Source organism: Leptopilina heterotoma, unplaced genomic scaffold (assembly GCF_015476425.1).
Source record: "Leptopilina heterotoma isolate Lh14 unplaced genomic scaffold, ASM1547642v1 Lhet_52, whole genome shotgun sequence".
NCBI lineage: Eukaryota > Metazoa > Arthropoda > Insecta > Hymenoptera > Figitidae > Leptopilina > Leptopilina heterotoma.
Genome location: NW_025111114.1, coordinates 1,875,206 through 1,933,870, shown reverse-complemented (window position 1 = coordinate 1,933,870; position 58,665 = coordinate 1,875,206). Strand labels below are relative to the sequence as shown.

At 22.8% G+C, this 58,665-nt stretch overlaps 4 protein-coding genes across 6 annotated transcripts; all 4 read right to left on the bottom strand.

Moving 5' to 3' along the window:
• Positions 1–2,548: 2,548 nt before the first annotated feature.
• LOC122507865 (long-chain fatty acid transport protein 4-like) lies at positions 2,549–23,961 on the bottom strand. 2 transcript variants are annotated; one of them, XM_043620822.1, is made up of 13 exons: positions 23,859–23,961; positions 23,131–23,400; positions 14,784–15,136; positions 8,960–9,110; positions 7,794–8,031; positions 6,559–6,793; positions 6,206–6,407; positions 5,010–5,202; positions 4,745–4,885; positions 4,495–4,629; positions 4,225–4,382; positions 3,594–3,747; positions 2,549–3,348 (listed from the first exon to the last, which is right to left on the bottom strand). In XM_043620822.1, exons 2-13 carry the CDS (start codon positions 23,221–23,223, stop codon positions 3,194–3,196), a joined length of 2,208 nt encoding a protein of 735 aa, XP_043476757.1. In that variant the 5' UTR covers positions 23,224–23,400; positions 23,859–23,961; the 3' UTR covers positions 2,549–3,193. The 2 variants fall into 2 exon arrangements, with proteins under 2 accessions (XP_043476757.1, XP_043476758.1); XM_043620823.1 differs by lacking the exons at positions 23,131–23,400; positions 23,859–23,961 and adding an exon at positions 20,524–20,701.
• A 14,503-nt stretch (positions 23,962–38,464) lies between these two features.
• LOC122507926 (Sjoegren syndrome nuclear autoantigen 1 homolog) lies at positions 38,465–39,298 on the bottom strand (the record flags this gene model as incomplete). The annotated part of the gene is made up of 2 exons (XM_043620938.1): positions 38,465–38,695; positions 39,080–39,298. Coding segments are annotated over 2 exons (300 nt in total), but the record flags the coding sequence as incomplete, so codon positions are not given.
• Positions 39,299–39,687: 389 nt separating this feature from the next.
• On the bottom strand, positions 39,688–48,852 carry LOC122507859 (uncharacterized protein C05D11.1-like). Its single transcript, XM_043620801.1, has 14 exons — positions 48,628–48,852; positions 47,822–48,063; positions 47,375–47,543; positions 46,667–46,830; positions 44,359–44,880; positions 43,578–43,832; positions 43,278–43,451; positions 42,553–42,789; positions 42,228–42,408; positions 41,763–42,015; positions 41,175–41,361; positions 40,805–40,948; positions 40,327–40,637; positions 39,688–39,859 (listed from the first exon to the last, which is right to left on the bottom strand). Exons 1-14 carry the CDS (start codon positions 48,797–48,799, stop codon positions 39,802–39,804), a joined length of 3,069 nt encoding a protein of 1,022 aa, XP_043476736.1. The 5' UTR covers positions 48,800–48,852; the 3' UTR covers positions 39,688–39,801.
• A 1,687-nt stretch (positions 48,853–50,539) lies between these two features.
• LOC122507882 lies at positions 50,540–54,221 on the bottom strand. 2 transcript variants are annotated; one of them, XM_043620850.1, is made up of 3 exons: positions 53,317–54,221; positions 52,833–53,166; positions 50,540–50,876 (listed from the first exon to the last, which is right to left on the bottom strand). In XM_043620850.1, the coding sequence occupies exons 1-3, from the start codon at positions 53,337–53,339 to the stop codon at positions 50,667–50,669; spliced, it is 567 nt and encodes a 188-aa protein (XP_043476785.1). In that variant the 5' UTR covers positions 53,340–54,221; the 3' UTR covers positions 50,540–50,666. The 2 variants fall into 2 exon arrangements, with proteins under 2 accessions (XP_043476785.1, XP_043476786.1); XM_043620851.1 differs by having other exon boundaries at positions 52,833–53,126.
• Positions 54,222–58,665: the final 4,444 nt, after the last annotated feature.

Sequence of the window (58,665 nt, the reverse complement as noted above, 5' to 3'; positions counted from 1 at the left end):
AAATAGATCTCTCATGAGACGCGAGTTTTAATCTGCACTTTGCATGTGCATAGCGTTTAATGAAAAGAGACAGAAAATTCAACAACTAAGTACGAAAGTTTGAACTTTAATATTAAAACCTCACTCTATTTGTCTCTTGTTTCTTCGCACGCATTTAGAGTAAGACACAATTCACTGATCAACTAAACTTTTAAAAGAGAAATTATTCCGGTTTTATGATGAATTGAAATTTTTTAATCTGGCATTTTTTTCATTAGTCGGATGACTATTCGATTAATTTCAAAAATTTTAATTCAGCTCGACTTTATACAAAATAAAAAAAAAATACAACAAAAATAATAATTAAAAAATAAATAAACCGAAAAATAATAATTAAAGAAACAATAACATGAGGCGAATAATAAATTTAATGCAATATTAAAAAATAGTAAAATTTATTTTTTAGAGACAACAAATAACAAGATTTAAATCGTCTATAAACTGCATTCTGTGATATTTTTTTTGTAGAATTTCTAAAAGATTCATATGAACGAAAATATTTTGTTAAGAAATGGAACATATGATAGTAGTAAAAAAATTAATTCTTCTTTTTATTTAAAGAAAAAATACGCATATTTTGAAAAATAAAAATATTTATTTAAAAAAGCCAAATTGGTATTGTTCGAAGTAATTTTTATTTGTGCAATAATATTAATATTAATTAATATTTATTTTTAGCTAATTTTTAAAATTATTTCGTTCATTTGGACTTTGAGAATTTCACGAACATTATTTTTTGAAAGTTTAAATTCTTTTGCAAATATTCAAACAGGAAAAAGTCACTTGATACTATAATTATTTAAATTACTTAATTATAATTATAATATTAAATGGAGTGGTTTCAATTATTAATCTATTGATAAAAAAAAACGTTCGGATCACAAAATTTTATCTAAAAAAAATCACACATACGTACATACTTATAAATATTAATTTACACGCTTTGCTTTGTGCAACAATCTTTATTTGAAAAAAAAAATTACTAACTCGTTGACCCTGAAAATTGGAATTAATATCAATATTCAAAAATTGAAAAACTTTGCCTAGTAAATATTTTTGTAATATTTGGAAATTGTAAAATCTTATTTGTAATCTGTTTTGAAATATATTTTATTTTTTAATCACGAGAAATGCAGAAAATTCTTCTAAAATTGAATTTAGAATTCTCAAAAATTGTAAAGATTATTAAAAATTTTTTTTACTATTATACTAACTATTAAATACACTTTCATCTATTAAGTCTATTGTACCTCTTGCAATTGCACCTCAACCTAAAATAATATTTTCTTTTTTTATATTATAATCGCTATATTATATAAATATATTATTTGTCATGAAGTAGAACTTTTACAAACAAAGTGTAAAGTATGAAATATAATTTGCATTTTTTTTAAATACTTTAATAATGTAAAATAAAATAAATTGTAGTATTTGTTTATTTAAATATATAACGTAAAAACTAAAATCTTAAAATCTATTTTCGAGAATGTAAAGTAATTAGAAAATGGAAAATAGCAGAGTATGTACTTTTCTTAGGTATCAAAACTTTTATAGTACCCCCACACTAATTAAATTCATTTTTATACACTCAGAAAAAAATATATTTGAATCAGAGTCAACTAGAATTTTTATTTGATTCGAATAAATTTTATTTGGTCCAAATAAATTTTATTCGTTTCAAAGAAATTTTATTTGGTTCGAATTAAATTTTACTTGGTTCAAACAGAAATTTTATTCGGTTTAAATAAATTTTATTTCGTGAAAATAAATTTTATTTGGTGTAAATTAATTTTATTTGGTTCAAATAAATTTTATTTGGTTTAAATAAATTTTATTTCGTTCAAAAAGAAATTTTATTCGATTCTAATTTACTTGTGTCGAATAAAATTTTTTATTCAAATTAAAAAATAATTTAGTGGCTCTGAGATGAATATACTTTTATTTAGTTCAAAGAAATTATATTTCGTTTCGATAAAATTTTTCTCTGGATGATAAGAAAATTGTTTTATAAAAAACTGTTTGACATTTACATTAACAAAAACAAGTGTTTGTTAATTTTTTGAAACAAATTTAATTTAAAGTATATGTCTTGAAAAGTAATTATTGATGCGACCAGAAACCCTATGATAATATATTATTATCTGTAGATAATTATAATAAAATTAATTATTGCGCGATAGGTACAAGGTATCTCCAGCTACCTTCTTCAAAGCACTATAGTTTTACATATTTACATGTAACTAATTTTATATCACTGAAAATTGTTTGCAAAAAGTTTTTTCACTAGTTTTTAAGAATAACAAATTTTTTTCTACTATTATAAAATTTCTATTTTTGAGATTCGTATCGGAAATGGACGCAATTGAAAGACTATTTTTTTAGCTTATGTTAGAAATTTTTTTTATTATTGAATTTAATTTGATTTAACTCGATTTGAATTTAATTTGTATTGAATTGGAAATTTTTATCAGGAAATATTTGATGAATGAAGAATTTTAATTCTTAAACTTTCTTTTTATATGTTACATTATATGTTTAATTGTCTGTTTATAATTATTAATTTTCTATTTAATTCTAAATTTGATAAAAACCTTTTGCTCACATTTCTCAAAATTGAAAATAGTATATAAAGCACATTCGTATTTACAAAGTATTGTTTCTTCCTTAAGTTAAAATTTAATATTTTAACATCTCGTGGAAGATTTTTCGAAAAAGGGCAATTCACAGGCATTTCTTCTCTTTTGTCGTTTGATTCTCTATATATTCATTATATAGAATTGAAAGCAGTCTTTGAATTTCACTCATAGATTGTATATATTTATGTATTTTTGTGAAATTTTTAAATTTCAATTTTCAATTTGAAAAAAATCATCTTGAGCTGTATTTTTACACTGGAATTTCTTTGTCCATTGGTGAAATTTCGTTCGAAGCATTAGTGGATTTAGGTCTTGAAAAAAGTGTTTTTTTAATTTTTCTTTTTCTCGTTGATTCCTCATCTATTTTTTCTAGATGTTTCGTAATTAAAATTTAAATGCACAACTTTTCACAGTTTTTGCATTATGATTTAGGTTAATTTTGAAGACGTAGAATTTCAGCAATTCTTTGTTGAAATTATTTTCATAATTCAGTTTGGAATTTTTTTTCTCTTTCTAAATCAAAATCGAATTTTGCCCTGTTGAATCAAATCGAAAATTTCTGATGTTACTAATTGATAGCCTTCCTTTGGATCTAAGTAATAAATTTTGTCTTTTATCCTCTTGATGTCGTAACCGTCTTCTTGGAGGTCCTTCTTTTTTAATTTAAATGTTCCTGGAAAAATCGAAAAGCTTTTGAGAAAAAGTAGTTGATGTTGGGAAAATTAGAAGAATTGAAGTTAATAGAACGTAATTGAATTAAATAAATTAAATATTAAACAAATATTAAATGAATATGAAGTGAATATTAAATGAATATTAAATGAATATTAAATAAATATTAAATGAATAATAAATAAGTATTAAAAAAATATAAAATGAAAATTAAATAAATATTATAGTAATTAAATAAATAAACACCTGTTAAATCAATTTTCGTTAATATTCTAACAAATTGCGGCCTTGCGTAACTCGGTAAATGTTCTTTAATGTCAGAAGACAAACGTTTTATGTCTAAACTCCCATTTTCATCGTAAATTGCAGCCATTCCAGCTCTGCCTTCTGCCCCTCGAATCTAAAAAAATTCCAATTTATTAACATTTAGTTTTTTAATAAATAATGAAAAGCTGAATTTTATTCTTAAATTTTAATCTCTTTTTTAATTTTAGAGATAAAAAAGTTTTCTATTTTATTTATTTGTTTTGAACGTTTAAAAGAAAGAAATATCTTTTCTGTTTAATCAAACTTCAAAAATTACTATACTAAAGTGGAAAATAATTAAATTAGATAAAGAATTAATGTTTTATTACAAAAAAATTTCTTTAATAAAATACAAATTTAAAAGAGTAATAAAATGAAAAGACAGTAAAAATGTTGTCACATTTTTACTGTCTTTTTATTTTATTACTCTTTTGAACGTTAAAATTTTAACGTTAAAAACTTAAAACAATTATTTAAATAAATTTAATCTATAAATTTTAATCTCTTCTTTAATTAAATCTGTTTAATTTTGAAGTGACTGTAAAAAATTTTGTTCCATTTCGCTTATTACCTCAACACCATATACAATACAATCTCTGTAATTAATGTGATTGCTGACAATTGCCTCAATTTCTGACGTCGATACATTTTCCCCTTTCCAACGAAATGTATCTCCAGTTCTATCTTTGAAAAATAAATAGCCAAATTCATCTGCTTCGATAATATCACCTGTAATTAAAATTTAATATTTTAATTCGTATAATTTTTATTTTCCACATGTAAATAATTTGTGGAAAATAATTTTTTTTTAATTTGAACTAATAAAATGAATAAAACTGACCGGATAAAAAGGCAGAGTCTCCTTTTGTGAATACATTGTGAACTACTTTACTCTCGGATGCTTTTTGATCTACATATCCCAGAAACGCTCTGGATGGATTACTAGTTATTTTTCCAATGAACACACCGGGTTCGTCTGTTGAAAAAATATTCGTTAGTAATCATTAATTTTTATTTGTTTCTTTTTTAGATAATTTTTTCGAAAATTTTTTTAGTTAGTCGATAGTCGATAGTATTATTTTTGAACCTACTTGGCTTGCAAACTTGACAGAGTCCTTTTGAATTTCTGACAGGCTCCCCATCGGCGTCAACTTTAATTATCGAAATTGGATACACAGCCGGAATTATACGCGATACGAAGCCAATTGCACCAACAGTATTGTCCACGTTAACTTGAAATTTGAAAAATTGGTAAAATTAGCGAATCTCCCAAAAAAAACAACAGATTTTTATTGTTTAGAATAAAAATTATACAGAAATAAAAAAAGAACAAGGAAGGAAAATTGAAATTCTTACCGATATTTGCGTTTCCCTCAGTAGCGCCGTAAAATTCGGCAACTTGAGGAATTTTAAATCGATCGACAAATTCTCGCCATATTTGGGGTCTTAAACCATTTCCAAAAATTGTTCGAATTTGGTGTTGTGTGTCTTCGGGCTTTGGGGGAACTGCTAAAATATATCGACACATTTCACCGATATATTGAGAAACCTGTAAAAAATTTATTCTTTTAAAATCCAATTGCAAATTAATTTATGTTCCTAAAGTTTTGAATGTAAAAGCGAAAGTTGTTTTTATTACTACTTTTAATTTCGATTTTATGAAAAAATATTTTCTGCATAAAAAAATTAATTATGAACTAATTTTAAATTAATTGAAACTAATTAATTTTTACTCTCTAAATTTGAATTAGTAAAAATGTTCACTAATTTGACTTTTGCTTTTGAATCAGTCAATTTTACTAAAAAATTAGATAATTTTACTAATAAATAGTCAATTTTACTAATAAATAGTAAATTTTACTAATAAATATTATTTTCTACTAATTTATTAGTATAATTGACTAATTCAAAAGCAAAAAGTAAAATTAGTGAACATTTTTACTAATTAAAATTTAGTGAGTAATTGAGTAAATGTTGAATTTACATTATTTTGCAATTTACTGTAATAATTATTGAAAATATTAAAAAAGAAAAAAATTATTTTCTTTTGCAAATAATCATTTAAACGTTCAAAATTTTAGAGCAATATTAATTCAATGAAAATCAATGTATACTGGAAAAAAATTATTTGATTCTAGTCACCGATGACTTGGCTATTATCAAATTAATATTCACTTGAGTCAAATAATTTTTATTTAAATCGGTTAAATTATATTTGTTTCAAATATTAAAATTATTGGTTCAAATACAATTTAATTGATTAAAATAAAAATTATTTGATTCAAGTAAATATTTATTTGGTAAAGTAAATATTTATTTAATAAAGTAAATATTTACTTTACCAAATAAATATTCACTTGATAAAGTAAATATTTATTTGGTAAAGTAAATATATATTTGGTAAAGTAAATATTTATTTGGCAAAGTAAATATTTATTTGATAAAGTAAATATTTTTTTGATAATAGACAATGAATCGTTAATTTGAATAAAATAAATTTTTTTTCAGTGTTCGAAGTAAAAAAAAAGAATTTAGTACAAAAATATTTTTACCGTGCATTTATATTTCACGCAATCACTGAAATATGCACTGGCTGAAAATTTTTTTCTAATTATTGTTGTTCCTCCATGCAGAAGAGACTGTCCTATTGACATAATACCACCCGCAGTGTGATATAGAGGTAATGGAGTATAAAATCTATCAGAACTTCGAAAAGCCACTAAATAGTGAATAGCACTCGCAATAAATATAAATCTGAAAAAAATATGCAAAATTAAATATTATCGTTGCATTGTACTTTAGTAAAATTTTAGTTTTAGTTTCAGTTTTTTGAAGAAAAAAAAAAAACTTTCGATCATAATAGGAATTAGGTGTAAAATGTAAAATTATTATTTTTTGTAATTACCTTGAATTTGTAATTACAGCTGCTTTAGGAAGTCCAGTTGTGCCACTGGTATAAATGTACAAAATTTTATCGTGATAGCATGGTTTTTCTTGAATAACTGGAGGGACTGTAGGAGCATCTGCTAAAAAGGCAGTGAGATCTTTCTCCTTTAAACCATTTGATTGTAGTCCTGGTTTCTCGTCGAATCTGTAGAGAGCAAGTTTTGCGTCCAAAGAAGATGCAATGTCCGTAACAGCTGCAATAAAAAATAGTTTATTTTAATTTTTTGCAAATTTTTTTCTAACTTTTAATTTTTTTTCTAATTTTTCAATTTTTTTTTCTAATTTTCTTTTACAAAAATTTGAAAGAAATTGTACAGTATTAATTTGTCAATTTTCTTTTTTTTATTTTCTAATTTTTTTTAATTTCTAATTTTCTAATTTTTTTAATTTCTGTTTTTCTAATTTTCCTCTAATTTCTAATTTTCTTTTATAATGTTACAAAAATTTGATAGAAATCGTACAGCATTAATTTGTCAAGGATATACTTGAACTAATAGATTATTTTCTAAAGTGTAATTTTTTAATCAAACAAAAATTGTTTTCGTCATTTTAAAATTTCCTTGAAATGTTGCGTGACTTAATCTCTTTAGATCTTGCGAGTGAATTAGGCCAGAAGTACATTGAGGGTTTAAATTTTATGATAAAATTATATTTAAGTGTAAAATTGTCAATGTAAAAAATTTTTCTTTTCTTATTGAACTGATAGGTGATTTTAATTTTTTTACATGGATCGACAATTTGAAAAACTGAATTAAGAAAAATGATCCTAAAGTTCTCAATGTTCAAATGAACGTTTATTTATTTTTTCTTCAAATTAAGTTTTTATTGACCCTTGTGAACCTTTTTTGAAAGAAAATATATTTTACAATAATTTTCCGTCACTGTCAAAAAAGAATTAATTGTAAAGTTTCTAAATGTAAACTTTAAATTATCAACTTCTATTGCAATCAGTAATTTGGAAAATTTAGGAAAATATTTTTAATAGGAAATATTTCGTTTATTTGAACGTTAAAAATTTTTAACGAATTAATTTTAAAGTTTCTAAATGTAAAATTTAAGTTATCAACTTCTATTGCAATTAGTAATTAGGAAAATTTAGGAAAATATTTTTAATAGGAAATATTTCGTTTATTTGAACATTAAAATTTTTTGGATTATTTAAAAAATTGTTTTATTAAAAAAATATTTTCTTACCATCTGCCAAGTCCGAACCATAAATTAAGGCTTGACATTTCGCGGTGTTAATGCTGTGTAATAGGGAAACTTTTTTTAAATTTGTATTTATCAGCGGTGTAATAATTCCAAGTTTGCTAAGTCCAAGCCAAATTCCCACATATTCTGGCCGATTTTCCAAAAATAACGCCACTGTGTCGCCTTTCCGGTATCCATGATTTTTGAATGTCGATGCTACTTTATTACTAAACTCCTCCACCTGCAAATTTAGTAAAAATATTTAGCAAGAGTATTAAAAAAAATTTAATTAAATAAATTAATAGGTAAATATTAATAAATGTTAATAAATTAATTAATAAATATTGATAAATATAAATTGAATAAATAAATTAAAAAATATAAATAAATAAATACGAACAAATAAATAAATTAATAAATATTAAAAAATAATTTTCAGAAAATATTGATAAATATAAATTTAATAAATAAATTGAACAATATAAATAAATAAATAAATACGAACAAATAAATTGATTAAAAATATCGAAACATAATAAAATATAAATTAATAAAAACTTGATTTAAACAGCAATTATTTAGTTCAAAAAGATTTATTTGATAAGTCACTGATTAGTTGAATAAAATAATTTTTTTTCGCTCGTAATTAACATTTTTTATTCAATGATAAATCAAGTAGATCAAATATTACAAGAAATAATTAAATAATCACGTGTTAATAGAATTGACAAAGTATCTTTTATGATATTGTCAAACATTTACCTCTAATGATGAAAGAATTTTGGAACTTTTTCTTTGCTTTAAAATTTATATTGAAACTTAAACAAATGTAAGAGTGGAAATGTATTTATCTTGCGCAAATAAACTAACACAAACTCTGCATAAATTTTAACTGAACACTTACAGAAACAGTTAACTTTGAAATGATTTCTTTTTTCAATTTGAAATTTTAATTATTATTATTAAATTAATATTAAATATTTCGATAATTAAGATTTTTTTTTGAAATGTAAATAATTGAAATGTTTAATTAAATTAAATTAAATTAAAGTTAAATTAAATTAAAATTAAATTAAAATAATTTAATTATTATTTTTTTGTTTATTTGCTTGAATATTAGCGGGGATATTATTATTTTTAATTTTATTGTTAAAAAAATGTTTATTTACTTGTTGAAAAGTCCATTCTTGGTCTTCGAATATCAAACACACTTTATTAGGATGACGCTCGACATTTTGGCGAAAAACATCAGCTACTGTTCTATTTTTTTTGTCGTGTCCACGAATTAGCCAAAGAAGTTTGACGTATCGGCTAACAGCTCTGAAAACAAATTTTTAGTTACTTATCGTATTATGAACAAAAAAAATATTTTTTTATCCGATAAATAAATTTTGAATCCAAATAAATAAATAAATTATTATATCTTAATGACAAACTATTTTAAAAGGATTAAAATCTCTTATCAATTAATTTTCTGCGTATTTAGATATGTAGATTAATATCGACTAAATTTCTAAAAAATATCTAATCTTATCATTTTTTGTAAATTTGAGAAAAAACTTCTCTTTTTTGACATAATTGAATTGATTGAATCTTATAATGATTTAATAAGTCGAGAATATTTCTTTCGAGATGCGGATTTATTTTATTAGTGAGTACGCAAGTTTTCTTGAATGCAAGAGAAACGAGTTTTTCTCTCTCTCTCTTTTTTTCTCTCCCTCAATCATAGTAAGGAATACGGGATTGTACTAGAAATCACTCTCAACCTACTGAGAGAGATTCCGTTATTCACTTTTGAAGATGTTCTATAATCTTTCACGTGATTTTAAACTTTAAAGAAAATCGGAAAATATGGAGGAAATAAAAAAAAACACTTGTATGAATTTGTATTATGATCGAAATTTTTTTTCTTCTTTAATTTTGCAACCGATAATTATATTTTAATTTAAACTTAATTTTTAAAGCGTAAAAAATTCTTTGTCTTTGAAATAAATAATAAAACCTTATTTTTTTAATAAAACAATTTTTTTTAATAAATCATTTTTTTGTAAACATTTTTTTGTAAACTTTTTTTTGTAAACTTTTTTTTGTAAACTTTTTTTTTAGTAAACAATTAAACAAGTGGGACAAATATATATATAAATTAAACAAGCCGTAAAAATATCCAATTGAAGGAATAAGAGATTTTTATTTCTTGTATGATTAATGAATTCATTTGTTGCAAGAAAAAAATTACAGAATATTCATAAATTTTCCAAAGCTAAGATTGAACGTTCTGTGCAAAGTTCTCCTTTATAGTTAGCAAATAATAATTAATGTCAATTTACTACTGTGAAACTTGACTTAATTTCCCGTGTGGAAAAGAATAAGCTACTATTGCAATCGGAAATGTTTAATTATGAAGTGTTGGGCTTTAAATAGAGACATAAAATAAATACAATTAGTTTACTCTATATAATATATGTTTTGAGATTTTACTATATAATAGAGTTGACAATGAAAAACTGCATCTCGTGTATTTCATTCATGATTATACTAGAAGGTTTTAATATTCAAAGTGAACTTTACACTCGACAATTATAACTATATTATAATTATACTTTCGAAAATATAAAGAATGGATTTTAATAGTTGAAGATATTAAAACTAAAAACAATTTTTTTATTTTTCTCTTTCTCTCTTTTTCTTTCAAGTGATTCTTTTTCTATTGTCATGTTATAGTTTGCAAAAATTAACACGTTCATTGACAACAAAATCATCAAATAGAAAGTACTTGGCCAATAGAAAATTATTACTCCAAGAAATTTTCACTTTCTTATAAATAAAACAGTTTCATCATTTAATAAAAAAAAGTAGTTGGGAAAAATAAAAATACAATTTTTTTTATCTTCATTGCGAAAATAATCTTCTTTAACAACTAAAAGTGTAATACATGAATTTTTTTTATAATTGTTGTCACGAACAGGAAATTTTAAGGTCACCAAAAATTACTGAGCACTTTTTTAATAATGTATCAATTTTATCCTGAAATTGTATAAGTAAATTAATTGTGTAACGTCACGAAAATTTAAAATAACATTCTTCAAGTTTGATAAATAATTAAATTAATAATAAACTGTTGAATGATAACTTACAATTAACAACAGATATTAAAAAAAATTATAAAATTACTTTACAAAATTGATTTTCTTTTGAAAATATAAACATTTATTGGAATTGCGCTAATGCCGGTAGATTAAGAGGTGCATTCTTTGTCAGGGGTTTAAGTTCAAGTATCAAAACTAGTTTATTGTATAATTTACATACATTTTTTTTATCCATTTCAATAAAAGTCAATCTAACAGACATTAAAAATTTTTTCCTTTCTGAATAAATAGTTTTTATAAACAATAATAATTTTTTAACTGTAATATTTTTTATGGCTTATGACAATTTTAGACTAGCTTATTCTTATTGTTTAATAATAATAATAGTTTGTTTATTAATTTTTATTTTTTTTTATTTAAAATTTTTTATTCTTTTTTTTAATTAAAAGCTTAGTGATTTTATTTTTATTATCTCTATATAAGTGATTAAAGGAATTATTTTTTTATTATTATAATTTCTTTCAAGTTTCAATATTTTTTTAGCACCCTTATCTAAACACTTTAAAATGTTCCCATTTTAAAATATATTTACATTGTTGAAGAAAATGTGTATAATTATCATGTATAGATATTAACATTCTAACGCGGTTACAAAAAAAACCTGTATTAGAAAAAGATAATCATAAAATTCTTTCTTTATTTCAAAGCAAAATAAAACTATACGATAATTGAAAATTCTTTTTTAAAAACAAGAAAAAAAAATTTATTTGAATAAATTTGTAAAATAACTTTTCAAATTTTAAATTCTAATGAATTTTTTGTATTATTAAACAAATTACCTTTTGGGTTGGATAAATTAGAAACTTATTTTTGCGTTTTTTGAGAAAGATTTTTTCTATAGCAAGAAATACTATGTTAACAATAATATAATTAAAAATAAAAAAATAAAATAATAATAGAATCGTAAAGTAATTTTTTAAATTTATTTCCTAAATTTTCTAAGAGAAAAATAATTTAAAATAGACAAAAAATAAATTATTTTTAAATATAAATACGAATAAATATAATATATAATTTATTATGTCATTAAAGTTTTGAACAATTATTATAAAAATAATATTAATAACAATAATAAAAATAATAATTAATTAATTGTTAACTTTCTTCCTTTAATTTAAAAAAAAGTTATTATTATAAAATAATAATACAATCTTAAAGTAATTTTTTTAATTTATTTTCTACCTTTCTTAACGCAAAAATAATTTTAAATCTTAGACAAAATAAATATAACATACAAATTATTAGGTCATTAAAGTTTTGAACAATAATAAAAATGATATTAATAACAATAATAAACATAATAATTAATTAATTGTTAACTTTCTTCCTTTAATTTAGGAAAAAAATAATTATTATTATAAAACAATAATACAATCCTAAAGTAATTTTTTAAAATTTATTTTCTACATTTTTTAACGCAAAAATAATTTAAAATAGACTAAATAAATATAACTTACAAATTATTATGTCATTAAAGTTTTGAACAATAATAAAAATGATATTAATAACAATAATAAACATAATAATTAATTAATTGTTAACTTTCTTCCTTTAATTTAGGAAAAAAATAATTATTATTATAAAACAATAATACAATCCTAAAGTAATTTTTTAAAATTTATTTTCTACATTTTTTAACGCAAAAATAATTTAAAATAGACTAAATAAATATAACTTACAAATTATTATGTCATTAAAGTTTTGAACAATAATAAAAATAATATTAATAACAATAATAAACATAATAATTAATTAATTGTTAACTTTCTTCCTTTAATTTAGAAAAAAAATTATTATTATTAGAAAATAATAATACAATCCTAAAGTAATTTTTTAAAATTTATTTTCTACATTTTTTAACGCAAAAATAATTTAAAATAGACAAAATAAATATAACTTACAAATTATTATGTCATTAAAGTTTTGAACAATAATAAAATAATAATAATAATAATAATAATAACGATAATAATAAAAATAATAATAATGATAATAATAATAATAACAATCATAAAATAAGAATATAATCCTAAAGTAATATTTTTAATTTAGTTTCAGTTTGGTAACTTTAAAACTATTGAAAATATTGAAGCACAGAAAAAGGTTCATTTGAACGCTCAAAACTTGAGGAAAATAAGTTATTAAAAAAGTCACCGAAAAAATATATTTAATTCAAATAAACTATTATTTTTCTATTATCAAATGAATTTATTTGTATCAGATAAATATTTGTTTGTATTAAATAGATATTTATTTATATCAGATAAATATTTGTTTGTATTAACTAAATATTTTTTTGTATTAGATATATATTTATTTGCATCAGGTAAATATTTATTTGTATCAAATAATTTTTATTTAAATCAATTAAATTGTATTCTCTTCAAATATAGTGAAATATTATTGGTTTAAAAACAATTTCTTTAATTTTAATTAGTTTATTTAATTATTTTATTCAATTAGTTTATTCAAACAAATTATTTATTTCAGCCAATTAAATAGTATTTGCTTCAAGTAGGGGAACATAGTCTAGGTCGGCCACCTTTTTGACTTTTGTTTATAACTTTTTTTTAAAAATGAATTTGGACAATTGAAGTATATGGTTGGAAAGTCCTGTTTAATAGGAACATTTTTTCTGTACAAAGTAAATTGACAGGTTTAAAAATGAAAAAGTTATAAAGATTTAAAAAAAAAAAAATTTGTAGTCCAGGTTGGCCATTACAGTCAAGGTCGGCCATGTTTAAAATTCAAAGGGCATTAATCGTTAAAAAATAAAATAACATGTTTGGAGTTACGGAAAATTGATTCTTTATTGTTTACAGTTTGTAACTTAATGAAATAACAAAATAATAACAATAAACAATATAAAAAAATAAATATAAATAAAAAAAAGTTTTGCACTAAAATATTAATAAAATTAAATAAAAATATTAATAAGATGATCAATTATATTATGAGTTATACAGAATTGCAGTTTCTGCAAATGAAGTAGCTCGTCCTCATCTTTGCGCATTTTAAACACATAGTGGCCGACCTTGACAGTAAGTAACATTACCGAATTGTTGTAACCATAAAGAAATACGTTTCGGGATTCGATTTTTTACTTTGTTTTCCTTTCAACCATGAGTCCCACAAATTTTCTGCATACTTGCCTTGACGATTCAATTTGTTTTTTATCTTTTATTAATGGTTTTTCACATTATGCACAAAACTTTTTTTGAGCTTTTTTTGTACCGACGTCACAGAAAACACAATTTTCGATTTTCCGAAAATGTAATTGAACAAAAAGTTAGGTTTCACTAAGACAAGCTTCGACAAAAATGCGCGTAGGTGGCGCTAGTGAACTTGACAAAAAAACGCGAGTGGCCTACCTAGACAGTAGGCCAACCTTGACTACATTCCCCTACTAAAATATTATTGCTACAAATATAATTTACTTGACTTCAATAAAAATTAGTTGATTCAAGAAAATATTTATTTCAGTCAATTAAACGGTATTTGCTTTAAATATTAAAATATTGGTACACATACAATTTACTTGATTTAAATAAAAATTACTTGATTCAAGTAAATATTTATTTGATAACAGACAAATAATCGTTTATTTGAATCAAAGATATTTTTTTTCAGTGGCTCACAGAGAGAATTCAAAATATGTTCGTAAAAATCCAGAAAAATAAATAAAAAAAAAAAAATGATTTTGAATCAGGTGTTCAGTGTAAATAAACGTTATCATTATCAGTGGTAGCTTTTAACGATTAAAAAGAAAATTAGCGGCATGACATTGAAGGACAGTAATTAGCTGTTGTTTATATAGTAAAGATGAGAAAAAAAATTCAAAACTTACTTAATGTCACGAGGGGCAGTTTTTAAGGCCACATAGAACCACCTGAGTCTTCCTCCCGATACAAAATATGCAACAAGAACAACGAGAACAAGTTGTATGATAAAAATTGGGCCCATATAAATCCATAGTGCTGCGAGAATAGCCAATCCGGCCCCCAAGAGCAGCGTGGCCATCACGACTCGTTGCAAAATACAACAAACTGCACTCCAACGTTGTTGGCTCCGACTAAGTTGAATGCCACGTGTGCCGCGCGGCCCTCCAGGTGCTGATGTTTGCTCCCTGACCGACGCCGCCGATGCCGACGTCGAATGGGGATTGCCCCCTCTTGAATCGACCTCCCCTCTCTCGACGTCCTGGTAACAAAAATGAAATAACCGCACGCGGGAGACTGTTATACATATTCATCGTAGACAATATTATAATATATTGTTGTATATAAAATATCACACAGAGAGTTTACAACAGTTTGCGTAAAATAGTCGCAAACTGTCTGGAGAAATGTGAGGAAGGAATGATATCTCTCACTCTCTGAGATAGAGAGAAAAGTGATTCCAGATGAGATCTCTCGTCAGGACTAAAAATAGCGGTAGTTCCCCCCCCCCCAAAAAAAAGAGGTAGTTCAAGTGTTTTTTTTTGCATTCTTATTATATATATTTTTAATTCGATTTTTTTAATAAAAGAATTTGAAATTTTTTAATATGAATAACGATCACTCCGAGTTGCATTCTACTCTTTTATTAAAATTCCACATCAGTTTTTCTTTGAATTTACATAAGTTTTCGTAAAGAATTTACTCTTATATAAAATTTTTCATTTAAAAAAACAAATGTTTAAAATTTATAAGTATTTATTTATTTAATTTTGATTAAAACAATAATAAAAATCTTATGAAGATGACAAATTTGTTAACTATTTATTTTTTAAAACTTGTCCTGTTAATAAATAAATAAAACAATAAAAATGAAAAAATGACTAGGTTTTAGTCATTAAATTATTTTATTTTTTAACTACTTATTTTTTAAAACTTGTCCTGTTAATAAATAAATAAATAAATAAAACAATAGAAATAAAAATAAAAAATTGACTAGGTTTTAATCATTATATTATTTTATTTTTAAAAATGAGAAACAATGCACTTGAACTGACTTTTTTTTTAGATTTTTATTGCTATTCTTTGACCCTCTCTGGCAGAGGTGAATTAACCGTTAATTGAAATTTGTATTGTTTATATTGAGAAGTGGGAAAATTTTTTTCTTAACTAAAGAGTCAGATATTTTATAATATAAAAAAAAGAAAGAAAGGAGAACAATTTTATAGTAATTAATAAAGAATTAATTGGAATTTTAAAAAAATTAAACGATCAAAAAATTAAGAGAAAATAATAAATAAATTTTAATAAATAGAAAAAATAAATAAATCATTTATTGTATAAAAATAATAAGAATAATAATGATAATAGTAATAATAACAATAATAATAATTATTAATAATAACAAAGTACATGTTCCGGTAATCTGTTCGCAGTTTGTTGCTTTTTTGTTTCTTAACTTTTTTTTATAATTTTTCTTTTCAAATATTTTCAAATTTAAAATTAATGTATTGAAAATCATGGAATTGTTGCAAAGAATTTTATCAAAAAATTTGATAATAATAGAATTTCTTCAAAGAATTTTATTATTTAGGAAAATAACTGAATTCTCGCGAAGAATTTTATTAAAATTTTTAAAAATTGTAATTAAATTCTTTTGAAGAATTTCTTTGAATTTTTTTAAACAAATTGAGTTTTTTTTAATAATTTTAATTGATAATTTTGAAAGCAATTGAATTTTATGAAGAAGAATTTTATTAAAATTATATTGAAAGTAATTGAATTCTTGCGAAGAATTTTACTATTTATAAAAATAATTGAATTGTTCCGAACTATTTATTAAAATTTTAGAATATAAATTAATTTTATATTAATATATTTGAAAATTTAAATTCTTTCGAGGAATTCTATTAAAATTGTTTTGAAAAGAATTGAACTTCTGCAAAGGATTTTACTATTTATAAAAATAATTGAATTATTGCGAAGAAATTTACTATTTCTAAAAATAATTGAAATGTTTCGAAGAATTTATTAAAATTTTTGAAAGTAATTAAATTCTTTTGTGTAATTTTATTTAAATTTAAAAAATTATTTTTAATTCGAAGAATTTATTAAAATATTTTAGAAAAAAAAATTGAGTTTTTTCGAAATGTGTTTAAATTTTTTTTAAAAATTAAATTCTTCCGAGAAATTTAATTAAAATTGTTTTAAAAATAATTGAATTTTTGTAAAGAATTTAATATTTAAAAAAATAATTAAATTCTTTAGAAGGTTTTATTAAAATTTTAGAAAATAATTGAATTCTTTCGTGAAATTTTATTAAAATTTTTGAATGTATGAACAGTAATAATTAATTTTGTACGACTTAATAAGTGAATTTTTTAAATTTTGATTATAAAATTATTTAAGAAATTTATATTTGAAAATATTTATTAAATAGTAGGAAATTAATTTAGGTTCCTTGTTAAATATTTATTAAATAGGAAATTAATTTAATTCCTTGTTAAATATTTATTAATTAATATTTAAATTATTAAATGGCTTATTCGAAGTATTTGTTTATTTATTTATTGAATGTGAATTATTATTATTTATTTACAAACCATTCGGTTCAATACATTCTAAAAATATAAAAACTACAATATAAGAACAAAAAAATAAAACATTCTACAAACACAGAATAATAAGACGCTAGGGGTCGCTATTTAACATTTTTTCTAACATTCTTACAAATTTTTTCAATGAGCTTATATCCTGGGTATTTATAATCCTCATCCAAAATACAATTTCTGAGTCACAGTCTTGAATCTCCGGAAAAAATTGTTTTTTCACTTCCTCATGAGCCCCACACTCAACTAAGAAATGATATAGACTGCCCCGATCCAAGCACCAACAGGTATCAACCCACGATTTAACCCTAATATTTTTATTGATGGAAATTAAAATTCTTTGTCTATGTATGTTAGCAAGCCTGAATTGAGCAAATACTCTTTTAAAATATAGTTCCAGGCGTCCCACCAAATAAATCTGAGGCCCCAATTTCATTTCTAGATCTTGCCACATAATTAAACTTTTAGATTTGTATCTGTCCTCCAGATCTTGATTTAGGCAAAATCTCTCGAATTTAGATAATAAGTTATTGGAAATTCTACTTATTTCTTCTAACTCTGATGACTCCCAACATCTCGTCATGTCACAATCTTTAAAAAAATGTTTTATTTGCATATACCAATTAAATCCAGAGTCGGTTCTCCCCCCCCTAGCAAGCTCCATCAGTCTCACCAAACACAGTCTTGGGAACCTAGTATTTTCCATATTATTTATTTTTTTAATCCAAGACAGAGTCTGCGAGAGTAATTGAATGTGAATTATTTATTCATTGAAAGTGTTTAAATTATTTGTTCAATATTTATTTATTAAGATTTAATATCTTAAATATCTCACTGAAAATATTTGTTTATTTATTCATTGAAAGTGATTTATTTACTTATTAAAAGCGTTTTATTTATTAATTTTTTTTATTGTATTATTTAAATAAAAAAAAAATTATGTACACAGTCAAATACTACCTTATCAATAATTCTTTGGCCGATATTGTAGAAAACTGTAAAACGTGAACGTTTCTTTTAAAAATTTTTTTACCGCAATTTTTATATTTGTCGACATTAAATATTTGGCAATAATATTTTTTTTGGAACAAAAAATAGAATTTTGAGTCATGACTAGAATAAAAGAATTTTTTTTTTATTAATTTGTTATAAATTTATTATTATAATTCACCTATGTCTTATATATAATTTTTTATATTCACATTTTAACGAAAAATTTAAATTTAAATTATTTTTTTTTTAAAGTAATTAAACTTCTTCTAAAAATATTTGCATCGCAATTGCAATAACAAGTTCAACTATATGCGATGTCTTGAATTTTGTTTCTCAAACTGTAAAACTTGCAAAACTTGTTTTTATATTACATATAAAAAAAACAACTAATTTTTACGTTTTAAACTTGAATAAACAAATTGTTTAAATCTTCCTCTTATTTTCCGGAAAAGAAAATTTGGATAATTTTTTACGTACTTTTATTCGTATATTAAAAAAATCAATTCTTAGGATAATTAAAGTGATGAATCAAGATTATTTTGAGTTCAACATTTGCATTCATTGCTCAAAATGAATTAAATCACATACACAGACACATTACATATTTCGGTTTGAGAACGGAAGTTACTTTGACCTTTTAATGACCAGTTGAACTTGAAGATATTGTTAGCCCGTTAATTTATACGATTTTTGATTAATATTGATAATTTGCATAAAAATGATTTCACATTTCCTTCAATTCTTTTTTTTTACTTCAATTTGATAGAGAAATTTCCAAAAATAGTATAGATATAAATCTAAATTTTAAAAACGAATGAATTCATTATTAGAAGCCATTTTTAGAACAAAATTGAAATTCTGGAAAATTTAAGTTCAATTTAAAAAAATATTTATTTAATGAATTGAATTTATTGATTTAAAACTTCAAAACTAGTTCACGACATTTATAATGAACGATTAAAGGTGAAAAAATAATTTTCCTGTCGAAAGAATAATATTTTTTGTTTTTAAATATTTATATGTTTTATTAGGTATTAAATAATGAATTAAATTATAATTAAATTATAACTCATTAAATAGAAATAATAATATTGAAAATAAATTGTAAAAATGTATAAAAAGTAATAAAAAATAAATAATAAAAAAAAAAAAAATAATAAAAATTGAGAGTAGTTATCGAAAAGAAATAATAGAAATAAAAATTCGCCACTTTAACATGGTTAGGTACACGAAGAAGATGTAATAATTTGATGATAGTAATTGTCACAATTGTAGTGGACATAATTTTGTTCTAATTGTGATTGCGTGCATATACTTCATAAAGCACATTTCCTAATTTAATTTCATTTTATCAAGGACTTAACACGAAGTGAAAAATTTAATTAATAAATAATTTTATTTGATGAATTAAATTTCGTTGATAAATTATTAAATTAAATATAAAAAGACTCATATTCGAATAATTAAAGAAACAAATTAACTATAGACTACAACATAATGTAAAATATAATTTGTCACATGTTTCTTAACGTTGGTGAAGTTCACAACGTTTATAATCAACGATTTCATAAGAAAAATATTTTTTTAAGCAAATTTTTATTAATTTTTGTATAGAAAATATTTTGGTTAGTATGTTGAATAATGATTTACAAAAGAAATATTTGTGAACAAAAAATTTTATTCTTTTTCGTAGGAAAATAATTTTTTTTTTCAATCGTTGATCATAAACGTTGCGAACTTCACCGACGTGTTTCTTACACGTGATTGCTAAATTAATTGCTAATTAGTTGCTAAATTCATTATAATTCATCATATATTATTAATTCTATAAAATCTAAAAATAGCTAAATTCTATAAATAATTAAATATATAAGTATTCAATTGCAAGAAAGTAAAAAGAGATGATTTTTTGAATTAAATTGAATACTGTAAAATTTCGAAGTAAAATGATTTCGCACAATTTCTTCAAGTGTATGTCAAAATTTTTCTATATATATTCTTTTTTTAAACAAATATTTTTTCGTTAAATAGAATAAATGTGGAAACTCACTTGAAAGAAGAGGCCGCAATTAGCGGTTATGAAAGTGGTGGTCATGCATTTTTGTACGAGACGTTTGAACCTCGTGGTGTGTGCAAATTTTCTCACACTAAATTATACAAAAAAAAAGAAAGAAGAAGCAGAACTCGTTCTACAATGTCTGTTTATTATTATTTATAATATGTAAGGCATAATTTTTTGAGTAAATAACATTCATTATTTTGAAAGTCTATTTGAGAATTATAATAATTATTCTAATTTTAATTATGAACAATTGGTACTTAACAAATTATTTAACAAACATAAAAATCCTTTTGAGCAACCCTTTAGGGCAATAATACTATCGACTTGTCGTTTTTTACTTTGCCAATCAATATCGTTTTAGTGCTGCTATCACGCGAGGAAAATTGGAAGCTCAAGAATATTGCGCCCTTTTGAATGTTTATATTTTATTCTAAAATTTAAAATTTTATTCAATAAATAAATTCCACATTTATTCATGATAAATTGTAAATTTAATTAATTAGTTTCATAATTATTTTGTTCGGTTAAAAATTTTTTTTTTTTCAAACGATTTGTCTATTATCCAGTAAATATTTACTTGAATCAAATAATTTTTATTTAAATCAAGTAATTTAGTCATTGAATTAATTTAATCGTCAAATAAATTTTTTTAAAAATATTTTTAATAATATTTTTTGATATTTTTTGATATTTTTTGAACCTATATTTTATCATCAAATAAATTTTATTTTTTTTTACAATATTTTAAATAATATTTTTTGATATTTTTTAAATTAATTTAATCATTAAATAAATTTTATTTTTTTTCAATATTTTTAATAATATTTTAAAATATTTTTTGACAATTTATATTGGTTTATAAATTTTCAATATTAATAGGTAGCAAATACCATTTTAATTGAAATTAAAAATTATTTTATAAAAATAAATACTTGTTTGATAATATATAATAATCGTTTATTTGAATCAAATAAATTTTTTCTTGCTTCTTGTTTGAAAAGAAGGTGATTTATTAACTTGTTTTATAAAATTATTTAAATAGTTTATTCAAACTTAACTTTTTTATAATTTTATTTATTATTGTTTATATTATTATTATTATTATTATTATTATTATTATTATTATTATTATTATTATTATTATTATTATTATTATTATTATTTATGTATAAAAAATAGAGCTCGAATCGCTAAGTGGTTGTTATTTAAAAAAAGGAAGTTTTGTAAGGCTTATCCTCAATTTACAATTACACGCTTTCACATTAGTGAATTTTCTTATGTACCTGTTAATCTCCAAAATCAAGTGTGAATTATTTACACACTTTAGAAATTCAGCCATATTAATAAAAAAAATTTTTAATTTTTTAAATAAATTCAACACTAAAAACTATTTATAACTATTGAGAAGTGTAAAATTTCAGTTTTTCTAATTTATATTATTTTTAATATTATATTATTACTATTTGGTACTATTATTATTATTATTATTATTATTGTTTTTTCTTATTATTATTTATTTTAATTAATATTATTTTTTCTTTATTCATTTTCACTGAAAATTTTTTTTTTGATTCAAGTAAAAGATTATTTGTCTATTAACAAATAAATATTTACTTGAATCAAGTAATTTTTATTTAAATCAAGTAAATTGTATACTTATGCCAATAATATTTTAATATTTGAAGCAAATACCATTTAATTGACTGAAATAAGTATTTTCTTGAATCAACTAATTTTTTTTCAACTCAATTAATTTGTATTCGTGCGAAAAATATTTTAGTATTTGAAGCAAATACCATTTAATTAGTTGAAATAAATATTTTCTTTAATCAACTAATTTTGATTCAGATCAAATAAATTGTATTTGTACCAATAATATTTTGGCATTTGAAGCAAAATACTATTTAATTGTTTGAACTAAATGTCTTCTTAAATCAGTTGATTTAAGAAAAAATTTTTATTGAAATAAAATAAAAAAAAATTGCTTGAACCAATAATATTTTAGTATTTGAAGAGAATACCATTTAATTGAGTGAGATAACAATTATTTTCAAATAAACATTTTTATTACCTAAACAATTTATTTTTGAATCTATTTGTTTAAATATTTTTTAATTGTTTTTTCAATTTAAGTTATTTTTTTATTGATTTGAATATTTTTCAATTGGTTTTTTAGTGTTTAAATTAATTTTTTTATTGATCTTAACATTTTTTATTTAATTTCTTTTAATTAATTTTTTTTATTTAATTTCTTTTAATTAATTTTTTTTATTTAATTTCTTTTAATTAATTATTTCTATTTAATTTCTTTTAATTAATTTTTTTAATTTAATTTTTTTAACTTATTAAAATTTTTTTTTCTAATAAATATTTATTTGACAGACTAGTAATGGTTTATTTTAATCGTTTATAATTATTTCTTTCCCGTGTAGTTTATACGGGACAATATTATTTATATAGTGGATTATTTCCAAATGTCCCTATTTATAAATGCATAAATAAATTGCAGAAGAAAAAAAAATTAGATTCGATATCAAAGTTGCTCGATAGTTATAACACTTTATCGATTACGGGATAAAATATTAACAGACTTACTCGATCCTTGAAACCTGTTGAATTTGAAATAATCACACTCTTGATATTTCCATTACTGACATTATTATTAACAGGTTTAATTTCCTCTGGCATGATTACAATTTTTATTTTTATGCTTTCACAATGTCACTTGAAAATTATAATCACACTATTATTCTCTTCTTTACCGCATGTTTACCGGCTTTTTTTCTAGAAGTCTCATCTACGTTTATTCACGCACACTTTTTTTTTTTAATAATGTATTCCTCATTTGTCAAACACACTCGATATCTGAAAAATTGTAAATATCCTTTTTATTTCACTTTGAGAATGATGCTTCTGGAAGATTGACTTTGGCAGTGTAATTATTAGTTTTTAAAAAAAAGTGTAAAGAAAGGAAAAAATTTTGCAGTTAAAATTAAAATAAGCCGGTTGGAAATAGATTGAAATATTATTAACTGGGTTCTTTGCTCCAAGAATTAAAAATATGTTCTATAAAATTATGATAATTATTAAAGTTATTCAAAACTTAGTTTTTTTTAACTCTTGTTAAAAAATTGTTTTATTTTATAGAAATAATTTAGAATTTGGCACATTTTAGTCTTTCACATTTTTGCGCTCGAGATGAAAATTTTTTCTTTAGATAAAAATAAATGATAAATTAATTTTTTTGTTCAATAAATAAGTAATTGTTGGGGTGTGTTTTTCGGTGGATTTTTCGAGATCACTTTCATATTAGGAATACCTACTCGCGAAAAGATCTTGAAACGGACTAAAGTAATTTTACTGTCGACAAGAGTGCTAGGCCTGTCAGGTACATAGTAGCCTCCCTCCATTTACAGTTCGAACTGTATATGTTCTTTACATCGTAACCTATTGCATTCTGTGTATTTTAGACTTAATGATAGGCATATGTTGTGATTGATATAGCCAGGAAGTTGTACTTTTATACATTGTTCCTCAAATGATAGCCTACTTTCACATTTAACTCTTATATTTCACAAACTACCCGCCTCATTCATTTCATAGGTCTAGGTTGTCACATTAAATCATTTTTTTTTCACATGAGAAACATTATCTCGCTATTTTCCTGTCTGCGATTTAAAAATTATTTCTTTTTAAAATAATCATTTTATTATAATGAAATTATTAAGTTAAAATTAATTTTCAAATGATTTTAATTTCATTAAATATTTAATATTATATTTATTTATTTATTTATTTAAACAAATTAAAATTTTTTTAATTTTTTAATTATTATCTCTTGAATATTTTTTCAAAAAAATTAATAATTATTATTAATTGTTATTATTATTCATAGTCTGGTTTGTCAAACTAAGTTATGTTTTCACATGAAAAAAATGATCTCTTAATTTTTCCGTTTGCAATTTAAAAAAAAAATTTTAATTCTTTATATTTTAAATTAATAATTAGGTTATAAAAATTATTATAATTCAAAATTAATAATTTTTAAATGATTTAAATTTAAAAAAAACTTTACAAATTAAATTTTTTGATAGTGGCGTAAAATTATAACAATTAAAATTCAATTTGAAAAAGAAAAAGACAAATCTCTTTCATTGTAAAGTTCTGAATTTACATTATTTAAATAATTTAAATAATTAAAATTTTTAATTTAAATTTAAATTCTTTATATATTAAATTAATAATTTTTAAATGATTTAAATTTAAAGAAACTTTACAAATTAATATTTTTGATAGTGGCGTAAAATTATTACAATTAAAATTTAATTTGAAGAAGAAAAAAATAAATTTCTTTCATTCTAAAGTTCTGAATTTACATTATTTAAATAATTTAAAATATTTAAATTTTGAATATAAATTTAAATGTTTTATATATTAAATTAATAATTAGATTATAAAAATTATTAATTCAAAATTAATCATTTTTAAATGATTTAAATTTAAAGAAACTTTACAAATTAATTGTTTTGATAGTAGAGTAAAATTATAACAATAAAAATTTAATTAGAAGAAGAAAAAAATAAATTTTTTTCATTCGAAAGTTCTGAATTTAGATTATTTGAATAATTTAAACTATTTAAAATTTAAATTTAAATTTAAATTCTTAATATGAGGAGTATGTTTTCAAAACGTGATATAAGTCCAAATTTTGTCATTTCACGAAATTTAAACAAATGACAATTCTGACATAATCATTGAAATTAACTTTAATGTAGAAAAATTGTAATAAATTATTTAGTTTTGAATATTTTTTCTATTTAAACGCACTGTTTGTAATAAGAGTCTATTGTAATAAGGAAATTTAAAGGTTTTGGTAATTTTTTCTAATAAAAAAATTAAAATCAAAAATCATTAAGGTTAGGCCAAAATATTTTTTAAATTGAAAATTCTTTGGTAATAAATTTTTTTTTTCAATTAAACAGTAATAAATCAATTTCTAAGGATTTTAATATTTTTAATATATGTGTTTATCTCAATTTTTTGAAAAATGGATTTATCAAATTTTGAAAAATTGCTCCTCATATATTAAATTAATACATAATTATTTTATAAAAATTAGTAATTTGATATTAATAATTTTTTAACAATTTAAATTTAATAATAATAATAATTAATATTTTGAATTATTAATTTAAAATGAGTAATTTTTAAATTGCAGATTGAAAAACTTAGAGATAATTTTTTTCATGTGAAAAAATTAGTTGAGACAAAAATATTTTTTGGCATTAATTACTTATACTGTTTTTAATTAGAAAAAAATATTAGATGATCCTAAAATTCAGAACTTTCTAATGAAAGAAATTAATTTTTTTCTTCTTCAAATTAAATTTTGATTGAAATTACGCCAATAGCAAAAAAATATTTGCTTATGAATAAATTTTTTTTCAATATTTAAATCAATATTACAATTATCTTTGATTGTATTTAATTATAATAATTAAATTGTATTATTTTTGTTCAAAAAATGTTTGTTGGTTCAAACACAATTTATTTGATATTCGAATAAAAATTAGTTTATTCAAGTAAATATCTTTTTGATAATAGAAAAGTAATCGTTATTTGAATGAAATAAATTTTTTCAGTATTTATTTGAAAGATCAATAATTGTGGATCGTATTAATATAGTTGAATTTCGTTATTAATTATTAAGTAATAATTTTTTTTTTAACTTGTGTATCATATTATTAATTGCATTCTATTATTAATTATTAATTATTAATTATATTAATAATCAATAGTTTTATTTGAAAAATGTTCAAAAGATTGATAATGTATAAATTAATGCGCTAATTTCGATTATGTAATAAAAATAATTATTTAAAAATGTATTATTAAAATTCCTTGTTGAATTTATTATTAAAATTCTTATTTTAATAATTTTAATAATTTTTTATTTTAATAATTTTTAATTAAAATACTTTATTCAATTTATTACTAAAATTTATTTATTGAATTATATTTTGGAGTAAAAATATTATTTGCAATTAATTATACCTGGTTTTAATTGATATTAGTTGGATTTTATTATTAATTATTAATATTCAATAAGTTTATTGCTACCTCATGGGGAAAGTATTTGAGAAATATTTAAGAAATTGTAAACATGTTAAATTATTTTAAATTATTCTGTATTACTTATTGTTAATTTTATTTGACAAATATTCAAGAGATTGTTTTTATAAAAATTAATAGTTTCTATTTGTTAATAAATTATTTTTTGATTTTTTTTATATTTTCGAGTAAAAATATTATTTGTCTTTAATTAGTGTTTGTTGGATTTTATTATCAACAATATTAACAATTTTTTTTTAATAATACTTAAGAGTTTCATTTATTATTATTTATTACATAATTAATTATTAATAATTAATTTTATTGGACAAATACTTAAGAGGTCGTTAATATATTAATTAGTGTGATAGTTTCTCTTCGGTGAATAGTTATTTAGTTTTTTGTTTTTGAATATTATTGTTTGTCAGGAATTAAAGATATTGTTTTAATTTTATTAACCGTTCATTTATTTATAATAATACTTCCTTTATTATAAACGTCCATTTCATTATTTGAAAACGAATAATAATAAATAAATAAATAAACGAATTGATTAATTATTTAATTATTTAATTATTTAATTAGTTAGTTAGTTCATAATAACAATACTAGTTGAGAGTTTCATTTAATTTCAATTTTGTATTTTCATTTTTAAAAGTCAGTAAAAATAAAAAAAAAATTGTTGAATTTTATAAAGAATTTTTTTTCACAAAAGTACGGTTTTTATAATTAATTTCGAACCTCTTTGGAGAGTTTTAATTTTTATTATGTCTCTATTTACTTTTTGTCGTTGAATTTCTTAATGGGTGTTATTTTTCCATATCAGAAAATATCTAGTGCATGAAGAGACGTTTGAAGTAAACTTGTATTGTTCGTCTTCGTATCCTACTTTCTCGGCAATTAGATACACTCAAAGGCTAGTGTATAGGTACATGTTGGTACATTTTAGTCACTGCGAAATGTGCAAGAAAAAAAAATTGAACGATTCATTAACAATTTAACAAATCGTAACTTATTCTTTTTTTTGCCATTTTCTCATCAATTCGATATCATGCCTGTAGTATACGTTGATTTATCTGTCTTCGGTTTGAAAAGGGACGAATTCACTTTCACTTTATTCAAGGTTTCTTTTGCATTAAATTCTTCTTGGATATAATTTTTTTGTTTTTTTTTCTTTTTCTGAACAAATTTTTTTTTTTTTTTGAACTATTCTCTCCTACTTTCTCTGTTTATCTCCTGAAGGTATTTATTAAATTTTTCTCTATCGTGTTATATAGTTGAAAATTAAAAATTGACAGAATTTTCAAAAGAGTGCAAAATAATTTTAATATGTCAAGGTTGGGTGTAAGAGATGATTTCATGTTTTTTGTACCAAAAAAAATGTTCGCTGCCGGACGATTATATTATGTAATTTTATGTCCTTTGGTCATAAATTTTTTTATGCTCATCAATAAAACGTTGATGAATTTTCAAATAAATCTCGATAAATAAAATTATTGTTCGTTTAAAAATAATGAAATGGACATTTAAATGGAAAAAAGAATAATTCGCGATGCATATAATTATGTAATTGATTATATTGCGTTTATGGAAAATGTTTCTGGTAAACAAAAGAAACTAAATACCTTACACAATGTACGTAGGTCGATGATTATGAAAGAGAGATTTTGTATAAGCCATGGCGTTGATATTGTGTTTGATGATTAGCTTCATGTTAGCTTCTATGGTGGAATGTAGGCAGTCGTAGGGCAAATCAATGTAATGATGATGAAACATTTAATTATTGGCAATACAATGCATGAAGCAGACGTAAGTTTTTATTATTTTATTTTAGCTATTTTTTTTCTTTTATATTATTTTATTTTCTTTTATATTTTTGTTTTCTTTTATATATTTTTGTTTTTTTATATTTTTGTTTTTTTTATATTTTTGTTTTTTTATATTTTTGTTCTCCTTCTATATTTTTGTTTTTTCTTCAACTAATTAGTGGTTTTTGCGTTTTATTTTGGAAATTTCAATTTCTGTTTGTTATGTAATAAAAGAAAATTAGTATCCGGTTAGTTATTTTGTCAGAATTGTGATGATTAACTTTTATGTTATTTTTCATATTCAAATTATTCAAGTTTAGAAATAAAAGTGAGGAAAATTTATTGTTCTGTTGAAAGATTTTTGATTAATGAACTCTTTTTTTTTTCTTTTGTGTATAGATTTGTTCTAAACAGAAAAAATAATTTAGTGATGAATATGTTTGACTAACGGTCTGCTACGTACATTTACATCTATATAATTCTAACGAGAACCTTAAATTTAGTATTCACTTACATTACGATTATCATTAGCCATTCTCATTATGCTCAACACGTTTTTCAAGTAACGTGTAATGATTAATGATACCCTCATAATATAAGTACTATGCTAAAATATACTTTAGGTTCATCAAGACTTTTTTATATTTAAAAGTGTTCAGTACATTTAGAAATGAACTAAAATTTCAAAAAACTTTAAATTTATAACTGTTATTTAAACTAAAACTATTTTCATTAGTTTAATTATTTTTTTATTTTAAGAACTTAAAAAAAACTGTACGAAGATTCAAAATAAAAGAAAATAATAAATAATTTTATAAAATAAAGAATTATTCATGAATAAATTAAATTAAATTAAATTAAAAAATTAAATTAAAAAAAAAATTTTTAAATTAAATTTAACAACTAATTAAATTAAATTTTAAGCTTGAAATTTTAAACAAACGGGTATTTTCCCGCGCCAAAATGAATCAATATTGTTTCATATTGAAATTGTAATAATATTGTCAGAAATTTTTTTTTTTTTTAATTGATCATAATTGATTTTGGAAAAATTTTTTTTTTAACTTTTGATTAATTTTGAATCCGATAGATGGAAAATGTTGAGTTCAATAACGTTGCCTTACTCGCAAGCGTAAAAGTGTGAAAGACTTTTATATAAAAACATACATTTGAATCAATAATCTCAGGTAGTCCGATGCTTCTCGGGCAAATTTGCCATAATATTACTATTTGCCTCATCGCCTCGTTGCGAAAAACAAGATTCAGTTTACCTACTGTAGAAGCGACTTTCGACTACTTTTTATATTCGGAAAATAAATTATTTTCCTTTTTCTTTTTGCTTTTAGAAATTATAAAAAATTGATTTTTGCGAAAGAAAAAATTTTTTTCTGGAAATTATTTTTGAGGAAAAAAAGGGAATTTAAAAGGAAAAATTTTTCATTTGAATAATCGTTTTTTAATTATTTGCTTATATTCATGAATAGATTATGTTTTTTTTTAAAGATTTTTAAAGCTAAGTTAAACTACATGACAAATATTGAATAACTTCTTTATCGTTGCACGTAAACGTATTGCAGCTTCTTTATCCACTGCACTTAAATCAATAAGTTCTTCCGGTTTGAAAGAAAGATTTCAAAATATTTCAAAAAAATTAATTTATTTAATTGTATTAAAAATATTTTCTTTTTTTTCATTTTTAAACCGTTGTTCATCATTTTTAAATAAAATTAGGATTTTTTAATTTATTTAATTAAGTCAAATAAAAATTATTTGATTCAAGTAAATATTTATTTGATAATAGACAAGTAATCGGTTATTTGAATCAAATAAATTTGTTTCTCAATGTAAGTAGAAATATTTTTGAAATTCTATTTTGTGAAATAGATATGCAACAATTTTATTTTTGAATATTAATTTGATTAATAATTATACAAATTCAGTGAATTATCAAATAATTAGTAATTAATTCATCGAATTAAAAATTAGTAGTTAGTGCTTAATTTAGTTTGAAGGATTTTTTATATTACAAAAATTATTTAATTCTTACTGTTTATGTCAAATAAAATATTTTCCAATTAACATTTGGTTCCACGGTTAATTATTTTTAAAAAGCTAAAAAAAGTAAAAAAATAACTATAGTTTAAATTTAAAATAATAATAATAATATTAAATAAACAAATATGATATAAATATTCAAGGAAGAAACTGAAATATGAATTTCCGAAACAGAAAATAATTAAAATTAGTAAACAAATTAATTCATAAATTAAAAATAATTATAGTTTAAATTTAAAATGATATTAATATTAAATAAACAAATATAATATAAATTTAATATTCAAGAAAGAAACTAAAACATGAATTTTTGAAACAGAAAATAAATTAAACATTTAAACAAATAAATTAAATAATTATTAACAATTAACTAATTTTATTATCAATCGTAATTTAAAAAATAAAAAATAGTTTGGTTTCGAATTTAAGAATCGTTATATTCAAGTATCTACTTTTAATTGTTTTTAATTGCTTAATTTAATTGCTAAATTTAATTGCTAAATCAATTAAAATTGATGAAAATGACAAATTTCGTTTAAGTAAAATTGCGGAATTTTTCGGATTTACCCGATATACGGGGAAATGTTTATTTATAGAACACCCGATACGTGAATAGTGTAGGTGCAACTCAGAGTCGACAGATGGCTTATTGCAATAAAATTGCATTTACCGCGAATATTCTGCTTCTCGCTAGTGCATATTGGAGGGCAAGTTTCACATATAAGCAAAATGCGAATCCATACCTTTCAGGTAGTCCGATGCTTCTCTGGCAAAGATTTATTCAAAGAATATTTGCCCATTGAGAAAATCAAGGTAAAACCGCATATTGCAGCATTTGCAAACCATTACATTCTAGTGGATTCGAATCCGCAAAACAAGTATCCAAACAACTGTAGAAGCGACTTCGACTACTTTTGCACCCTGAAAATTTCATTTTTTTTTTTAAATTAAATAATTTCTCTACTTTTGCATTCCTGAAATTTTTTTCTTTTTAAATTAATTTATTTACCAATATTGATTCACTAATTTTTATATAATTAAAAAAATAGTTTTTAATTCGTTAAAAAAATAATTTTGAAAACAAGAAACGAATTTTGAATTAATTTAGAAAATAATTTATTTTGTTCTAAAAAATAATTTATTTTTTATCTAAAAAAGAAATAATTGTTTTAAATTTCTATCATTTACTTTGTGAATTAATTATTTAATGCAAATTATTATTATCAATTACGTGATTTGTTTGCTCTCTTTTTAAAAACTGTCAAAGTAATGTCGAAGATCGATGAGGAAGCTTGTTTTAAAGAGAGTGTAATTTAAAAAGACAAATCCTCAAAGAATAATTTTCCACTAATTACTTTTTTTTAAATAGAATCTTTTGTTTTGTTCCTTAATTATTCTTAGAAAAACTAATAAGACTCAACAAGTCATCACATCATTTTTAAGTGGTTTTCGAATCTTTGTCAACATTAGAATTATTTTCTCGATTTGTGTAAATAAAAAAAAAATACGTGATTAAATAATAAATATACTGAAAATATTGAAAATAATAAAAATACTAATAAATATAATAATAACAAATAATAAAATTATAACATAATAAAAATACTAAAAATAATGAAAATAATAAGAATGTTAATAATTATTATTATTATTATTTATACGTTTAAAATTTATAATCATATAATAATAATAATAATAATAATAATAATAATAATAATAATAATAATAATAATAATAATAATAATAATAATAAGAATGCTAAAAATAATACTAATAGCAATAATAATTAAAACAGTTTAGAAAAATATTAATTATTTATGAAAAATTAATGAAATTCGAAAATAAAAAAAAAAATGTCTATAAATGATTTCTAAAAACAAATCAGCGCAATTTCATTGACAAAAAAGTGGAGATTCGAGATTTAGAGAGTAGAATGACTGTCCGAATAAAATTAAGAAAGGGTCAAGTGTCGATTATTCAGAAAAAAAGACGTAAGAATAAATATTTACATATTCATGACTTTCGTAATAAGGGAACAACACGCGATTTCCCGTGTGAAACTGAATGACTTACAGTTTGACCCCAAAAAAATATTAACTATAACAAAGTGCAACGTTCAAAAATAATTATGATTTATTGGAATTTTTATTATTTCTATTTATTTATGGTATTTATTCTATTTATTTATTTGTGTTATTTTTTTATTATTTATGTTTCATTTATACTAGTTAGATAGCATATTAAATTTTTATTAAAGTATTCAAGTTTATATAAACAAATATGCAATTTATTTCTCGTAGAGCAATTAAAAAATAAGTAAATTTATTCTTTTTTAATTTTTTTTGTGATTACATTTTTTCTTGGACCTTTTTTTGATATACACAATTTTTAAATAGAATTCAAATTTTTTAATTTTATTTAAAATTTATTTATTTTTTTAATTAAAAAAATTAGGTACTTTTTTATTGAAAAATTAATTTTTAATTAAAAAAACTTAGTTTTATTGAAAAATTATTTTTTAATTTAAAAAATTACTGTTTTATTGAAAAATTACCTTTTAATTTAAAAAAATACTTTTTTATTGAAAAATTACTTTTTAATTTAAAAAAATACTTTTTTATTGAAAAATTATTTTTTAATTAAAAAAAATTAACCTTTTCATTCAAAAAAAAGTTTATTAATTTTTAAAAAAGTTAAAATTCAAGATTTTATCAAAGATGAAGTAACTTAAAAAAGATTCGAGGCTGTATGGTCCTTGCACTCACTTTCTGTTACGTGATATGTCCAACTTGCGTAATTTTACAAAGTTCATCGACACTCTGAACATATATATATACTTGTAGACAAGCATTTTAGCAATATTTATTTTTTTATTAAACGTTATAAAAATATGTCGTGTCTCTTTTAAGATACAATTTAAAATTTATTGCCAAATGATTAATATTTAAAAATTAATTATCGAGATTTATTTGCATATTTGAGTTGCATTTTAAGAAATAAAAATATTGTTGACCCTGAATTTGAAAGGCAAAGGAATAAAATAAAATAAATCTTTCTCAAGATTTTTAAAAAATAAAGAAGGTTTTTAATATCATTTCAAGCAATTTGCATAAATTATTTATCGCACTCATTATCAAAAAGTTCTCGTGAAACTTCCAAAATGAGTATAACCTCGCTGAATGGGCTTGTAAATATTTTTTGCAATAAAGAGAAACTTTTATGGTATTATTGTTGTGGGTAATAATAATTTTTTTTTTAAATAATGTTCATTATGTATTTTTAGTTTGAGGAAAATTTCCATACAATGTTTATTGCTATTATAAAATATAAAATGTAATAATCATTTTTTTAAATTTAAATTCGTGTTTTTCGTGCGTTTCAAATATCATTTATAATCATTATACTTGATTTCTCAATTTATAATTTTTTTAATTCAATGTCACGACGAATAGTTATTGACCTTGTGTTTGTATAAAAAAAACTATAGGGTTCCGTCATTTGGAAATTTATTCATATCTTTTTAGAGGACGATTTAAATTTTAGGCGTAGTTAAATTTAAAAAAAATTTAAAAGAATTTCCTGTAATTTGCAAATTATCATTTTTAAATGTTATAGAATATTTTAAATCTCGAAATAAGGTCGAGAATAAAATTTAATTAAATATTAAAATATAAACAAAATTATTTATAAAGTCAAAATTTTTGAGGAACAAAAGTAAACCTCTTTTGAAAATTTTCATGACTTTAAGATGGTAATTAAAATGTTGTGTATAAATTAAATAATTTAATTTCAAATTAATTTAGATAATTAAATTTTTATTTCATTAGTTTAGAAATTTAATTTAATTAAATTAAATTGATAAATAACAATAATTGAATAATACTCAGAGCATTGTAAATTATTTATTTGTTTTAAATGGAAAATTTATTCGACGTAAAAAAAATTTTTATTTGAACCAAAGCAAATTTATTTAAACCAAATAAAATTTATTTGAATCAAGTAAAATTTATTTGAACCAAGTATAATTTATTTGATTCAAGTAAAATTTATTTGAATCAAATATAATTTATTTCAAATAAATAAAAAGACTAAAGGCTGAGTCAAATATTTTTTTTAGGTGCAAATTGAATTAAAAATAATAAATAAAATTATTAAATAAATTAAGTTATTAATAATAGTTAATAGTAATTGAATTATTAAATTAATTAATCTAGCTAATCATTAAATTTATCTAATAATTTAGTTAACCGTAAATAAAAAAAATTATTTAAATAATGAGAAATAATTTAAATAATTAAATTTTATTTAATTCATAAATAAAAATTTTCTAAAAATAATGTGCTTCGGTAAAATGAAAAGAAAATATGCGTGCTTCACTTTTATATAATTATAGAAATCGCGTGTTAATGGTACAATTGCAACATTGATAAATTATAACATAACATATAAATAAAAAATATAAAATCAAAAACAATAATTAAGAACAATCATGAACATAATTAACAATTATTTTAAAATGAAATACAACTTTAGTTGTAATAAATAATTTGTTAATAATTATTATTGCCTTTCTCTTTATTTCCTATTATACACATATATAGAAATACGAATGAAAATTAAGTATTCTTTCGTGTATCCTGCTTAAGTGAAATTAAGTTCGTTACATTATTTTCTTATCATAAATAGTATCCTCTCTTTATACGGTGCTCGTAGATAAGGTTTTGTTGATTTGCAACATTCAAGTGTGTACTTTCATTATAACACGATTTTCTTCAAATGAAATCTTGATTCTCTCTTGTTTCTATAAAATTGACCCACTAACATTGTGTCCACTTAAAAGGAAGGAAAATCTCCTCTTTCTCGTATGTGGCGAATGTGTTTATAGAGTCCACTTTGTTTCTCTCGTAAATTACTTGTCCGTCAAGTGTGTAAGAATTATCGACATTTCTCAATATGAAAATTATCAAGGTGTAAAGATTAGAAGAGTCTAAGAAAAAAAGGTTTCTAATTAATTCAATCGATTTTAGATTAAAATTATTTATTTATATTGTAATCTAAATTATTATTGGTAGTATTATTTTGCGTGAAACACTTCATTAATCTCAATCGTGCCTTGTACTAATAATTTAGGACTATAGAGTTTATTTTAAACCATTTTTTTCAATTTCTAATATTTCTCAAGTGCAACGTAAATTTAAACTTAAAAATAAAAAAAATTACAACACAAAATATATGTTTCTAAAGTTCGAAAATTATTTCTTTTCGAATATTTTTTATTACGAAAATTATTTTTTTTTCAATTTTAACTTTAATTTACTAAATTTTCAATTTAATTTTAATTAAAATAATATAGTTAATTTTAATACAAAGTCACGTTAAAAAAAATGATCCTCAAGTTTCGAACGTTCAAATGAACGACGATATTTTTTACATCTTTTAATTTGCACTTTTTTTACAGAAAAGAATTATTTTGTACCTACCTATAGCACAAAAAAATAAGAAAATATTTAATTTTTACTATTTTTCATTTTTGGATGGTAATTTTTCTAAATATGTAATTTAAATAGAAAAATATTTCGTTCATTGAAAGTTGAAACTTTAGGAAAATTTAAACAAATTAAGTATAGTTTTTTAATGTTTTAAATTTTTAATTTTTATTATAATCGTAGTAAATAAAAATATTTTTTTAATAAACAAAATTTCGTTCAGGTATTAAACTTAAAAAATTTAGGAAAATTAAAAAAAAATTAATTGTACAGTTTCTAAATGTTTAATTTAGTTTTTTAATTTTTACTGCAATTGTGATTGCAGTAAATGAGAATATTTTTTTAATGAACAAAATTTCGTATTTTTTATATAAATCGAATTTAATTACAATTTTTTTGTTACCTTTTTTTTATTGTTTGGAAAAATTTCTGAAATGTCAAAAAGTTTTCTAAAATTTTGAAAATACAAAAGAACGAAATTTTGCTCTATTTAAATATTTCTTTACTAAAATTACTAAAATTACTACAAAAATAAGAAAAACAATTACAATTAAATATTTAATTTGTTCGAAATCAATTTTTTAATAAACAAAATAATTTAATAATTTGATAATAAAAAATAGAAATTTAAAAGATGTGAAAAAAATTCGTTCTTTAAACGTTCAAAACTTTGGGAAAATACAAAAATATTAATTATAAAGTTCCAAAATATTTAATTTTAATTTATCTTAAAATAATTTAATTTTTATTGCAACTTATGAAAATATTTTTTTATCAACAAAATTTCGTTTATTAAACTTTAAAAAAATTAATTATAAAAATTCTAAATATTTTAATTTTAATTCAAGGTTAAATTATTCTTTTAGAAAATTGAATTTTTTGTTTGTTTAATTTATTTTTTATATAAATCAAATTTAATTACAATATTTTTGTTATATTTTTTTATTGTTTGGAAAAATTGCTAAAATGTCAGAAAGTTTTTTAAAGTTTTGAAAGTGCAAAAAAACGAAATTTTGCTCTATTTAAATATTTTTTTTACTAAAATTACTACAAAAATAAGAAAAACAATTGCAATGACATTTAATTAGTTCGAAATTAATTTTTTAACAAAATTTAAAAAATTTTAAAAATTGAATTTTTTTTGTTATTTTATTTATTATATAAATTTTATTTAATTATAATTTTTTATTGTTTGGAAAAGTTGCTAATATGTCAAAGATTTTTCTAAAGCTTTGAAAGTACAAAAAGAACGAAATTTTGTTCGATTTAAATATTTTTTTTACTAAAAATACAAAAATTACTACAAAAAGAAGAAAAATAACTTAAATTGAATGTTTAATTAGGTAAAAATCAATTTTTTAATAAACAAAATAGTTTAATTATAATAAAATACAAATTAAAAGTATTAAAAATAATGTCGCTAATTAGAACGTTCGAAACTTTATTAAGAATGTCAAGAAGTTTTTTTTTTAAACTTGTTTATTTTTTTTGGAGAAAAATAAAAAAATGATAGTTTCTCTTTCGAAAGATTTTTAACCTTCTATTAAAGTTATCCACTGGATCATGCTAAGTATTATGATTATGTTTTTTTTATCATAACTATAAAATTGTCGGTTTACCTGTTGAGACGAATTACGTATGACAGATGTAAAATTAGGAGAATTTTTTTCATGACAAGTAAAATAGTGGAAATAAAAAATTGAATTAAAATAACATCGGAGATAGGGACACTTGAAATTATAATGTAGAGTTGATTGACCTTCTTGGTTGTAAATGGCGAACGTTAAGATAATTGGAGTAAAAGGATTTCTCTAATAATTCCCGTATATTTACAATCAAACATTCCATCGTGTCACCTGTTTCATTAGAATAAAAATTTCGAACTATGTTGACTTTTGCAATTTACCTCTCGATTATAAAGTCCAACACCTTGAAAATTTCATCAAGTTAATTGACTACTGGAATAATTAAATATCTCCCATACGATAATATATTTGATTAATGGCAACATTATTTATTTTCTGCTTTGGTTCTTGAAATTGATTATTGTTACAAGTGTTTGGAAAAAAATTTTTATTTTTATTTATTCTTAATGGACATAATTTGCATAAATAATATATATTTTTAAATTTTGCAATCAGTTGAAAAAAGTGTGTTAATTTTTTCTTAAATATACATATATTCTTTTAAGAATATAATACGCTCTGAAAACAAATATAATAATGTCGTTGGTTCTTTAGAATGACAAATAGAGCGATGAATTGTGGGATTACTCCGGAAATTAGAAACCAATGTTCCAAGTTTTCAATTCCAGTGTGTAGAATATATGCATTTTATCTGGTTATTTAGGTTATTAGAGAAATCTAATTGGCAAATATAATTATGTAAACAGGATGAAATCATGTGTGCTGATCATTTTCGCGGATTTATATTTTAATAAACTGAAGAGAGAGAAAAAAAGAATTAAAATTTTTTCCTTTTTTTCTCTTCGAAATTGGAAATTAGAAACTTTGTTGGAAAATAGGAAAGAATTTTTTTTTTATTTTGGAAATATTCATTTCTTGAAAGGGTGGAATTTGAAATTTGTTTTGTTCTAGTTTTTCAAGATCAGATCATATCTTAATTCGTATGCAGTGTCTCGTCGAGATTAGCAGCTTCTCTTTTTAGTAGATTGAGTAAAAGTTGAGAACTCTCTATAATCTGAAATGAGAAATTCACTGAATTTTCTACTTACATGAGAAATTATAATCAGCCTGGAACGATAAATTGCTAATTTGAAAATGAAAATTAAATTCTTAATTTATGCCTATATGAAATTTAGAGTTGAACGAATATAAATACTTTTTGTGTAATTAAAATTATAATATTTTTTTCTATGATTATTTCCTTTAAAAATATAAAAAATTTTATTGAAAACTATTTATTTATTTTTAATTAAAGAAAAAGTATTTTATTAACGAAAATAGAAAAGAAAGGAAACAAAGAAAAAAAGAGAAGAAAAAAAATGAAGTAAAAAATAATTTGGTTATTTGAAATGAAAGCATATAGAAAATAAGTGAGACTCAACAACCTGATTTTCCTGACCTTCTCATATGCACCTTCAGCTTCTTGAATGGTACGATCGTATTCATGACGCACTGCAGCTTTCTTTGAGAGACTCTCGTTTAGCTCGTTGATCTTGTAGGACATCCTTTCGACTTCCTTCATGAGTTGGTTCCGTTTTTCCTCCTCGGCGTGTATTTGTTCATCTAAATTCTTTCTCACTCCCTTCAATTCATTAATACCTTTAATGTCGCGTGATTTTTTTTTTTTTTTTCATTTTATAACTTATTTTACAAATTTTCTCTGCGTAGAAACATACATTTTGTTAATTGCTCCTGTTGGTCCTGCATTTAGGTTAAATTTTCCTTCTCTATTTCTCATTAAATTTCTCTATTTTCTCTTTCAAAAAATTGATGAGCTGAAATTTTTTTCTTGAAGAAAAAGAATTCTTGAATTAATAATCTCAAAAGTGGATTTTAGTGGAATTTTTGTTTACAGAAAGAAATAATAATTAAAAGAAGTTGTGACATTTAACCATTATGAGGTTCTTTTGTTTTTAAAAATCAAATTAAAGTCATTTGAAATTTTTTTTCGTGAATTAAAATTGATTAAAATTACTCTTTGTGAATGTGCATATTAACGATGTAAGGTAACCAGTAAAAATTTTTTATTAATAACTTCTATTTCTTACAAAATGCACATTAATTTGTTATTAGATACTTAAAAGTAAAAAAAGCACATGAAAGTCACAATTTTGTTTTTTTTTATTCATTAAGATGCGTTTCGTCAAGCGAGTTGTATGCTTTTAAATCGTAACCAAATCTGAAAAAAGAAGAGTAAATTAATTATTTTTGATTAATTAATCCTGTGAATTATTTAAATTAATTAAATAAGGGGCCGTTCAAAAAATACGTAACGCTTTAGGGGGGAGGGGGGGGTCAAGCTATTTGTTACGGTCAGCAGAAAAAATGGCGCTAATGTATACAACATTGCGTTACATGGGGGGAGGGGGGGGGGTTCAAATTTCCGAAAAATAGCGTTACGTATTTTTTGAACGGCCCCTAATTAGTTTTAATTATTCTTGTAATTAAATAATTAGTTTTTAAATATTCTTTAAAAAAAGAATATTAGTTCTTTCTTTATTAGTTTTTAATTATTTTTTTTAATTAAATTATTTTGATTTTCGAAAATTATTGAAGACAAAATTTATTATTATTACTATTGTTGTTAATATTTTTATTTGTTTTGTTTATTTATTTTCATTTCTGATTATTAAAAGTGCCACTCACCCACTGAAAGCCTTAGCGATCTCCTCAACTTTACTTGGATGGCAAACAATTGATGTTGTGCAAGCTTTGGGATCTAATAATTTTTTAATATACTGAGGTGCAATACGATGAACATCATCGAGCGTAACAGATGAAACATTTTTCACCAGTTGCCGATTATAATCGTGAGGAATGTTAAAATAGTTGGACAACAACGATTGTCCAATCATGCCTTGAACAGTTTTCTCACTGTTTATTATTTCAAAAATCAGTGACGATTTCGCCGAATCGAATAAAATTGAATCCCAATTATCTTGATTGAGATACATTTCCTGAAAATTCAGATAAAAGGAAAATAATTAAAATTTGATTAAAAGATTTTAGTTAACCATTTAAATGGTTAATTAATTAATTAATTAATTAGTTAATTAATTAATTAGTTAATTAATTAATTAGTTAATTAATTAATTAATTAATTTCAATATACGAAAAAAATTACCATTATTGCTCTGGCTTCTTTGTAAGCATTTATGATATTTACTGCTCTATATAGAGTAAAGTAAAGATGACCTTCATTTGATGCAACACTCATTCCGTATGAATAAGCGTGACCTTGACCTCGAATCTTCTTCCACATTGGACCCTGAAATTGTTTGAAATATTTTTTATGTAACATAACAAAAAAAATTCGTTTTACAATCCTTTCTCTTACAATTTTTTCGTTGGGGATTAAAAAAAGTTTTTTAATTTCTACAAAGAATAGTATATTATGGAAATTTTTAGTTGGTTTCAATTAATACTTTCGCCACTCTAGAGAAACTTATCGCTAAATTTTTTTCCGTGTAGTTTTTAGTTGAATTGATAATTACCTCTAATTGGGTTAGGTACTGAAGATAAACCATCAAAGCTGCCTTATCGGGATGCATAAAATCTTTAATAGAAGGTGTACATTGAACCATAAATGCAGATTCAATGCATCCTAGACCAGTGACACATCCATTCAATGCAATGTTTCCCAATGGATTTATAAATTCATGATCCGCATGAATTTTTAACCTGAAAAATAAAAATTTATGTCATTTTTTGTAATCTAAAATAAAATCTAGAAAAATAATAATAAATAAAAAACTTTTCCAGTTTTAAATTTATTTTTCAATAAAAATAGTAATAATGATAATAATAATCTAGTAAATAATTCTAATTTCGATAAAATTACAATCAACTCTCGATAAATAAATAAATTGTTGATAAATTGAATTTGTCAATAATTTTATAATTGTTTTCTGGTCCCTTGAAGAAATTTTGATACTTGGAAAAATTTGCTAAATTTGCTAAATTAAAAATTTTCCTGTGTCCCTTGAGTTTGAATTTATCGAGAGTCGACTGTAGGTAAATTTAAATAATTGATTTGAATTATAAATAATTTTTAAAAAATTATTTTGACTTATTATAATTACTTTGACTTGTCGGGACATTGAACGTCACAGAAAAATTCTTTCCATGGTGCGTAGACATTTGGATTTTGTGCGACTAATTTATCGACATTGAAAGCCATGTGAAGGGCCATGAAATTCGGCATAGTTAGAATTTTTCGAACTTGATTAATTTCCGACGTGACTTCCTTCATTCCCTCATTGGTTTCCAATCTTTCGAGCATTTTCGTAAGGAATTTCTGTTGCCGCAACACACTCAATGTGTACTGATTGCTCTCTGAAAAATTAAGAATTTTTCATGATAGAAATTTCATTATTTTAATAACACAATGGTTCACAAATTTTGAAACGGTTTGTTTTTCGTTAAAAGTATTTTCATAAATTACTACTTGTAATAAAAATTAATTAATAAATAATTACTTAGTATAAAGTTCTAACAATTTTTTTCCAAGTAAGAGATTTTTTTCGTAAGTTTATAAAATTCTTTACCTGTTTTGTACAATAATCCTTTCAAAAGAGCACTCGTCATTAGATTTCCTTCTCTCTTTGCACTCGAAACTTCATTAAGAATTTTAGCAGCATTGACTTTCAATCTTTCTGGGGTAAATTCTGTATCGTACAACAATTCCTTAATCCATTGAACTCCTTTTGCGTACTTTGCGATTTCCACCTGTGAAAATTAAAATGAAAAATTTAGAAAATAATTTTTTTATTTGAATATAATTAAATTAGATTACAATTAAATACAATTAAATTAAATTCCACTTAAATGCAATTAAATTAAAATGTAAAATAATTGAGAAAATAATTTTACCTGAAGTATGAGATTAGCTCCTTGGCTAAAAGTGCCACAAGAAAAGCGACCTCCACCCTTTACTCCTACTCCACTCGAAATTTGAATTGTATCGGATTCTAATTCGTTAACAATATCCGTGTACGGTATTAATTTACCATCTCGATTGACAGGTGAAACTAAAAGTAATTCCAATAAAATTGGAATGTACGGTCTCAAATTCTCAGGTACTTTCGATGTGTCCATTGTTACAAAGAGCTGGAAATTGATCAATGAAAGTAATTTAATAATTAAATTAGATTTGATATTTTTTATAATTAAAACGATTCCAAAGTTCTGAATGTCCAAATGAATGAAAGTTAATTTTTTTAAATTTTTTTATTTCAATAATTTTGCATTACTATCACTATCACTATCATTGTCTACTAAAATTAATTTTTTGCTTCTAAATGTAAAATGCAAGTTTTTATTTTTAATTGCAATGAGTATTTAAAAATATTTATGAAAATATTTTTAATAAAATTTTTTTTTATCATTTTGGCTCCAGGATTTCGATCAAAATTCCCTGACTTTTCCAAATTTTTTCAAGGTTTTTAAAATTCCCTAACATTTCCAGGTTTCCAGGTTGCGTAGCAACCCTGAGAACGTTCAAAACTTGTGGATCGTAATTAGCTTATTTGTGACTTAGAAAAGTTTAAAATTTTTTTAGTAATTAATTAATTAATTAAAAATTAATTAATACATACATAAACGAAGTTCGTGTTGGCGTGATCTAAATATGTATAGAGAGGAAGTTTGTTAACGTCAAATCTCGGATGCTGCTCCAATGAATCAGTAGAAAAACTTTTTATATAGTGGAAATTAATTGAATCTGTTCCTGGAATTGGTACAGATGTCAATATTTCATCAGGCACTGGTTTCTGTAGAAGAAAAAAAATTCAGTATTTGTACTATTTATTATTAAATTTTAATAGGCTGCAAAAATAATTTTTGGATTAGAATAATTATTTTTGAAAATTATATCGGAAAGGAACTTTTCTTATTACTTCGTTTTCTGCGATAGCTTCCTCAAGTTCTTTCTCCTTCTTCTTGAGTCCTTCATCTCCCAATTTCTGTTTTTGCTTCTCAATACGTTCTTCTTCTTCTTTAGTCATTTCGATCTTCTTTTTAATACTTGGAATTCCTTTTGTAAACACAAATGGTGCATCGACAAATTGTTTATTCAAAAGATTTAACCAGAATGACGCAGGTTCGCTTTGTAGTTTTCTGAATATGTCGATTAAATTTAATCTTTTATTTAGCTGCACAAATCGAAATTATAAAATTATTAATATTCAGAATTATTACAATAATAAAGTAAATAAATAATAGAAAATGTACTTAAATATTAACAAGGTTGCCACATAATGTTGATTTTGTTTTTCCCCTGATTTCTAGACAGAATTTTGATATTTTCCCTCAGAGTTTAAAAAATTTCTGATTTACTCTAAGAATGATTAGATACACAAATAAATATTTTTAATACATTTAATTGTCATCTTCAATTAATTTGCAATTTGGAAACTTTAATTGTGAAGTTGTTTTAAAATTTTCTGAAATTTCGAATTAAATAAATTTGTAAAATTCAATTATTGTCAGAAATAGAGAAAATTAAAAATTGGTGATTTCAAAGTTTATGAGACAAACAAAAATTGATTCAAGAAGAAATAAATCTTTTTAATTCTTTGACTTTTCCCTAAATTCCCTGACCTGTGGCAACCCAAAATTTATTATAATTAGTATATTTTTGAATTAAAATTGAGAAAATGAATTAAAATATTTACTTACATCTTCATTTGAATTACCAAATAAAATATCGTTAACTAACGATCGAACAATGATAGTGTCAGGACTGCTCTCCATTCCACTTTGAATTTCGAGAATACTTTTTTGTACAACAATGGCCATTCTCTTCATGTCAATTCCATCGTCCTTGCTACCAATTTCCTTTAGAGTATTTATTAATCGATCCTTTATTAAGGGAATCTTTTCCTTAGGCACATTATCAAATCTTATACCATATAGGGGTGTGGAATTTTCACAAATTTCCGAATCAACATCATTCGCAAAGGGATCGTCAATTTCGACAAACTCCTGTTGAAGTGGACTGACTGATGTATTTGTGAGATACCTGAGTAAAACAGTACAAGCCACATGTTTATAATAGTCGTTAATTGATGATCCTTGCCAACCTGCTATCACCATTCCATTGTCCTCATCATCGCAAGGATAGAAAACATCAAAATCAAATTTTTCTGCTAAAGCTTCCACTTCGCCTTGCCAAGGTTTTTTGAACAAATCCCCCGATCCCTGAAATTCAAAATGTCTTACTTTCTTTCAACGAATAATATAAATTGCTAAATAATTTTTTAATTACTAAATTAATTTTTCATTACTAAATTAATTTTTAATTACTAAACTAATTTTTAATTACTAAATTAATTTTTAATTAGGTACTAAATTAATTAGTGAATTAATTAGTAAATAACTTGACTAAATTTCCTTGCCATTTTCCTAAAAATTTAGACATTAAAATTATTTTCCCTGACAAAATTATTTTCACAGGAAAATAAGTAAAATTTATTAAATTTAATAATTTACTTCATCTATAAATCAATTATTTTAAATAATTGTCCGAAAGTTCTTCGAGAATAATTCAATTATTTAAATACAAAAACTCCATTTTTTATAATAATTATAATTGTCCACGTTTTTTCTTAACTTATTAAGGTATATTTTCAAAAAATTATAATAAAGAAATTCTTACCATTAATTTTTTTAAAAATATTTTTAAATAATTTTTGAAAGATAATAGTTTTTTAATTATGTTCAATTGAAATATTTCTATTAAAATTTGGTAAAATCTTTCAAAAATAATTGAATTTTTGAAAAATATAAATAAAAATAATCAAATTTTTGAAGAATTTTAATTATAAATATAACCATGATTTCTCCGAAATTTTAATAAGTCTAAAAAAGTAAATTTTCATAAATTTTTATTTACTTTGTTTAAAGATAATTGAATCTTAAAAAATTATGATAAAAGAATTCTAAGAATTAGTTTTTAAAAATATTTTAATGTAATTTTTCGATAATAATTGAATTTCCTAAAAGAATTTTTGTATAATATTTAAAAAAAAAACTAATTAATTTTTTGATAAATTTTTATTAAAAATTTTGAACATGATTTTTTTCTCCAAAATGTTAAAAGTAATTTTAAAATGTTATTCTTTCTTGTATGTTATTTAAATTTTCAGAAATATGTAATTAAAAATACTGAAAATATTGAATTTAAAAAAATTAGAAGCTAATTTGGATTAATTTTCATTTTTAGATTTACATTTAAAGATTTTTTATTAACATTTTTCAAAATTCAATTATTTTCAAAATTTGGAATTATAATTCTTAAAAAGTTGATTTTCAAAAATTGTAACAAAATACCTGAAAAAATTAATTATTTTTAATGAAAATTTAAAAAATCTCAATTATCTTAAAAGATTTTTATTATAGATTTATTTAGAAAATTTAATTATTTTAAAAAATGATTCAAAAATAATTTTTAAAAGATTTGTTTATAGTTATTTTTCGCACTATAAAAATCGAAATAAGTTGTTTTTTAAACTAAAAAAATGTGGTATTTTGTTGCAATATTTGTAAGAAAAGTCGAAAAAGTCGTAATTTTTAAAAATAAGGCTAAAAAGGTCTCAATTTTTTTAATTTCTCTGACAAAAATTTTTTTCCCTGACTTTACTGACAAAAATTTTGTTTTTGTCTAAATGTGAAATTTAAGTTTTTAATTTGTCTTGCAATTTTTATTGTAAACTTTATGAAAATATTTTTTTAATAGAAAATACTTGTGAACGTTGAAAACTTGTGGATTTTATTTACTTGAATCAAATAATTTTTATTTGAGTCAATTAAATGGTATTTGCTGCAAATACTGAAATTTTGGTTTTAAATTTAAATTATTGGTTAAAATTCAAATTATTGGTTCAAATTTATTTGATTAAAATAAAAATGATTTGATTCAAGTAAATACTTATTTGTTAATGGACAAGTTATTTGAATTTATTATATATTAAGAATTGTCTCTTACTTTTGACAAAATTTTCTCCTCGATTCCTTGAAGTGCTTTAAATACCTCTGTGTGTTTCACTTGTCCAGTAATTATTATTGTCAAATTTTCCGGTCTGTAATATTCTTTGTGATAATTGCGAACTTTTTCGTTTGAAGTACTCTCTCGTAAATTTTCCAAAGCACCTATTTTAATTATCGATTAATTTTGTTGTCAACAAAATACTGTACTATCAATTAATTTTTTTATGATTAAAATATTGTATTATCATTTAAATTATTTTGTTTATGAACAACATATTGTTTTATCAATTAATTTTGTTATGAACAAAATAATGCATTATCAATTAATTTTGTTTGTGAACAAAATATTGTATTATCAATTAAATTATTTTGTTTATGAACAAAATAATGTATTATTAATTAATTTTCTTTGTGAACAAAATATTGAATTATCAATTAAATTATTTTATTTATGCACAAAATAGTGTATTATCAATTAAATTTGTTTATGAACAAAATATTGTATTATCAATTAATTTTGTTATGAACAAAATATTGTATTATCAATTAATTTTGTTATGAACAAAATATTGTATTATCAATTAAATTTATGAACAAAATATTGTATTATCAATTAAATTTATGAACAAAATATTGTATTAAAAAAATATTTTGTTTTTGTAAATTTAGTATATTTGTAAAAAAAAAGTAGAGATAATTAACATACCGCCAGTGTAGGATTTATAGCCACATTTTCCCGGATAAAGAGCTCTTAAAAGTTTCATGTACGTCATTTCCTCGCCGGTGTTCATGCAACCTTGCATTTCAGAGTAAACAATTCCAGCATCCTTGCCTTCTCCGGTAATATGATGAACTTCTGTTTTATAAGCAGATTCCTAAAAAAATTTTGTCTCTAAATATTTGTTTCGGTTTTTTATTTTTTTGTCTGTGGAATTTAAGTTTTTAATTTCTTTTTTCTCTAGAATTTTTCGTTTTTAATTATTTTTGTTTCTAGAATTTATTATTTTCGGTTTCTTTTATCTCTGGAAATTTTTATTTTTAATTTTTATGTCTCTAGAATTTTTTGTTTTTAATTTCTCTTGTCTCTAGAATTTTATTTTTTTGGTTTTTTATTTAAAATTTTTTTTTTGTGAAAGAAAGAATGAAAAATTACCGTAAGTGTGGGAAAAAGAATGTGTTCAAGGTAAATAGGCATTAGAGATAAAAATCCCTCGGAGCCGGCAGTTTTCATTGTGTAGGCAGTGTGATGAGTTTCTGTCCATGCATTTGTACCGGATGCAAGACATCGGTTCGCCACTAAATCCAAAACTCCTTTGTATGGATATTTCTCACTGCCGATAAAAACAAGATGCTCCAATGTATGTGGCAGGCCATCGTCATCGAATGCTTCCGTTGCTGAAAAATTTATTAAAAATTCCATTCTAGTTTATTTAAATCCAATTTTTGTAAAAGACAGAAATTTGATTTTCGTAAAAACGAAATAGAATTATAAGAAAATGAAAAATTAAATAGAATAAAAAAAATTATAATACTGTCATTATAATTATAACAAAATTTTACTTCATGAGAATATTTTTGATGTTGAAATTAATTTTGTTATAATTATTGTGAGTGGTAGTAGGATTTTTTGTTAAGATGGAAAAAAATGGATAGAAAAATCGAGAAAAATTATTAATTATTAAAAGTTTTTTTACGGGGCGTATGCAGACTATGAAAACCCTTTTACAGTTCCAAAATGGTTTCCCTTCAATATGGGTGTTGATATAATTTTTCAAAATATCAATTCAATTTTTCCCTTTTTACTCCAAATTTTTTATTTTTTTTAATACTGAATAAATTACTTTTCAATAATTAATAATTCAATTAATTATACCAAATCGCAATGCAGACAGAAATAGATGATTAGCATGCCATTATATTAAAAATAAGGTTATGTTTCCATGTCTTTTTGGAACTTACCGAGACAAAAAAAGCCACAAACAAGAGGTCCATCAACATCGGCTATAAAAACAGTTAGTCCAGTATTGACTGATTTATATTTATGCACAGGAATTGATTCATTTGATTTAAATGAACAAATTAATTGAAAACCGCTCATACTGCCCGTAGGTGAATTGTCAACCGGCGCCATGTTTATTACACACACAGAGTTTGTTTCACAGTTTCAATGTCATATATATATATTACAAGTTTGTTTGTTTCCTTTCTTATCGAGCGTCTCTCCAGCCTACTCTGTTATTATAATTACATATATACATATACTATGTGTTTTTATCGCCACATAAGATGACATAAATATTCATTTGCATAAATTTACTATACATTATTCATTATTTTTTATAGTGCGCTAAAAATAATTAATTTGCAACAAAATTTGCGCGGAAAGAGAAATACTTAATTTTTCAAAATTCATTGATTAAATAATTTGAAATTCAACAATGTATTGTTTTTCCTGCTTTTGTTTTGATTTATTGTATGAGGAAATGAAAAAATCTGCATTACCCTTGGTAGTTTAGTTATTCTTTGGGAATTTATCCATCGGTATATTTGGACCAACAATCGATTGATTCAAATCTGTTTTGTGCTGAGAAAAATTTATTTTGATTTAAACCATTGTCTACTATCAAATAAATATTAGTAAATATTTTCCTGGATCATGTAATTTTTATTTTTATTTAAATCACATGACTTTTTTCGAACCAATAAATTTAGTATTTGAAGGAAATACAATTTAATTGATGTAATTACAATTTAATTGATGTAATTACAATTTAATTGTTGTAAATACAACTTAATTGATGTAAATACAATTATTTAATTGTTGTAAATACAATTTAATTGATGTAAATACAATTTAATTGTTGTAAATACAATTTAATTGATGTAAATACACTTTAATTGATGTAAATAAAATTTAATTGTTGTAAATACACTTTAATTGATGTAAATAAAATTTAATTGTTGTAAATACAATTTAATTGAGTTAAATAAAAATCATTTGATTCAAGTAAATATTTATTTGATAATAGACAAATAATAATCGGTTATTTGAATTATTTTTTCAGCGTAATTAGTAGGAACGTTAAATAAACCTGTGAAATTTTAAATATTTTCTTATATTTTATTGACATGTTTTTTTGGTACTTGTTTTAATTTATATATTAATAATAATTTTTTTTTTTTTGAAGTAAATTAAAAAACAGAAATCGCAAAATAAATTAATAACTGTTTTCTATTTTTGTTTCAGATTCTCTGAGGCCTGTGGTAAAGAGAAAAAGGTTAGACATCAAATTCATTAAATTATTTGTTTAAAAAACTATTGTTTTTGGTTTAAAGACAAACTTATCGTTTGTCAACCAATCTTCACTTTTTTAATGAATCTTTTTTAACAGTTACGTGATTTTTAATCATTTTTTAAAAATATTTATATTCGGTGAATAAATTTTTTTTATAATTAATTAATTATTATTATTATTGTCTTATTAATTTTTTAATAAGACGAAGAAAAAATTAACTTTTTTAATAAGAATTATTATTTTGATATAATAAACTTCAAAATTTTTAGAAAAATTTTTCTGAAAATGAGGAGAAATTCTAGGTATCAAATTCTATTTTTTTTAAATAAAAGATCATTTTTCTAAAATTTATATTTATTTGTTTATAATAAATATATAATATGATACAATTTAACGTTTGACTTAAAATTTTTTAATTTATAGTAAATATTTATAAATTAAACATTTTACACACAGTTTTGTAAAATAGATTTAGAATAGTTTTTAAATTATTAAATTATTTTATAATATAAATAGAATAGAGTTTTAAGTAACATTTTTCTTCAATAGATAATAGAGTTTTGAAAAAGGGTAACTTCTTTTACTAGACGAATTTTTTTTTTTTTTTTTTCAAAGAATATATATATATATAATATTTAAATAAAAATAAATTTTTATTCCCTTTTTTGAACTGGCGTGCGATAGAAATTGGTATTTTTCCCATCATTTAACGGCTTTAATCCAATCAATTTCAAGCGCCGATACTCCAGGTTGATTATCTGGCAGATAAGGTCCGTTGTCCACTTTAATGCCTATATTCGTGATGGCCGATATATCTAAAGGATAGGCATCCAGAGCTAATTGCTGTCCTCTATAGTATGGTTTAAAATCTATCAATGGTAATTTAATAGTTGCAAATTCATTTTCCGGTGCCTGGAATAATAAAAGATTCTCTGGCAAATTTTTTATTTCGCTACAATGATTAATTGATTCATTTTCTTATTTGCTATTATAAGGTTTCTGAATTATTAAGTTACTTTTACTATTATTATTACTACTATTACAATTATTATTATTATTATTATTATTATTATTATTATTATTTTTGTTATATTTAATATTAACTTTTTCTATTATTAATTAATATTTTTTTTTATTATTTTTTTATTGAATTTATTTATTTATACACTCGTCAAATTTAATACTAACTTATTTATTTATTTTGTTTTGTAAATTATAATAAATTATTATTTATTACTTTTTAAATTTATTATTTTTAATTATTGTACATTTTAAATTAACGTTTTCAAGGTTGCCTCAGATCAGGAAATTCAGGGAAAAGTCAGGGAAAGTAGAATTGGTCAGCGAAATGAGGGAAAAGTAAGGGATTTTTATTAAAAGTACTGGAAAAAATTAAATTTTTAGAATTCATAAGAAAATTCTGAATTTTTGTGTCTTTTTTGTTTGTCTCATAAACTATGAAATTGCCACGAATTCTAATATAAAACCTTCAATTTTTTTATTTATGACAATAATTTAATTTTAAATAACTTAATTCTTGAAGTACTATCATAAAATTATTACTTAGAAATTATTTAATGAATAATTTTATTTAAATATTTCAAAATTAATTGAATTTTAAAAGAGTTGCGTTTACAATTTTCATAAATAGATGAACTTCAAAAGGTTACAATTTGAAATTTTATAAAATTTCAATTCTGAATGAATATAATTAGAAAGAACTTCGATTTTTGCAAAAAAAAAATTAATAATTTAAATTCTTCTGAAAGTAGTTAAATGTTTATCTTTAAAAATAATTAAATTCTATTCCAAAAATCAATAATTTTTAAAAATTTTAATAAAATTCTTGGTAAAATTTTAATTTTTCCAAAAATTTTCCTCAATTCAAATAATGTAAAATATCAACTATTTTAATACCTAAAATTTTCCAAAAGAATTCAATTATTTCAAAAAAAAAATTTCATATAAAATTATACGCTAACATTTAATTTTTTTTTATAAATAATAAAAATTTCTCAACAATGCAATTATTTACAAATTTTATATTGTTTTGAATCATTCATTAAAATTTTAGGAAATAATTGAAATTTCGGAAATATTTAAAAATATTTGAATTCATCCGAGGAATTCAATAATTGAATCCTTGGATCCAATAACTCGCCCGACGCTCGGAGACTCGCGCTAATGCCAGTCGGGTAGCAGTGAGTGGCCCAGAGGCGCTCACTGCTCACTGACTGGCAGTTGCGCGTTCCTCCGAGCGTCGGGCGAGTTATTGGATCCAAGGCCTCAATTTAAATTATTTTGAAAATAATATTGAATTCCTGCAAAGAATTTTACTATTTATAAAATTAATTGAATTTTTGAGAAGAATTTTACTATTAATAAAATTAATTGAATTCTAGCGCAGGATTTATTAAAATTTTAGAAAATAAATGAATTCTTTCGTGAAATTTGATTAAAATTTTTGAAAATATGAACAGTAATAAAAATAATTAATTTTGTAGGTACTTAAGTGAATTTTTAAAATTTTGATTATGAAATTATTTCAAAAATTTATATTTGAAAATAAACAAATTTTGTAATTTGTATAACAATAATAAATTGAATATCACGTTCCAAGCGTAACATTTGCTAGTTATAATAATAATAATAATAAAAATAACGATAATGTAAAAATAATAATATATAATAATGTAATATATAACATGTTGAATAACTAAATATAAACTTTTGATGGAGTAATTAATTATTTTGCGAAAATAATTTATGGAGAGTCAATATTATATGAAATAAGGGTTGTGTGAGATGTAAAGGTGTGACAATAGGGAGAGAATGAGAGTGTGATAGATGAGCAAAAAATTGTATTACCGTGAAGACTTGACCATAAATCACAGCGTCTTTGCCCATTCCTTTGTGCCTCAGGAGCATTTTGTATTTTTGATTAATACCCTGACCACGGCATTTAATCATAATATTCTGAAATTGCTTGAGATCGAAGTTTGTATCGCAACGAATTGCCGCAAAGCCAGTTCCATTTGGTTTTGGATTGAATAGAGTGAAGAGGACTGCTCTTTGCAAAAGCTGGGTTTTCTGAATAACGAGAATTGCTTTCGACATTCCACTCGGTTTTATTGTGTCCGAATACTCTGTCCAGCTATCAAGCTGATCCGTTCGTGTAAAATCAAATAGAGTTTGAACAGTACTAAACATAAAAATACATTTTGTCCATAGGAAAACAAAAAAAAAACGAAACAAAATCGTAAATTCTATTATCAAAATAAATTTTTATTTATTTGACAAAAAAAGGAGAGAATAATATTTTACTATATTTTCTTTTCTAAATATAACTTACCCGCAGTTTGCCGTGCCTACCATGTCTCATCCCTTCTAAAAAGACATTCCAAAACTGAGTCAACAATGTCGTGTCATCTTAAAATCGATCTGCAACTTGTTTCTAGGATCAATCTTCTCTCGCATGTCTCAATGTCATTTTTTCCATGTCAAGCACACAAAACAAAAATTCCACATTGCTTTTAAAATACAAAATGCAGTTAAAATTTTTATAATAAAATTGTTCGAAATTGTTACAGTTGAAGAAATTCCCTAACAAATATTGTTTGCTTTCTTTGAGCTTCTCAACTACATTTTTCCTCTTTGAGTTTTTATAAGGATATTAAACTCCGCGATTCCTCCTTTCAATTCAACAACCATTGGGTCACAAAGAAAAGTTTGATCAATTTCCTCCTGTAATATATTGACGACCTATAATCGAATGTCGGTGACTTTCTTCTACGTTGAAAGAGAGAAAAAATAAAATTAAAATCAAAAGGAAGTTGAACTATACACTCTGATCGGCAACATATTTCTCAAGATCCGTTCTCATTTCATTAACAGATATTTCATTTAATTTCGTTTCTTTATTAAATTTGTTAACATTTATTAATTTTAATATCGGTGTTTTAATATACATAATTGCAATTATGAGGAATATTTTCGAAATTGTTTCTGTTTTTATAATTTCAATAATTAAAAAACTGATAGTTTTCCTAATTATCGTCTGTTGCGGTTGTAATGATTCTGAATCTGAACTACTAATTGGTTATAGTGGTTGGTAATTATGATAATTGTCTGCAATAGTAACTGCCATTGATTAAAATTATTAACGTTCGTAATTATACCATCGATTTTTGCTATCATTGTGTTTGAAATGACAAACAAATATACCAGGGTATGAAACTATAATTTATTGTAACAACTATTATTTTGTTAAATAAAATCTATTAACTTTGACAAAAAAAATTAGGGTATAAAAAAAAAAAATAAAAAAGGAAATCTTATTATTTATAGTTGACTCTCAAATTTAATAATTCTAATCATCTAAAAATTACCAGAGTTCTAGTAGGGACTGAGCCCTACTCAATCTTGAAGAATAGAGAATTTTATCTGAATTTTTAAGTTGAAGCAGGTCCACCCGTACGCCATCAGACAATCAAAATTTGGTAATAACGAAAATAAAAATTTTTTTTCTACAAATTTAATATTTCTAATCATCTGAAAATTACCAGAGTACTAGTAGGGACTGAGCCCTACTCAATCTTAAAGAATAGAGAATTTTATTTCAATTTTTTAGTAGTAGCACCCTCACCCGTACGCCATCAGACAATCAAAATTTGGTAAAAACGAAAATAAAAATTTATTTCTTCCAAATTTAATATTTCTAATCGTCTGAAAATTACCAGAGTACTAGTAGGGACTGAGCCCTACTCAATCTTGATGAATAGAGAATTTTATCTGAATTTTTAAGTTGAAGCAGGTCCACCCGTACGCCATCAGACAAACAAAATTTGGTAAAAACGAAAATAAAAATTTATTTCTTCCAAATTTAATATTTCTAATCATCTGAAAATTACCAGAGTTCTAGTAGGGACTGAGCCCTACCCTATCCTGAAGAATAAACAATTTTACCTCAATTTTTAAGTAGTAGCAGGTCCACCCGTACGCCATCAGACAATCAAAATTTGGTAAAAACGAAAATAAAAATTTATTTCTTCCAAATTTAATATTTCTAATCATCTGAAAATTACCAGAGTACTAGTAGGGACTGAGCCCTACTCAATCTTTAAGAATAGAGAATTTTATTTCAATTTTTTAGTAGTAGCACCCTCACCCGTACGCCATCAGACAATCAAAATTTGGTAATAACGAAAATAAAAATTTTTTTTCTCCAAATTTAATATTTCTAATCATCTGAAAATTACCAGAGTACTAGTAGGGACTGAGCCCTACTCAATCTTGAAGAATAGAGAATTTTATCTGAATTTTTAAGTTGTAGCAGGTCCACCCGTACGCCATCAGACAATCAAAATTTGGTAATAACGAAAATAAAAATTTATTTCTTCCAAATTTAATATTTCTAATCATCTGAAAATTACCAGAGTACTAGTAGGGACTGAGCCCTACTCAATCTTGAAGAATAGAGAATATTATTTCAATTTTTAAGTAGTAGGAGGTCCACCCGTACGCCATCAGACAATCAAAATTTGGTAAAAACGAAAATAAAAATTTATTTTTTCCAAATTTAATATTTCTAATCATCTGAAAATTACCAGAGTTCTAGTAGGGACTGAGCCCTACCCTATCCTAAAGAATAAACAATTTTATTTCAATTTTTAAGTAGTAGCAGGTCCACCCGTACGCCATCAGACAATCAAAATTTGGTAAAAACGAAAATAAAAATTTATTTCTTCCAAATTTAATATTTCTAATCTTCTGAAAATTACCAGAGTTCTAGTAGGGACTGAGCCCTACCCTATCCTGAAGAATAAACAATTTTACCTCAATTTTTAAGTAGTAGCAGGTCCACCCGTACCCCATCAGACAATCAAAATTTGGTAAAAACGAAAATAAAAATTTATTTCTTACAAATTTAATATTTCTAATCGTCTGAAAATTACCAGAGTACTAGTAGGGACTGAGCCCTACTCAATCTTGAAGAATAAACAATTTTACCTTAATTTTTAAGTAGTAGCAGGTCCACCCGTAAGCCATCAGACAATGAAAATTTGGTAAAAACGAAAATAAAAATTTATTTCTTCCAAATTTAATATTTCTAATCGTCTGAAAATTACCAGAGTACTAGTAGGGACTGAGCCCTACTCAATCTTGAAGAATAGAGAATTTTATTTCAATTTTTTAGCAGTAGCACCCTCACCCGTACGCCATCAGACAATCAAAATTTGGTAAAAACGAAAATAAAAATTTTTTTCTCTAAATTTAATATTTCTAATCATCTGAAAATTACCAGAGTACTAGTAGGGACTGAGCCCTACTTAATTTTGAAGAATAGAGAATTTTATCTGAATTTTTAAGTTGTAGGAGTTCCACCCGTACGCCATCAGACAATCAAAATTTGGTGAAAACGAAAATAAAAATTTATTTCTTCTAAATTTAATATTTCTAATCATCTGAAAATTACCAGAGTACTAGTAGGGACTGAGCCCTACTCAATCTTGAAGAATAGAGAATTTTATCTAAATTTTTAAGTTGTAGCAGGTCCACCCGTACGCCATCAGACAATCAAAATTTGGTAAAAACGAAAATAAAAATTTATTTCTTCCAAATTTAATATTTCTTATCATCTGAAAATTACCAGAGTTCTAGTAGGGACTGAGCCCTACCCTATCCTGAAGAATAAACAATTTTACCTCAATTTTTAAGTAGTAGCAGTTCCACCCGTACGCCATCAGACCATCAAAATTTGGTAAAAACGAAAATAAAAATTTATTTCTTCCAAATTTAATATTTCTAATCATCTGAAAATTACCAGAGTACTAGTAGGGACTGAGCCCTACTTAATTTTGAAGAATAGAGAATTTTATCTGAATTTTTAAGTTGTAGGAGTTCCACCCGTACGCCATCAGACAATCAAAATTTGGTAAAAACGAAAATAAAAATTTATTTCTTCCAAATTTAATATTTCTAATCATCTGAAAATTACCAGAGTTCTAGTAGGGACTGAGCCCTACCCTATCCTAAAGAATAAACAATTTTACCTCAATTTTTAAGTAGTAGCAGGTCCACCCGTACGCCATCAGACAATCAAAATTTGGTAAAAACGAAAATAAAAATTTATTTCTTCCAAATTTAATATTTCTAATCATCTGAAAATTACCAGAGTACTAGTAGGGACTGAGCCCTACTCAATCTTGAAGAATAGAGAATTTTATTTTAATTTTTTAATAGTAGCACCCTCACCCGTACGCCATCAGACAATCAAAATTTGGTAATAACGAAAATAAAAATTTTTTTTCTCCAAATTTAATATTTCTAATCATCTGAAAATTACCAGAGTACTAGTAGGGACTGAGCCCTACTAAATTTTAAAGAATAGAGAATTTTATCTGAATTTTTAAGTTGTAGCAGGTCCACCCGTACGCCATCAGACAATCAAAATTTGGTAAAAACGAAAATAAAAATTTATTTCTTCCAAATTTAATATTTCTAATCATCTGAAAATTACCAGAGTACTAGTAGGGACTGAGCCCTACTAAATTTTGAAGAATAGAGAATTTTATCTGAATTTTTAAGTTGTAGCAGGTCCACCCGTACGCCATCAGACAATCAAAATTTGGTAAAAACGAAAATAAAAATTTATTTCTTCCAAATTTAATATTTCTAATCATCTGAAAATTACCAGAGTTCTAGTAGGGACTGAGCCCTACCCTATCCTAAAGAATAAACAATTTTACCTCAATTTTTAAGTAGTAGCAGGTCCACCCGTACGCCATCAGACAATCAAAATTTGGTAAAAACGAAAATAAAAATTTATTTCTTCCAAATTTAATATTTCTAATCATCTGAAAATTACTAGAGTACTAGTAGGGACTGAGCCCTACTCAATCTTGAAGAATAGAGAATTTTATTTCAATTTTTTAGTAGTAGCACCCTCACCCGTACGCCATCAGACAATCAAAATTTGGTAATAACGAAAATAAAAATTTTTTTTCTCCAAATTTAATATTTCTAATCATCTGAAAATTACCAGAGTACTAGTAGGGACTGAGCTCTACTTAATCTTAAAGAATAGAGAATTTTATCTGAATTTTTAAGTTGTAGCAGGTCCACCCGTACGCCATCAGACAATCAAAATTTGGTAAAAACAAAAATAAAAATTTATTTCTTCCAAATTTAATATTTCTAATCATCTGAAAATTACCAGAGTACTAGTAGGGACTGAGCCCTACTCAATCTTGAAGAATGGAGAATTTTATTTCAATTTTTTAGTAGTAGCACCCTCACCCGTACGCCATCAGACAATCAAAATTTGGTAAAAACGAAAATAAAAATTTATTTCTTCCAAATTTAATATTTCTAATCATCTGAAAATTACCAGAGTACTAGTAGGGACTAAGCCCTACTCAATCTTGAAGAATAGAGAATTTTATTTCAATTTTTTAGTAGTAGCACCCTCACCCGTACGCCATCAGACAATCAAAATTTGGTAATAACGAATATAAAAATTTTTTTTCTCCAAATTTAATATTTCTAATCATCTGAAAGTTACCAGAGTTCTAGTAGGGACTGAGCCCTACCCTATCCTGAAGAATAAACAATTTTACCTCAATTTTTAAGTAGTAGCAGTTCCACCCGTACGCCATCAGACCATCAAAATTTGGTAAAAACGAAAATAAAAATTTATTTC

Excerpts from the sequence above, each read along its gene's own strand:
- LOC122507865 (XM_043620822.1), bottom strand. The coding sequence starts at position 23,223 with ATGCCAGAGGAAATTAAACCTGTTAATAATAATGTCAGTAATGGAAAT. Across the intron at positions 15,137-23,130 it reads CAACAGGTTTCAAGGATCGA|GACGTCGAGAGAGGGGAGGT; the intron begins GTAAGTCTGTTA and ends TTTTGTTACCAG. Across the intron at positions 4,383-4,494 it reads AGACTCTGCCTTTTTATCCG|GTGATATTATCGAAGCAGAT; the intron begins GTCAGTTTTATT and ends TTTTAATTACAG.
- LOC122507859 (XM_043620801.1), bottom strand. The coding sequence starts at position 48,799 with ATGGCGCCGGTTGACAATTCACCTACGGGCAGTATGAGCGGTTTTCAA. Across the intron at positions 46,831-47,374 it reads CTATAAATCCTACACTGGCG|GTGCTTTGGAAAATTTACGA; the intron begins GTATGTTAATTA and ends TAATTAAAATAG. Across the intron at positions 43,452-43,577 it reads AAGCTATCGCAGAAAACGAA|AAACCAGTGCCTGATGAAAT; the intron begins GTAATAAGAAAA and ends TTTCTTCTACAG.
- LOC122507882 (XM_043620850.1), bottom strand. The coding sequence starts at position 53,339 with ATGGTAGGCACGGCAAACTGCGG. Across the intron at positions 53,167-53,316 it reads GTAGGCACGGCAAACTGCGG|TACTGTTCAAACTCTATTTG; the intron begins GTAAGTTATATT and ends TTTTATGTTTAG. Across the intron at positions 50,877-52,832 it reads TTTATGGTCAAGTCTTCACG|GCACCGGAAAATGAATTTGC; the intron begins GTAATACAATTT and ends TTATTATTCCAG.